Raw genomic sequence first — 72,089 nt, 5'->3', positions numbered from 1 at the left:
TGCAACCATCTAATTCAAGTAAAATATTGGAAATTCAGAGATAAAATATGTTTCTTTGAAAAGCCGTTGTTCTGAATGACCCACTGACCATTTTTATCACTATCTGATATAAATGGTTAGTGATAAAAATGGTACTGTGATCGGTTGGAGTTCCTTCACAAATGAGAATAAGTGGAATGTTATGCCTATACAAATCAAAACATTGAGCCAACTTTAATTTTATACAATAACCAATTAATATGAATGCAAACTATCATAAACCCATCAATTGATGTCAAAGCATAATGCAGTAGACTGTTTGAAAGCAATTTCAAATGGAAATAGAAATGAAATGCACCCAAATAGATATTCCTAATCAGAAATTAGGAATCCATTAACCGCTGCTCCAAACCACAAACATGGTAATAGTAATGGAATCACATGGAACTCCTCAAAATTTCAGACGTGCCCTCAAAATTTCTAGCAATCAAACGCACCAGATCGGACGTGCCCTCGCGCCAAGACGTGCCCTCGTGCCAATGTTGATGGAGACCCTCGCGCCAATGTTGATGACCCTCGCACCAATGTTGATGTAGACCCTCGCGCCAAAGCCAGATGAAAATGATCTATAGCAGAGCCAATGTTGATGGAGACCCTCGCTCACACCAAAGCCAAATGAACCTCACGGAAAAAGCTAAATGAAATGTTTTGCCCTTTTTTTTTTTTTTATGCTTCCCTATGTGTCGCAATTTCGACAAAACTAATTGGTCGCAATTGTGACCAACACAGGCTAGTTATAAAAAAAAACAAAAATTTTCCCATTTAAAAAAATTGGTCGCAATTTTTGGTCACAAAATGACCTCAAATGCTTAAGTATTTCTAGGAAAAATGAGTTTAAAGGTTAGGATTTGGACTCAAGAATTTATCTCCCCTCTCTTACCATTCAGAGATTGCAATAGGGTACGCTCATCTTGGCAATTCAGGAAAGTCGATACCCGATACCTGCAATCTGCATAAAATCCATGCATGTACAAACACATATATTCTAAACTAAATAGGCAATGGAAGGAAGTGGTGCATCATGTAGATCTCGACTAGTAGGTAACTATGAATCCCTTCCTTAACCACATCAGAAATGTCATACATAAAGAAAACATACACACACACCATACATATGCAGTATGGGTAAGTATCCATAAGAAAACACATATAATAATCCATCTAACTAAACATCATCAAATAATTGAAATCAGTATAATAATCACCATCAAGGCATAATCATGCATACATGAAGTAAATAGTACCAAGTAGTCTCATCATAAAATCAACCAAGTGTGAAATAATATCTGATAATTTGAAAGATAATGCTACTAATCATCAAGCGTAAACTAGCCTAAAAGAGTTTGGCAATAATAATAAAATGTAAACTAGGGGCAGACACTACAATCCATCAAAATCAACCTATGTCCTAGAAGATCATCAGACTCTTGGCGCTCAACTCGAAAATCATCTTCCTCAAGCCAAAAGTGGTGAAGCTCATTAGTGTAACCCCCAAGCTATACTACTATGTCAATACTCAAGTGCCAAAGAAAAATGCCCTCACATCCATCATCCATAAGAAGATACAAAACATAGAAAGACTTGCAACCTCACAATTGCATCCAACCTCTATGAGACCCCTGTGAATGTGTTGACTCTAGAAGTAACCTAGCTTATACCAATTGATGCCATAATCACCCTGTAATCATGTATCTATAAGAGATCACTGTGATGTAGATGTAACCAACTTGCTCCATACATATTGCTATGATGGAAAACTAACTTGTTCCCCTATAAGTAATCTCCAATAATCACTTGATTTAGGCACTTGCAACCTCTGATCCCATCTTTTGAAGATTCAAAATCTTCATCCCATAATGGATGATACAATCTTCGAGCCAATCCACACCTATGCCTCATCAAGTCCATATGTGGATCAAAATAATAATAATAATAAGAACTCCTCACTATATAGTCATGGTAAATAACTCCAACCACTGACAGTGACTCTTCATAAAGTACAATCTACCCACTAGAAGTGGATGAATTGTGCTCAACTTGATCAGCCCTTGCACTATCATCATTGACAACCTCCTCAACTCCCATAACTCAATGTTGTGCTAAAGTAGAGCATGCTACACTTATTTTTGATTAAGTTCAATAGTCTGATTTTTTGATTCATGAAATACCACTAAGGTAGCCTTTAGGGTGTCCTTGGCATTCATGAGCTCATATGTAAGGGTGTCCACTTCTTCTTCCTTAGTTCTTAACACCTCAAATAGATCTTTGTGAGACTAAGAAGATGATCATGATCTACAACAAGGCGTTTCATCATACATATCCATGTCATAAATGTCATCTTTTATATCCAACCGTGGATAGGAATTAGGGGTGGCATTATGTTCAAAAAAACAATCATCACAAGAATCCACACCATAGGTAGATGTGGAGTCATCATCTTTGGCGGATTGGACAATCTTCTCCAATGTGTTATCAATATGCCCATCAAGAGCACTAGTGTAGGAAACCCTACAAGAAACCTCTACCTACATGCTACCTATTAATAAATGTGTGTCATATTAAACATCTTTGGCGTGATCATGATGTGGTTGCAAATTGTGGGTAGTTGGCTACTCTCTTTTTTCAAGACTACATGTAACTTGTGATCATTTCTCTCCCTTGTCCTCCAGATGTATTTGAAATTTGGTTCAATTGTAGGCTAATTATAATCTTCTAAAAACCCCTCATACAAACTTTTGCACCTATCTTTTGCAAGAAGATCCTAGGCCAATTCATAGTACTTCTTCTTTTTCACATTAGTCTTGTTCTGAAGCTTTGGATAAAAGTCCATCTAATCAATGGAAGCTAAATCTTTTTGAACCTGTGGAGGAAGTTTTTTCTACTCATCATACGTATTAGGTTGTGAAGTATCATTTGTGCTCCTTGAGAAATTAAGATGGCTTGTTTACTAGCTACAACAAATGTGAGAAATCTTCAACAACTTCAAGGAGTGCAAACAACCAGTATGTTCTCAGCTAAAGTGTTTGTCTTGCATTACTCATTTGTAGCAAAAAAATTGAATTGTGTTTACTGAATGACAACCTTCAGAGTACAAGAACATACAGTACTAGTTTGCAAGCTTGATATATTAATGGAGGAGGTTGAATGGGCAACAACACCAATGGATGCTAACAAAGGATGTTTCCCATCAACTACATCCTATTCACACTAGGTATAATTTATGTACTTTTAATAGTTAAAAATGCCACTCTTTAAAAAATTAGGACCAAAACTATAGTTTATCTTTGTACTCTTGAATTGAATTTTCTTATTTCACAGTGATGTCATATGTACCCTCAAATTTATTTCGCAACAACTATAATTTTTTTTTTTTTTAAAGAATTATCTGGGTTATATATCACCAAAAATTCCATCAAGACTACCATCTTTTAAACATATAGTGCCCACCACATTTTAATTACAATTGCCAAAAAATATATAATAGTAACTAAAATACAATTGTCAAACAATATTAATTGTTGATTAATAGGCCTTTTAGATGTGATTGAAATGCTTATAATAGCTTCAAAAAAAATCAATGTCCAAAACTTCGTCCATGACAAATTTAGTTTTAAAAAAGGTTATTAAACAAGAGTTGTGTTACAACTAATTGAGTCCCTCTAATGGGAAAAAAGCAAGAGTTAAGTTTTTGTTCTTTGATGGATCATTCATTGTATGTGGCATGATTATAGGTGTTTGAATTTATGTTGATTTTTTGGATGGCTGGTCATAATTAATTACTTTTTAGTGCTACAAAGATCTTGTGCTTAACCATTGTGACTTATTATACAATTATAAATCCTTGAATTTAGATTATATGTCTGCAATTCCAAATAGCTTTATATGTGGAAGCTTGCATTTGTGGCTTTTGTGGGAGAACAAATATTTTTATCTAATTCAAAAACTATGGGTTTTTGTAGTTAATAAAAAAGCCAGAGTTAAGCTATCTCTCAGAGGTTATCAATCAACTCAACTAGGCAAATGGATTTCCATTTTCCTACATTCAAATTAATTTTGATGTGCTCTATGATTGATATATCTTTGAACTTTGGTATCTATGAACTATCAATTGAAAGTTTTATGCATACAAAACAAAAAAAAATGTATTTGATCATATCAATGTTCGAAATGAAGCATGGTCATAATTCAAAGTGTAAGTGATTAAAGCTTGTGCATTATTTTGTCTTTCATAGAAAGTGAAATTATAAGTAATGGATCAATCATTGGACTATTTGCTCATATCTAATGTGCTTGAATAGATATAACTAGTGTATGTAGCACAATTTTCTAGTAGGTTGTCCAACTATATGGTGGAATTATGGTGAAGGTGCTAGCTTCATTACATCTTAAACCATCAAATTATGAATTTGATGGTGCATCCTCCCATACTTGTGTCTATTAACGAAGATCAAAGTTCTATGAATAAATATCAAAATACTTAAAGAATAGATTATAAGAGCCTCTGGATAACAGGTACTCCAATACAACCATTTACCAATGCATTGTGCAAAAAACTACATAAATGAAAACAAAAACAAACAAGAGCTAGAGTCCATGCCTCTTAGGCATGGCAAAATATAAGTGTTTGCAAATATTTGAATTGGAGAAGTGTTGGTTCTCCATTGTAGGCTTTGTGGACCTATTAATCCACAAAGTTAGAAGATGTGAAGACCTTGGTGAATGTTCATTTGATTTAAATTAAATATAATATAGCATAATACAACAATAGAAAATTCTGATGATGTAAAGATAAATTAAAGTCAATAGACACATCCGCAAATAGAATGGATGACTTCCATGTTTTGTTAATACATCTTCTATGACATCTGGAAAATGTGTTCAACCACATAAACACATATGCTTGACCCACTTTGTAATTGGTAGCATCCTCAAGTGCCAAAAAGGACCTCTATGCCATGATATCAACATTCTTATGTATGCTCATATTAGCAATGTGCTTGTGTATCAAATGTTCACCAACTTGAGCAAGTCTAGTTATATTAATGTTCATAAAAAGAAAAATTATAATAAATAATTTCTTTCCTTAGAAAAAGATAGATTATAGTTGAAAGAAACTCAATGATATTCTACTAGACCATTAACATTTGAAATACATAATTTTATTATAGTTTCTTTTACCTTTCTTTTTCATGTATTATGTTTACTTGTTTCATTAATATGATTACATTTTTTTATCAATTGTTTAAATTTAAATATAATAGATATATTTAAATATATATATATATATATATATTTGATAAATTTTAGTATAATTATTTAATTAAAAAATTTATTCCATTTATTTTAATCATATTATCTTATCTTACCTTATCTATTTAAAATAAAATTAAAATTTAACAATAGTAAAAACTAGATACATTTGGTTATCCAAAGCTCAAACAATTTATTCAAAATTTCAATCACAATTCGTTAATATTAATTTCAATTTCACTAACTCAAAAGCAATACGGAAAGTTTCTATTTGATTTTTCACTCAATTTTTCATTAAATCTGAATTTATGAAAAAGGGGCCTAAAAAATTATAAAAGAAAGTTTCTTAAAATTTATTAAAGAAAGTTTCTAAATAGTTGAAAAAAGAAAAATAGATAAAGAAAAATAGATTCCTTTAATTAGAAAAAAACTTTTATGGAGAAATTACTTATACAATTCATCGATCCTATAGTTGTGATGCCCTCGTTCTTGTTTCAACGACTACGAGGGCAGAATATATATTTATGTAATTTTACTAATTTTTATAAATATTTTAGATGAAATATTTTTTATGATTTGAGTTGAAAATTGTGCATCCGTCATGGTGGAGAGCTGCAGAAATTGTGTGAATCGCATCACTATTTAGAAACTCATTAATTATTATTGTAAAATTTAATTGTGACGAAAACACTAGTTTAATCTTAAAATATATACATAAAGCTGATTTTAAAAAATATCATTTATATCATTTTTAATAAAAGCAAATCAGCTATATTTATCATATGATATTATTGTGTATAAATCAATTTTTTTGTGGTGCATTTCACGATTCAAATAACATAAATATAAATTCAAATATGGATATTTTGGTATTCACAAATAAGTCTGTCAAGATTCAAATATAATAAATATGAATATGCATTTATGTGGTTTATCTTGCAATCTCATTCCTTCTCTGATTTCAGTATTAGAAGCTTTTAATGTTTAATTTTAATTATTCAAAAGTGATATCATAATTAAATCTGATTATGTTTGTTTTAGAAATTAAAGCATTGTGTATATAAAAATCAATATTATGATATAATTTAATTTGACATAACATTGGATTTAAATTATTGTTATTTAGGAGGATGTTTTTGTTTGAAAAATTATTATGAGGAAGAATAGAAAATTAGAAATTACTGACTTAATAAAGATAAAAATGAAATATGTCTGAATCATATATAATTTAAAGTTTAAAGAACATAAAAAATTAACAATTATAATTTTATAGATCATAAACAAGTAACAACTATTACCATATTAATTAAAGATTTAAAATGGTATCCATAGAGATGAATAGTTAGGAAAGGAAAGGAAAGGGGCTTTTATAGTCAAAGACACTAGCACTACAAATGAGGCATACATACCCTACCTCCCAGTGGGATTTAAACTTGTGACATTTCTTTCAAGGGTACAAGTTCTCCACCACTACACCAACTCAAGCAATACAAAGAAATAGGTAGAGAAATAGATAGAGGTAGAGATCTAAGGAGAGAGATAAAGACAACGTTTTAGAGAGGTAGAGATTAAGATAGATATCAGTATAAATGTAAGAGAGAGAAATGGAGAGTTGAAGATATAGGATGATATTAAAGAGGAGAGGGAGAGGGACTAGGGGACTAATATAGGTCTCAAGAGATATGAAAAGAGGGGGTGATTTGTAGATAAATAAATAGAGAGAGGGCTCGGGAAAGATGGAAAGATGGAGATAAAGGGGTAAGAATGGGATATAAAGGAAGTGGTATTATTGCAAGAAATATTTTAACATATTTTTTATATATAATCTAAATATTTATTTTATAGAAATATAATTAAAGAAGATTAATTAAAATGCAAAGTTAGATTCTATTGAATTGAAATATATTTTTAAAAAATTATAAAACATATTAAACGAATAAATTAATTAACAAACAAATATTAGAAATAATTAAAATGTTAAATGAATATAATTAATATGTTTGAAGATTCTAAAAAGGAAAGCTATTTTTTATTATTTTAGAATTTGAAATTGTCATGCTATAAATATAAAAGAATAGTAAAGTTAATTTTATAAGTAATAATTATGTTAAAGAAAAATAAAATAAAAAATATGAATAATAGATATTTGTAAGTATTATAATAAATGTGTAATATTATTCTAATTAATTGAGTAATGTACAATTTGACATATATTAATTAAAAGATAATTATTTATCATCATAATTTGATATTTTTTCTATTAGATATAAGAGTTTCAAAAAATACAAAGCAACCAAAGTACCACCACGAAAATCAACAAGGAGGCCAGGCCTCACTAAGGAAGAACAGTATCAACTGTATAACATAACATAACAAAAAGAGGAGAAGAAGGACTATCTAACTAAGAACATCATAGTAATTGACCACCCAAGTAGTCCAACCTAAGGGACCCTCCATCCAAATGATGCTTTTACGTTCTTGAATTTGCATCAGCCTGAATAATTCTTCTTTTCTAGCATTCACTTTCTTACTGATTTCTCTATTCAGCCTAATGCAAGCTTGGTTAAAAGCTTGCAGATCATCCAGGGTTCTATGCCATCGGTATTCATGCTTCAACTCATAGTAGAAAAAAGCAACATGCCCATCATGAAGGAACCTTCTCATCTTGTCTCACTCGATCAACATAGTAGCCTGCACCTACAAAGAAATTTTAAAATAAGTGAGTTTTCAAAAAAACTCAGTAAGATCCCTCGGCTTACCTTGGTACCTTTCCTCGTTCCTACACTTCCTGATCTACTAGAGAATGTTAAACGACAATATATTCCAAAATAAATTGGTATCTTTAGGAAGACCATTAATATGACGAGTGATAATATCAAAAATATTAACATCAATAGGATAAACAATTCCAAACATTCTCCATATTTCTTTAGCAAAAGTACAATCTAAAAGAATATGTCTACCAGTTTCAGGAACTCTGCATAAATTACAAATATCAGAATTAGATAAATCTCTCTTAATAGGCAGCTTATCCAACATGACTAACCATCTAAAGCATCTAATTTTAGGCTCAACAGAATTCTTCCACAAGATATCAAAGTATTTTTTCTAAACATCAACATCATACGAAGAGTACTAAACAGCATTGACATGATCAATAATATCTGTATTGCAATCAAGGATTATGTATATATTCTTGGCCTTAAGCAGATTCATGACAACTCCACCAAGCCAGTTACATTTAAGGTGCCTTTGAGAATCAACATGGCATACCATTAACAGCTTGCACAATCATCTTATAAGTTCTTTTATGGGAATTCAGGATATCATATTTATTTTTAAGCTCATCCCAAGGAGTGATTTGATTCTGCTCAAAGAGGTCTATGAACTGTTTAATACCTTTCTTAGCCCATAGTCTAGCAAAACACCCTTGGGTAAGGGCCAAAGGTTTAGCATTTAGGTGAAGATTCCACCAAATGGATATTTCACCATGGAGTTGATTATTACAATGAAAATCCTTGTTAGTGATGAATTTCCTAACATGGTCCCAAGCCTTCCAAATAGATCTGAAAATCGTCGAACCTTGGACCATGACAGGGAAATTACCAATAATGAGGTCGCAAAAAGGGAGATTAGTCCAAGATTTGGCTTTCTTAGGCACACCCCTCTCAATGTTGTTTCTAACCAACACTTTCCAAGGACAGTCACCCTCCATGGATTGAAAAATCCATTTGGCAGACAGGGCAATACCCTGAATTCTTAAATCGTTCAACCCAAGTCCCCCAAGGGCCTTGTCAGTGTGGCACCAAGCCCACTTAACAAAATGAATTTTATTATTACCCTTGCCAACAAACCAAAGAAATTGTCTGATGGACTTCTGAATTTCAGCAATCTAATAATTGTTAAAAAACCAGGCAGAGGAATAGTAAATGGTGTAAGAGGACAACATCTTCTGGCAAACCTAAATTCTGCCTGCCAAAGATAACGCCCTATTATGCCATTTGTTAAGCTTCTTATCAATCTTCTCTTTAACCCATGACCACATGTCTTTGAGGGCAGGTTCCACCGAGAAAGGGATACCAAGATATCTAGTGATCTTATTGGGGCCTCCCCATTGAAAATTGTATTGAGCAAACCGATCTAGGGGGTGCACATCCCACCCCAAACAAACTGATTTGGCTTGAGATATTTTAGCCCTGGATGTAGAACAAAAAAAACTAAGTTTATATTGCAAATCCTTAAAATTACTTTCTGAAAGCTCAAAGAACAACGGTATCATCCGTAAACTAGCAATTGATGAGCTCTTCATCATTAGGCAAATAGATACCTCTGACATCAAGAGATAAGGAATTATCTCTGAGAATATAGTAAAGAGCCTCCAAAGCAATCACAAAAAGAGATGGTGCCAGAGGGCACCCTTGTTTAATGGATCTCCCTAGAGAAAAAGGAGCAAAGAGAACATCGTTAACTTCAACCTGAGCAGAAGCATCGCTAAGAAGCACCTGCACAGTATTACAAAAGGAGGGAGGGAAACCGAAGGCCTCTAACATCATAAGAATAAACCTCCATTCAACCCTATCATAAGCCTTCTCAAAATCCAAAAGAAGCATGGCTAAGTTTTGGTATGAGCATTTAGACTACTCCATGGCTTCCCAACTAGTTATGAGATTCTCGAGAATATATCTACCTTTGATGAAACCAATTTGGGTAGAGTTAACAAATTTAGGAAGAATATTGACTAACCTAAGAGCCATAATTTTAGCCAAAATCTTATAAGATACATTAAGAAGGGTAATCGGCCTCCAATTCCTAATGAGGGTCTTATCTCCATCCTTGAGGAGGAGCTTAATGATCCCTCTATTAACATGCTATCCCAAGGAGCCAATAAACAAAGCTTCAGAGTATAAGTCATGGAGATCCTTACATATCCAACTGATATTGGATTTATAGAACTCAACAGGAAAACTATCAGAGCCCGAGGCCTTATCATTATTGAGAGCCTTGATAGCTTCCTCAATCTCCTCAATAGAGATATCTTTAGCAAGCACAACAATATCATCCGAGTCCAACTTTTTAGGAATAAGCATTTTGCATTTATTTCTTAAAGACTCAGCCTTAGAGGAGTCCTCTGAAGTAAACAGAGTCTTGTAATAATCAGCAAAAGCCTGAATAATAATCTCAGGGTCTGAAATGTCTTGATTATCAATTGAGAGTCTATCAATGGACTCTTTAATATGTTTATGTTTAAGAATATTGAAGGAAAAATTTGAGCCCCTATCCCCATGTTGGAGCCAGTGGGCTCTAGATTTGATCTTGGCTCCACGAATCCTAACTTGTTGATGCTTCCTAAGAGCATCCTTGGCAGCCATAACCCAGGAGAGAAGATCCATATTGGAGGAATCTCTTTGGATGTTACTCTCTGCTATTTGCAATATTTGATTGATTAATGACTTGAATATGTAATTATTTCATCTTATTTATAAAAAAAATAAAAATAACAAATATTTTTAATAAAATTATTTAAACTTACTTGTGTGTTCATGGTATAATTCATATAAATATTAGAAAAGTTATATATTTTTATATTTATATATTTATATAAATGATTTAATTTTACTTGTGCATCGATAAGTACTAATTAATTGTTTTAACCATTCAAACAAATATTAGATTTGTTTTCTATTTTTATAATATTTATTCGTGTAGGCAAATAATAAGAAGTTAAATTAGGTATTTAGAGATATATGATATTTGTAATTATATATTTGATTATCTTCCAAAAAAATTGAAGTATAACTTCCAATTGTTGCTAAAGGGGCTATGTTGATGTTGTGAACTGTTGATGTTGAATGTCAACAAAGAAGAAGAAATCTTAGTTGACAAACATGTGGAATCAACCAAGATTTTGAAAAGATTTCAAACAATAGAGTTTGAAGATTTTAGCAACTTTCAAAATGCTGAGAAAATTACTCCACTTAATGAAGCTGCCAATGGTGGGCATGGCAATTTGGCAAGTGTTTTGTTGAAATGTGTTGAGGAAGCAACTAGTTTTGTGAACTAGAATGTGGAGTCACCTCTATAATTTTCTGATAAATGGAAAGACAATTTAGTTGTTTTCCTAATAAATGGAATTCAAAGAAAAAATAAGTTTAGAAGACAAGCAATGAACTTAAGGAGGTGGGAAATGTTTTTGTAACTATTATTCATCGGTTTTTCATTTTTTTGGCATAATGTGAGAATTCACAAGGTAGTTCTATAATCATGAATTTCTAGATTATGTTCACAGTGATATTTTTTTGTCAAGTTTTATTACATGTTTGCATAAGGATGTCATAATTTTGCAGCAATTTGATTGAAATTGTACTAAATTCAATCATTTTATCTAAGAATATAATGTATACATAGCCAAGTTTTTGTTAGCTTATATGTGTATCCTGCTGAGTCCCATGGCTACAGAGTTGACTCTGATTGCCATAACTAGGAGAAACCAAATAAGAAATTGAAACCCTCTGTGGAAGTCAGAGCATGGCATTGATGTCAAATTTGGCAATAGTAGCAATGAGATGAGGTATTGATGTGGTGATTCTGATGTCGGATGTGAGTGGATGCTTATTTTCTGAGGAAGCCAAATGCTAAGTTGCATAAAAGGGCATCTTACTGTATTTGCGAGAGACGCATACTATTGCAATCACTTGTGCATAACGAGTGATTAATTTTACTTACTTCCACCAATGAAATATATATAATTAATTTAATCTTTTGATTGTTTTTAATGTTTATATGTCAAATTTTAATTTCAAAAATAATGAAAAATATTTTACTTTAGTTTGATTGACTCATATTATTTAAGTCTTCTATCTATATTTAAGGATGAAATATATATATAATATGAAACACATAAGACTTGTATCAAAATCATAAAACTTATCCAATAAGTTTTTAGCTATAATAGTTACATATTATAAATTCAAAAATATTTTTATGTTAGAAACTATTATTTGATATATGTAGTATGAATGATAATTGCTTTTAATTTAATAATTTGAATAGAATAAGTGAATTCTAACATTACACTTATATGATCATTTTTTTTAGAAATTATTATTCTTCAAATATTTTAATATGTATAAAAATAGTTTTTTTTTTTTATCTTAAATAAATATTGATTTAATTTAATTTAATTAACATCATTACAACTCACTATTAAATTTTTATTCTTAAACTATAATAACTTACCTCAACTCACTATTTTCTAACTACTAAATTTTTGTAACTTCTCGCAAATACTCAACTCACTATTTTCTAACTACTAAATTTTTATAACTTCCCGCAAATACAAGCCACTGCTAAGTGGCACTTGTTCGTCTTGTAAGTATACTTTAATCTCACTTCAAAAATATTTTATTTTTGTGTTTTTTCAATTGTATTGTACACTTTCCTAACTATTATAAATTTGTAAAATGAATTTTCATTAGACAATTTATTCTAAGTTTTGGAATGGGAAAATTATTAAACCACCGGGAAAAATCTAAACTACCAATCGAAAAAATAAATTTCTTCAAAAAAAAAAAAAAAAGAATCAAATCATCACAAACATTAGTAATCATGTTTAATTTTTTTGTGGCACACAATTTTGAGGTGGATTACCAAGAAAAGCAATCTACCAAAAACATTAGTCTCCAACTATATCTGCCTAGATAGGCGGGACTAATAATCTGAGCCAACCAATAAAAAATTGATTCTTCTAAGTCTCTCTAAAAGCAAAGTCTCCTATGAGAATATTAAACAAGAGCTCTGTTAGAGCTCAAGTCTCTACCTTCAGTGGAGAATCTATAGTAGGGGATCTAAAGGAGTAGCTAGATGTTCCTAGTCACTTGAATCTCATTGTAGGAGGACGATTCTTTCTTGAAGTAAATTGATGATTCTTGGAATGATTGATTCATTCTTTCAATGATCATTCCTATGCATGGTTTGAGGATTTCTAGGTGCAAAGCATTCAACTGTCCATCTCCTAATGGATATTGCAAATGATACAAGTGCCACAGAGTGATCAATGTTATCCTTCATTGGTTATAGTATTAAATATAATTGAATTAAATAAGATAGAAGTTTGATGATTATAGAAAAATATAATTACTTGTAATTGTAATATTGAATATGAATATAATGTAATTAGATATAGAAGTTATTTTATTTTAAAAATAAATTAAACATTAACTATTATACATATCATATTATTTAATTTATATATTAAAATGAGAAAGCCAAGAAAACTTAAAGACTTCTAGGTAAAATACACTAGAGTGGTAAAAAGTTTCTAATATAAATAATAAATCTTAATTCATTTTCTACTTTTAGTTTGTGAATGATAATTTGTAATGGGTAATATTTTTGTTTTAAATATATTTTAATTTGAATTTTTTTTTAAATGAAAGTTTTCTTTTTGATATTGATCTTCTTTTTGTCCTCCTAAACTTAACGTTATGACATGTTTTACATTTTTATTCTATTTTATGTAACTAATGAATACTATTGCATGAAAGCAATCTAGAACTAACAAAAGAAATTTTATTTAAGCAAAGGTGATTTAGGCAACAAGATAAAATAAATGAGTTGTTTATAACATCCAATAGTGTAAATTTATGGATGAATTTGTAGTATGTAAAAATTTAGACTATATACTTCTAGACTAGGGTAAAGGCTAATAGATGAAAATTACCTATAAGAGGGAAGGAAAAGAATGTAAACCTATTACCAATAAAAAAAATAAAGTTTACAAAAATATAATATAGCAAGACAATTCAAATATTGAAGGCAATAATATAAACTATTAGTATTGAAAAAACTATTAAAAAATAATAATATATTATCACTTTATTATAAATAGTTTTTAATTATTTATATTTATTTTGAACAAAAGAAATGACAAAACATTTAGGCAAGAGCCACAGAATAGTAAATTGTGAGTCTTATGTGAGAGTTGTTAGGTTAGTACAAGTTAATGGCGAGACAAAATCATTATTGTGAAACTAACAAATTTAGAATATTGTAAGGAAATGTATAATTTGATTTTGTTTTCAATGGATAATATTGTAAATAAATTTATAATTTTATTTCATTTTCAATAGATTTTTACCCTAAAACTAGCTTTTTATAATGATTATATATCTTTAAATAAATCTTTCAAATACACTCTTACATAGTGCTCTAAATAGATGATAGTTTTTAGATCCAAGAATTATATTTTATAAATGTAAAATTTTGTATTTTAAAATTAAATAACAAATAATTAGTTTACAATTTTTGAAAATTTTAATAAATTATAAATAAGTTACAATAACAAATTTTTAGAAATCTTATTAATTTAATAAATAAAATTATAGATTGACATATATATTAATCAATTAAATCATGTTTGTTGAAACCAATATATGCTCTAAATATTACATTAGTTTACAAATATATAATACTCAATAAATTGATATAAGAATACTAAACCACTCATTTATTAAATTACTTTTTGTTATCTAGAAGTTTCTAAACCATTGCTCCCAATGCACGAAAAAGTAAAAGCCCATATTAGACATGTAATAAGGCCCAAGTCTCACTTGCTGTACACTCCTTGAACAGAATAAAGTCGCATTGAAAGGTTTCATACTCGAGCAAATACCATTTAGAATAATTTGATCACAAAACTGGCTGAAAACGATGAGTATGCAATTGAAATAATGATCATCAAATGGTAGAGAATCTGGAGCTACAAAGGCACCACAGAGCAGCCCATATACATGGAGACGACAGGAGATCAATCTGAGGTGAAAAGAAAGAGGCCTTTGTGCATTCTCGATGCCTCTCTCTCCATTAAACCATCCACCATTTTCGATTATCGACATGTGATGGAGGACCAATTGGAAGAATGTGACATACTTGTCGATGCCAATCATGCACAAGGTTGTAGAATGGAGAGCGAATGAATTTGTCGTGGATAGCTAGGAAAAGTGGAGTAGGTTTCAATATTGTAGGCCCACGAAAGTCAACAATCCAAGATCACATAGTTTTTGAAATTCACCGCGACCGCCTGTCTCGCTTGCTCCTCCACGTCCTACTCTGAGACCAAGTGGAGAATGACAATCTCATAGCTTGGTTGACTGGGTCCCTGTTTTAGAAACTCTTGATTGGGCATTAGGGTTTGTAAACATAGCTAAGATGGTTTATGAGGTACTATATTTCCTCTAGCAACAAATCATCTCTAATCATCTATTTTTCGATGTACCGAGATTAATCCACATCCTACAAGAAACACTTCAAAGCCTGATCTGGACAAACGCAGATAAGCAAGGAACCCTTTGTTTGCGAAGACAACATCAGGACAAGGAACCCATTAGCACCTGTGCATCTTCCACAAAGAGTCCTAGAGTCATAGTTTAGAAAACAGAAGAAGTTTCTAGAATGAAGCTAGAACATTCTCTAGATCTAATTCTATAATTTTTTTATTAAAAAATTAGCTTTACCCCTAGCAAAATTGTTGTTACCCAATTAGAAAATAAGAATTAGTGAGTAAAAATAAAATTAAAAATAAGCTATTTTTTAAACTTTAAAAGTTGGCTAATATTGGTCATAAAAATTATTTGTGCCCCTCAACTGAAAACATTAGTTCCAAGCAGGGACTAACAAGCTTCCAATGTTTGTCAATTCTATTTATTCCTTAGTGTTTATGACAATAAGGATACAATTTTAAAATAGTTGCTTGCCATATTTTTGATAGTTTGGCTAATATTATTTGAAACTCCTTGACCTGTAAAAAAAAATTTAGCAAATGTTAACCCTTTAGGTTGGCAAGATACACTGCTCTGATACCACTGTAATATCCCTAACTAGATATTTCCCCCGAATCTCAAAACTAATTTCAAGAAAAAATTAAACAAAAAAATTCATGCAATATATTTCCAATTTCACCAGCAAAATCTCATTAAATATCCAAATAAGAAGTCTCAACATGTTATTGCAATAAATCTCCACTAGAAATACATTTTCAGAAATAATATTTCATTGAAGTTCTTCAGCAAAACGACCAAGAAATTCAATCATAGTTATAGAAAACAATGCTGAGATGAGCTCCTCCTTTCTTTTAAGCACAACCTCGTGACTATTCACATTCCCTCTTCTATCTCTTAATTTCCGTTTTAAAATAATATATTTTCTCACTAAGGAAATAAAGTGCCCATAATAATAAAGTGACATTTAGTAATATGAATTATTTTATAAAGTCACTTTATTAAAAAGTCATTTAAATCTCCAGCCATTAAAATCAATGATCGGTTGGACTTGGATAAGCATGTGTGACAATGATAACTTGAAGGAAAGGTCTCCACAAAACGCTCTTAGTTCAACACTGAAGTGCCAAGAATACATAGCCTAATAACTTTCTAAAAATAGGAAGTGTCTGGAAACCCCACTAAAACAACCCCGATTGGCCAACAACTGAAACTGGCTAAGCCAAAAACTGAACTGATCCAAAGAGTATTTAGTTAGCCCATAGGACCAAGGCAAAATGGGGTTACGACGCAAAAAATTTCACTGACCTGGAAAAGGGGGCATGACCTAGGGGAACTAAGGGTCTCAATTTAGAGATGGTAGCACAGGACAAGGGGCAGGGAGTGTTGTATACTATACATATAGAACTTGAAATACTTGAACATAGCAAAATTGCAGCACAAATAAGAACAATTGAACATTCAACATAATACATATCCAATAGTAACATTCAAAAATCAAAATTCAAATAGAAATTCAAGTACCCGTCCTGACGAGGGTGTGGTTGCAAAATGGCAGAGGTGGGGGTACTTGGGTACTCCGAGTACCCAATGGGGGGACGTCTTGGGGATGGATACTTCAAGAATTGTATTTTTTATTTTATTTATTTATTTTCTTTTGGGGAGGGAGTGGTTTTGGGGGGTGGGGTTTGGAATGAGTACCCAGGTTTCACTAGTTCAAACCATCTACAGACCAGAAGCAAGACCACCTAAACTATCTACCATGTTAAGTGTAGAAAGTCCTACCAGCACCAGTGTATATCATTAGTGGTGATATGAGGCTCGCCTAAATTATCAAATCCAACAAAGTTGGTTAAAAAATATCAGTACTCCAGGATTCATGCATTCAAATACTGGATACTGAACATCTCTTTGCAGATAACTCTACAGTAACAATGATTGCAAGCATGGCTACTGCTCAATAGAAAATCACATTATTCTAAGAATCGGAAAGAAAAAGATGATATCATTATTGTCATCCAATGGTGGTTTAAAATGGTAGGTGACAGCTATCAGATCCACTTAGCACCAATTATTGACTTTACAAGAGGAACCATACCAATCAAGGCTATGTGGAGGTGTTGAGAACTGCTAGCACGTATACAAACTTGCCCAGAACCCCCAGAGTTCAGTTTTGCTTCTGTGAGCATCATTAAATTCCGTCCCAAAGAAAACTGTGACTGCATATTGCCACCTATAGCTAGATTTCCTTGCCAGTCTATTATAGATAAACTCAATTTTGTAGTATTCTGGCCAACTGGAAAGTCCTTATCTCTCAATGTACCTTCTAAGCCTAATCCACATGCCACATCTCCAGAACCCATCATAGCACAGCCATTCAGAACAAATTTCCACCTTTTTCCTATCATTACTCTATCTTCAAGCTGCAAGCCTGCTGCTAATATTTCTTGTAAAAGGGCCAAAGCAAAACCACCTGAGATCTTATTCCCCCTAAAATTGCTTAAGTTAGTCTTTGTATGCAAAGTATAAGTTTGATTCTTTCCCACTGTTTGAACATCTAATCCAGCTAAAGTAACTTTTCCATATCCATGCTTCAGAGATCCAACACAATCCAATTGAATATTACTCTCCAGCTTATCCTTGAGAATTTGACCTGAAATAGAGGCTGCATTAACTTTTCCAATAACAAACGTCTTCTCTGCATTGACTCCTTCATACCCACAATCATGATCCCAACCATTTGGGTTGAGAACAGGCCTTACAAGCCACTGATCAGGCGTATCAAGATAGCGATACCTGTAAGTAGGATTATCAGATTGAAAGGATGGTGGCAATGGTATGTCTTGTATAGCTACAGCCACTGCCCCTCTACTACTTTCCTCCTCTGTTTCATCCAGTTCATCTTTGTTAGATTGTGGTTCACTTTTTTTAGCTTTTAGCCTTCTTAGCTCCTCTTTCCACTGTCGTTTCTGGAATAACTTCTCACGATGCTCAAGCTCATTAAAGTAAAACCTTCTTTGATCTTTGCTAAGGTTACTCAGCTCAGATTTTGACAGTGGCTTAAAAGGAGGAAGTTTATCATAGTCATCCTCACCTTCTAAGTCAAATAAATCATCTATGTCCTCATACAGTTCACCTCCAGCACCACCTTGCTCATATGGTATATGTGGTTGTGGTCGTGATTGCAGAAGAGACAACAGCAGATTAGGCAACCTCGGGGCACTTGAGTTGATGCCAAATTGCCTTCCTGGGATGCTGTCTTTCAGCTTCAAAATTGCATTTGCTTCACTTAAAACCTTGGATGCAAAACATAATAGCAACAAATGAGCCTTCCATACTTCCTCACTATGTATAATATTCTTGTTGATTCCATTACCATGAGACGATAGACAATTCTCGACTAATGATACAGGAAGAGTGAGCCTCTTATCACCAGCTGCTTGTCGCATTAAGTGTTGTAAGGGATGACAACGATGAGCCACAAACATATCGTAGCTTAGAGGAGCTCCATCTGTCCCATCTGGGGAATCTGAAGAAGAATGAGTGAGCACCAAAATGGCATTGAACCAGATGGCAGCTCCAAAAGTCTCTGTGATTATTTTGAGTAGCAGAAAATCACCATAGTCATCATTTTGCATATCTAGACGATCCAGATAAAGTACAATATCTGGAGGGTACTTCCTTATAAATTTTTTAACTGATGACATGATCACCTTATTTTTGTGATAATCGGCAGAAGACGGCATCAGACCAGGAGTGTCAATTATCCTTATTTTGATTCCATATATGGTTCCAACTATCTCTTTGACCTTCTTTGTAACAGGTTGGAAAGCATCTGTTTCTACTTTAAATTCATTAAATATAGAATTAATTGTAGCACTCTTACCTACACCTGTTTTTCCTAATACCAGAATGGTACATGTAAAGTCCAAATCTTCCTGGCCAGCAGCTTCCTGCTGCTCTGCTATTGCACTAGCTCTGTCATAACCACATGGAAAACCATCCCTAGCCATCTTTCTAGGCCCTCCAATCTGCTCTGCCAACCCCAACCGATACATAACCTGGTCAACCACCGCATTACGAGGAGTCTGACCTAGCCTGTGCACAATGCGCAAAAAATTTATTCGAATGGTCTGGATTTTCCCTTGTGTCTCTTCCTTTCTGTCATCAATGCATACTTTAAACTGGCTATCTTCACTTGTTGGAGATGCCAACGATGAAGTGTGCCCATTTTCTGTGGGAGGTTGCAGAGGACCAAAACCAGAATCTAGATTTATAACAGAAGATTCTGCACTGGAAGAATGTGTTGAGATAGATATCCCTGCATTATTAGTGTCAGGTGTTAACAAAATTTCTATTGGTAAAAATAAAAGGAAAGTCATGCAAACAGCCCAAGTCTCAAATAATTAATTATTCCATAAATACACGCTTAGTCCACTTCATTGTTTTGTTTTGTTTTTTAAAAACTAATTTTGCCTTCATCTATATTGTGCACTAAGCACTCATTACAGTTATAGTCATGAAGCATAGTGCACACAATTATAAGTAATCTGTTTATTGTTTGAAATGCAAATAAAATGACTAAATCAATTGAAGTAGTCCTACCTGTAAGGTACATACTACCACTTGTTAAACCTCTATAGTTAATTTGTCAGCAATAACTTCTAGTTACTAGCCCTTCACAACAATTCTTCACATGTTCAAGTATCATGTTTTGGGGATCAATTCTTATGTTCTACTTGTTAACCTTCCATTTGACATATATCCAGTTTAAATTGTGGCACCAAGTAATTCAACCACATTTGCACATGTTATGTGTGGATGACAGAGTTAGAGGACAAATATATAACAGTTACATGCAAATTTAGCTTATAAAGCAGAGGAATAAAACACGCAGAAAGAAAATAAGAAGACACGGATTTAACGTACCAGAAGTCCAATATTAGTATCAAGTGAATCAAATTGATTACAATCTGCAATCCCTTGCAAGGTGCAACTCAATACCACCACAAGAAGCTACCAAATTCTCATATAAAAAACCCTATCCCTAAGCCATTTTAACAAGACTTATGTTGGTTGCAAAAATAGGGATAGAATATGTTGACCAATGGAAAAATAACACCCAACACCTTTGTACGATAATCAACTTGCTTTTGGGACCCACAAGGGGTGCTGCCTCCAATGCTGGCAAAACTAGGGAAAAAGAAACCTCCAAGTCTGATTAGCAACAATCTCCCACTTAGAGACTGATCAGACTCCACAACAATAGCGAGGATGCATCTCCACCCCTTAGAGACCAATCCCCATCATATCAAATTACCAATAATATGACAGGTTTGGCATAAGGTAATATCTTCCTGTACAGTCGATGTAGCATAATACAAATCACTGCCTTGTATCTATAAATTGATACTTATCAAGAGGCTTCTTAATTGATTTCTTTTTTCTTTCTTTTATTTGTGTATGCCTTAGGCAGCCACTCAATCAGCGTTGTTATTCTTAGATCATAGCTAATATAGATTTATATATATGCATCTTCATGAATGACTGATATGTTCAAGGTGACTGGATACTTTCATGATGGTAGCTATTGTTGTCTTACCATGTCTCTTTGTTTAGGACACTATTATATTATAATGTATTTTTAAATTTAAACTTTATAATAATTATTATTATTATTACTATTTTATTAAATCCTATTTCAGCAGGGGATAGTACACCCAAAAATGCTTTAGGGCACAATAATAATTAACGATGGTGGAAGGTGATAAGAGTATTGATCACTTAGTAGGCATTAATTATTAATTATTAAGTGTATCAACTATTATTAGGCACCAACTATTACTTATTAGGAGATATAGAGTATTGATTATAATCACAAGGGCCGATGGTGATTATACTCAGCACCTGTTATGTCCTGAAGTAAGACTAAGCGATGTTATGTTATTAGCCAACAACAATATTAACTAACACCATGGTGAAGAGATGCAATATCAACCAATGGTCGGCAATTACAAGTGGGATATTATCCTTCATGAAGATGCATGTTTAAAGCAGCGATTGATAAAGAGACCATATCAATCACACATCATAGGATTATGCAAACCCATTTGGATAATAATTGTATGCTGGAGGGAGGCGATTACATGAGGTATGTGCTTTACACACATTTTATCACTCCAAACACACGATATAAGAAGACAGCCTCCAATCACTCATTCAATCAGGGGAATCACGGATTACAGATTGTATTCATCAGATCAGCAAATCCATGTTTATTGGCTGGCAACAAGGTGTAACAGCAAGTTGGTAAGCTGTACACATCTGTGCATCAATACTGATTGATAATTACATCTCAATGCTATTTAAGAATAAGGGGAGTAATATATGGTCCAGTGTATATATACTGTATTGGTTTATAATACTGAGATTTGGAATTTATACATCAGTTATGAATCATGATATACATAAATACATACCTATATTAGTACATTCTTAGCGCATTCCTTAATTCGTCATTGCCCTTAAGAGCATAGGTTGGCATTGCATAGGGAGGGGCGGACTACATCCTAACAAGGTAGGTGAGTCCCAAGATGGAATGTGGACAGGGTCTTGAATCCTTGAGGGAGCCTACTTGTAGATTGGTGTCCATGTGCCCTGTGACGAGTAAAACCCCATCCTCCTCAAGTTTGATGATTAGGAGAGAAGTACGGAATTGGGGCTTAATTAACTGTCAAATGTATTATGAATCCTTAACTGTTTCTTAGTTTAATCTGATTTAAATGCACAATGATGTTTGTTAATCATCAGGAATTGACAGCCTCCTAGCAGAGGGCATTACATCGGGGATGGCGAGATGCTAGGGGATGTTCCGGGCCATTCTTGCCCAACTGTAAAACATAGGAAGCATCCCAGAAAGCATCCCTAAAGTTGGTGATAGCAAGAAACTTACAAGGGACACCTAGCCATCCCCAAGGCAGTCTAAAATGTGTCAAAATGTCACTTGACCATTTTAGGGAGGAGCATAAACAAATATTTCGAAATTATTTTAAAGAAAACATCTGGTGAATTTTTGTTTGGTTTTATAGTGGCATGGGGTTCCACAATCCCTCCCCTTCCGTTACTCACCAATACAAGACATTCTATTTCATAATTTTATTAAGTGTGCCCAAGGTTACACCATTGCAAAATCTGATATAGCTATTCAGTGTTCACACTTGGGACAAATTCTCATGTAACATCAGAATAATCCTTAGTTCCACGCATAGGACCTCATTTGCCATGCTCTAATAGGTTGAAAACAAATAGGAATGAATTTATAGAACAGTGGTCTTGGGGGCTTCAAGATAGTTTATCAATAATTATAACAAGTTAGAAAATTAAAACTAAAAGATTCAAAGAAGACATCAACTGGTTCAGCTGCACCCATTGCATCAAGGCATGCCATTTTGACATTTGTTTTAGCTTGTTAGAAAGGATTTGTAATTAGCTTAAACATGTTTTAGTTTTAGTTCGTTGTCACACAAAATGAACACTAGAAGCAATGATAACGATGTGAATGAGGGAAATGAAGAAATTACGAAAATTGTAGACATTTCTTCTCATTCTAAAAATCCAAGCATAGGTTATATTAGAACTCCACAAGACCCTTTTGCATGCCTTTCACTCCCTTGAAAAAACTGTAAAAGGCCCTTTCAACCCCCAAAACCCCTTGCTTCAATTTCGCCAACAATTTAAATATTGCTTAGAGTAAAAATACAAGAGGCAGCAAAAATTGGTCATGTTATCTTTGAAAATTTGATTATTATGAGCTATAGTAGGTGTACACACCATTTAATGGGTGAGAGTGGATTAAGGAATAGAGTTTGGAAAGATATAGCATTGCAATAATAGGTTAAAATGGCAACGTTGTTTGGGGGGAGAGAGAAAGCTATTGCTAGTACAATTAAGAGTGAGAAACATTCATCCAAAACATTGGAATCTATTGATGACTACTTCATATCAATTGGAGAGAGTTGTAACAAAGGGCAGATGGAGGCCTCTTATATTAAAAGTGATAAAAATACAATGATAGGGCTGATGAATTTGAATAAATGTGAGCAAGCAGATGATTCAAAAACCAAATTATTTCTTATGCCCATAACTTCCCGTTTCATTTGGCAAGGTCTCCTTTTCTTGAAGGCATATTGAGAGAAGCAACCGTTGGACCCTTTTTATGTTCCCCCTGCAGAACATAGATTGTATACCTCCCTCTTTAACAAACAATGTTCAAAGGTGATCATATCAACAGAAGAGTTGAGAGACTACATATTAGGAATGGTTGTTCCATTTTCATGGATGGGTGAACTAATATTCAACATCCACCACTCACTAAATATTACTGGTACATTCTTACTGGTTCATACTTTTCTAGAACTATTAATTGCTCTAGAAAACACAATAATGTTGATTAACATTTTGTCATTTTGAAGGAGGCCGTGGAGGAGATTGAATCGATGATGTGTAAGTAGTGATAAATTCAACTCACATCTGTAAAAGTTGATTTTGATGGTTGAGAGCACTTACAAATATACTTTTTAGACTCAATGTCGTATACATGCTTCAAATAATGCTTTAAAAGACACTAGCAAATGAAAACAATAGTGGCCAAAACTAACGACATAAAAATGTTTGTATGTAACCATCATACTTCACTTGCACTTATTCCAAGAAATAATATCTCAAACCAAGTGAAACTAGATATGCTAGCTATTTTATTTTTCTACAAAGAATGTTGGAGGTGCTAGATGCTCTAAAATCTGTCGTAGTTTGAGAAGAGTGGAAAACATGGGCTCAATCAAAGTCAAAAGAAGGGAAGAAGGTGAGAGAAAGGGTGCTTAGTGACACTTGGCGTTCCAATATCAAACAAGACAATTTTATTTGGAAATTTAGATTAGTATATTTACATTTCTACTTTGTTTTCATTTTCATATTTACTTCTTCCTATTAATAGTGTTAATGTCATTATTTTGAATGTGACTTCCAGATTTATTTGCTCTATCATATCACTAGTTGTAAGGGCAATCAAGTATACAACTACAAACTATACTAGCTTTGGGAAAATGATACTTTTGATAGCATGTTTGAACAAATAAAGTAAGAAATTCATGACAAAGATCCTAATTACAATTCTCTAAGTAGCATATTAAAAATATTGTTACAAAAAGATAGAACACAATAAACACCCCTCCTCTTATGGCTATCTATGCTCCTAATCCCAAGTGGTATGCACCTAGAGCTGACTGAATTCTTCCTTCTAAAGATGAGGACGTAATGGAGGACTTTGTGAAGGTTGTTTGCAAGATGTATAGTGCTAAGAAGACAACAATACTTCAAAAGCAATGGCTTAATTTTTTCAATCTTGAGGGTTCTACATTCAGCAAATCGGAGATGGCGATAAATAGAGCCAATATCGCACAAAAAAACACCATTGGATGATGGAAATTGTTAGAGATATAGCCCAGAAATCTATGGAGATAACCACCAATAAGAAAGAGAGAAAACAGAAACACAGAACACTAGAATTATTTTGGGAAAACCCTTCAAGAATGACAGGAAAAACCCAGCCACACAACACAAAAATATCTTTATTGATAATGATATGTTCAAGTGTATAATATCCTTTGGTTGATGCGAATATATAACAATAGGAGAGACTCTTCACATTATAATTGAAGGTCTCTTGAGATTCTCATAACCCCTATAATTTATTATGACTCTTTGAATATTCATGCCTCAATGCATGTGAATGACACATGTCATTTACAAATTAAACTTAAGTGTCCTTTTCAGCTGAAGATGACAATAATGGTAATACCATCTAGATTTTGGGAGATAAAGATCTCTATCGCAGCTACAAACTTTGACATTCCCTCTTAGCAAGAAAGAGATCTTTAGCTGAACAGTCACACAAAGCTGCAACCAAAAATGTCAATGATAAATTTTGATCATACGAATTCAAAACATAATTCATGGAGTTACTCAACATTAAAACTTGTAACAATGAGTCATATTCATGGAATCACTCAACATGAAAACCTATAACAATGAGTCATATTCATGGAATCACTCAACATGAAAAGATTTGTAAGACTCACAACTAAGTCTTTATTCACGGACTCTCTCAACGTGAACTCTCATGGAATCTCTCAACATGACATCTAACTCCCATTGCGGAATCTCTCAACATGATGACATCATGGACTCTCTCAACATGATGTTCACTATCGCATGGTGAAAGAGTTATCATAGCTGATCTTACCATCTCATTTATTCACACAAGAATAGAAATATGCAAACATAAGACTTAGTTCCATTTAAATCAAATTTTACAAATACCATAAGCATTACAAGCATATATGACAATGAAGAGAATTCCATAAGCAATCCCTCTTAATTATGAAACCTCCCTCTAAAGCTAATATCTCCCTTTAAAGCTCAACATCTCCCAAAGCAACCTATTGCCTTTCTTGTTGCATCCTGCAACGAAGAGAGATTGAATGAATTTATCATAAAGATTAATTGAGGACTATTTTGATCATTTAGAAAACATCAAAAGAAATCTTCCTCCCAAGCTGAAACATTTCCCTCCAGATGCAAAGCAAAACTCTCATCTTAATACATCTTGTTGCATCCTGCAACCAAGAGAGGAAAATCAACATACTATTAACAAAAATTATGATCTATATAAAAATATATATCCTCTATGCTGGTGAGAAACCATTATTTTCTTTCTGCAGCTTCATAATTATAAAATAACCTACACTAATCAGATCAATATTCAAAGAAGGAAAGCTTAGCTCTTTAATTTTCTCCAATGTTATTATTAGCTTTATCAACTTCTGACAGGCCTTCCTTCGCAACTTTATTCAATGCATCAAAATCAAAACATAAGACACATATTGCAGCTTCAATGGCTTTTATACAGATGCTCCATTTTAATCCTAATTCTTTAGTAGATGTCTTTCAAACACATTTGCTTTCGAAATCATGTAGATCATGCATGTCCCAAAACATTAAGAACAATAGTCATATTATGAACAAGAGTCTCAAATAATACAACCACCATTAAAAAACATATATAGGAAAGGCAGAGATATTATAAAGACTCCCTCTCTGCAACATCTACTACTTGGTAGTCAAAGCTTACAATCAGTAGCTCGTCAATTTCCATACAACTAAATGCATAGAATCTAAGTCACAAGGTTCGAATTCGAATTCGAGTTCGACAATTGTAAAATTCAAATGAAGTTTGGAAAGGGTAAAAATTCGGAAAAAAATTTGAATTAAATTCGCCTTATATAATATTAAATATTTTTAAATATATGTAATATATCAAGAAAGGCGCATAAATAAGTTTTTGGGGCAAGGTCGTTCGTTGGGGTGGGGTGGGGGGGGGGGTCACCCACAAGTGACACCCTGAGTACATTTGGCTATGTCAAAAAATTTATTTCACATTAATAGATTATTTAAATATATATCAAATGATTGATTATTTTTAAAATCTCAAGAATCAATAACTTAAAAAATTATATAATAATACTTTAAAAACTTTTAATTTATACTTTATAAATTTAATAAAACAAAAACTTCATTTAAAATGAATACATAAAATATATATGCATTATTATATTACAATGAAATAATCCTACGATTAATGAACATTATTTTATTTGTACTCAATAAATTTAATAAAACAAATAATTCATTCATAAATTACAATACATTATTAAATTAAATAAATTTAACAATGATCATCAAAAAATAAAATAAACAAAGATTTTTACATTACAATGAAATAAATTATAAAATAAATTTATCGAAGACATTATTACATTAAATAAATTTAACAATGACCATCAAAAATAAAATAAACAAGACATTTACATTACAATTAAATAAATTATAAAATAAATTTATCAAAGACCAAGGTTGCATGGGTACTCGTACCCACACCCCTGGTACTCGTACCCACGTACCCAAGTACCGGGTACACGTATCCCACGTACCGGACTCAGTGGAGAGCATCATAGCTAAGGACATTGATTAAGATTTTGATTTTTTTTTTTTTGGTTTTTTGTTTTTGTATTTGCTTGTTGTTTATCAAACTTAATTCAATACCAAATCAGTTTGAAACTTTGATACTCATTAACAATAAACTTTATAACTGTTCAAGTCAAAAGTTTATCATTTGCAATATGTCATATGGTTTAGGATCTTCTTGTTCATGTTTAAAGTCTGCCTTCTTTGTTATGCATCTAAGCATTTATCATGTATTATTATTTCAAACATATAGGAAATCTGAAACTGAAAACAGTACGTTACATTTGCAAACTTTATCACTGTTCTTGTTTTAAAAAACCATTATCATGACTCATAAAATCAGATTTTTTATAAATATAAAAGTGTAATTTTAAAATAAGTTTGACATACCCAAGTACCTCCCTCCCCTATTATGAAAAATACTTTAAACATTCAGCAATAGCATATATATATATATATTTGACTTATGGCATATATTTTCAAATATCTTGTTTTGAATGCTCAATGTCATGACTCATGACAGATATTTTGATTTTTATATTTTCTATAAAATATTAATTATATAGAAAAAATTAAGCATACACACGTACCCCCGTCCCCTATTTTGAAAAATATGCGTACCCGTACCCGCTCCCGTTCCCGTTCTTGTTCCCGTACCCACGTACCCATGCAACCTTGTCAAAGACGTTACAATGAAATGAAATAAACTTTAAAAAGACATTTGATGAAAGGCGCTAGAGACGGCAAAGGAAAAAAGCGAAAATTTGCAGACGAGAGTTTTCAGGAGCTGAAATTTTGCCCGTGCATCTCTGTCAATTTTTTTAAAAGAAATTATTAAACTTACAATGAGCTAAATAAATACGCTAGATTTCAGTGGGTATTGCTGCCTTGGTTCCTATGTTGCTGGATCATCTGCCATTACTTCTTTTAATTGGGACTTAATCTTAGCGGCTCTGCAATCCACTCTCCTATATGTTGAGGCAGGCGACATGCTATTGCACTTCTCTTAGGTGCAAAATGTGCAAAATATACAAAATAGATTTCTTAATGAACCTTAAGAGTATATAAGAATGTGAGCCATATGCGCCAGGTAGCCACACTGGTCAAATAGAGTTGCAAGAATTTTTGCAATGGACACATGTGAGAAATCCTTACAGACAAAAGCCGCCTCAGTATCTCTGTAGGTCTGCAAAAACCTTTGTTCATTTTTAGTATTCCAATTTTTGCAGGCGAACACTACCGAATTTCATCGAATGTTTTAGAAAAAATTAATATTCGGCAAAATATGAATCTCATGCTTGGGATTCGCCGAATCCTGTGACTTAGCATAGAATGTCCCGAGATCTTTCCTCGTGAATGACAACACTCACAATATTGAAAAATAGGAAGAATCCACACTCATTATGATTTTAAAAAATAAGTCTAGACCTCTAAAATTAAAACCCGATAATCTTTCCTCAAGCAACCAAGAGACAACCAATGCAAAAAAAAAAGAGACAAAAACTATCACGCAGACACACACAACACCTCAATGCAATCGATTTGTTGCACGCAAAAGACAAAAAAAACTTACCATAACATACGGCCCGACTATTAAAATTGTAGCGACCATACTTCTTGACAAGATCTCCCAAAAAATGGCTGATAGTAAATAGGATGCCATATCATCGTATGTCCAATGCTCACAAAATAGACAACAAAGAAAGAAGGTGAAAAACTGTTGCTAGTGAGACAAAATCCCGATAATCATAACCGACGAAGATTTAAAAAAAAAACGTCAGCCTCTACAAACAACTGTCAAGGATGTCATGAAAGATATTAAAACACGAACAATAATATAGAAATATTAACAAATACAAAAAGAAAACTGGTACACGAACTCGGCAAGATGTTAGATGACAACAAATAGTTCACAATGCAATCATCTCTTCCACATCCCTGAGATGAGAATGCAGGAACATATTTGAAATGAATAGTCTACCGTGCTCGAAGCATTTCTTAATTACTTCACCAATGAGCAGATAGATGCAGATCAAAATAAGAGGTATTCAAAATTAGCGCTTTGGCTTTTCTCCACAATGAAATAGTTTCCAAAGGGAGTTCTGAACAAGGAAACTACAGATAGCTATCAAAGATTATCAAAGACTCGGAATTATAATTCCATATCACTGGCGCAATCCAATAAAACACGTGATCTTGCAACTTCAAATCCAAATTTAATAAGCTAAATAACGAATAAGAAATTTGTGTTTTCACATAACTATCAAGGTAAACATTCAAAAGAAGCAATCACCATGCACACAAACAATAGATGGCATGGATTTTGCAGAAGCGCCTTGGCTATCATTATTGGCATTTGATAGCCTCATCAATTGATAGCGGCACATGTCTCACAAGTTTGACCTATTAGCTTATGTTATCATTCATTCAAAACACCATGCAAGAACCCATATAACTTTCAATCATGCCTAACCAATAAAGATCTAAAGACACAATAAAGAAAGAACATTAACCTTTCTAAGCTGTTATCTAACCTGACTCTAATACCATGTTAGATATACAGCCCAAAAATCTATGAAGATAACCACCAATAAGAAAGAGAGAAAACAAAAACACAGAACACCAAAATTATCCTAGAAAAACCCTTTAAGAATGAAGGGAAAAACCCACCCACACAACACAAAAATATCTTTATTGATAATGAAATGTTCAAGTGTACAATATCCTTTGGTTGATGTGAATATATAACAATAGGAGAGACTCTTCACATTATAACTAAAGGTCTCTTGAGATTCTCATAACTCCTATAATTACTTATGACTCTTCGAGTATTCATGCCTCAATGCATGTGAATGACACATGTCATTTACAAATTAAACTTAAGTGTCCTTTTCAGCTGAAGATGACAATAATGGTAATAAAGTCCAGATTTTGGGAGATAAGGATCTCTATCGCAGCTAGAAACTTTAATAGAAATTTCATGGGAAGGACACACCATAGTTGAAAGAACTTGTTGTTCATCTATCTTCGCAAATTGCTAGATCCTCAGTTGTAGAGAAGAATTGGTTCACCTATGGCTCCATCTACTTGATCAAGAGGAACAAGCTTACCTCTAAATGAGAAGAGAAACTCCTATAGCACGTAGGACATTGATCTTGGCAGATTGACAACTAGGAGGTGCAACTAGGATTGATTAGGATTGCATTGGACAAACCAAAACTACAGACAAAGGGTGACACAAACTCTAAGTCTTTCATATTGATAGCTTGGAAAGGCAAAGTTGGATTTTGAAGTTTGAGACTCAAGTTTGAACTTTTAATTTTCATTTCTGAACTTTATAAATTAAATAATCAAATGTTGTTGTTATATAATATATTATTGTTACCTTATTGTTAAATTATTATCATGATTAAACTACTGTTATGCTGCTCAAGTACTGCTGGTATACTCCTGTCATTATAAAATTGAGTAACCGCCCCTCTACCTTTATTATGACAATGTTATTATTGTGACGCAGGGCATCATTGTAGAGGAGGGGCAGCCTTAAAATTGAAAATTCAAATCCCCTCTCATGTGCATTAGAAACTGATGGAAGAAGAGACTAAAAGTAAATTAGTAGCCAAGGAGGTATTCTTCAGCAACATATGAGAAGAAGCAGAGAGGATCTTTTAATAAATTTATTTCAAGATGCTTTTTGGAGGGAGGCTTTGTAACAATTTGGAGTAGGCTGCATTTTCATTTTTTCAGGCCTTGTTTTCTAAAGATTTTGGGGAAAGTAGGGAGATTTTAAGTTTTTTGGCTAAAAGTTTTGCTAAGTTTATTTCCCTATGCAGGTCTGGTAGGACTGATTAAAGGGAGGGAGTGGTATTATATCGAAGGTTTGGGTCCGGAAGGAGATCCAAAACTTAGAAGTAGGGAGATTTTAAGTTTTTTGGCTAATAGTGTTGCTGAGTTTATTTCCCTATGCGGGTCTGGTAGGACTGATTAAAGGGAGGGAGTGGTATTTTATTGAAGGTTTGGGTCCGGAAGGAGATCCAAAACTTAGATGTAAATGATTTGAACAACTTTTGTAATCAGATTTGTAGAGAGAGTCTCCATTTCTTTCTTTGTTGAATAAAGACATCAAATTGTTTGCTGATTTTTTAGTTCTGTTTCGTCGCACTTCATTTGTAATTGAATTTTTGTTTATGATAGGGGCTTGTGTGCTAATCCCATTGCATCCATGGCATCAGAACCAAAGGTTCTCAGTGTGCTCACAAATTCACCAGAGGAAGGCAATTTGCACCAAGATTGAGCTTGTGGGTTTTGTGATAATGCTGCAAGAAGAGCCCCGTTAGATTGGGGTAGAGTTGGAGCTGGAATTGGAGGAAGAAACCCTCTAGATGTTATCCATACTCATAATTTTATAGACCTCAGTAGGCAGGTTGAAGCCCTACAAGAAGAAATCAAAAAACAGTTTGCTCACTGGAGAGCACCTAAAAGTGAAAATGATGAGACTGAAAAAACTTTAGAAGAAGAAAATGCTGAAGATGAAGCAGAAAGAGCATTTCTAATGATCTTCTTTTTAAAGAATTCACAAGGATTGGGAAAAGACTGAAGGTTGAAGTTCCTTTCTTCAATGGAAACTTGGATCCTGAAGAATTAATAAACTGGATATATTATATGGAAGAATACTTCGAGTTTGAAGAAATAGAGGATCCAAACAAAGTGAGGTTTGCTAAAACCAGAATAAAAAGAACTTGCTAAATTTGTGGACTAAGGTACAAATTGGAAGAGGAAGAAGAGGAAAAAGCAAGATTTGCAAGAAGGATAAAATGGTGAAATTGATGGAGGGACAGTTTATTCCTATTGATCATGAGTCAGAATTGTCGAGGAAAAATGCAAAGCCTTAAACAAGTGGGAAGCTAAGAATATTGGAGGAATTCCACAAAATTCTAATCAAAATAGGCCATTCTAAAGCAAACAAGGAGAAGATAGCTCATTACACCAATGGGCTAAGACCAAGCATTCAAAAAGAGTTGGGTGTACTAAGAATGTATATCATAGAGGATACATTCCAATTTCCTCTAAAATTTGAAAAAAAAAATCAATTAAGGAATTGAATGTAAACAAAAGCGAAGAGGCCAAGATGGAAAAAAGGAGGGAAGATTATGTGGAGATTGAAATGAAGATTCAAATCTGAAAAATCAGAAAAGTGAAGACCGTAGCAGTAAAAATCAAAGGAATAATGGTTACACCCGGAACAAAATTCCATAGGACGAGGATGATTGGGTAGAGGGTTAGGAAGAAGAAAATTACAAGATAACTTGTTTTGAATGTGGGTAAGAAGATGAGATGTATGAATGTCCAGAACATGGAAACATCAGAAAAAGATATTGAGGCAAATCAAGAGTTGCATGTTTGAATGAGGAAGATGCTAAGTCATCACAATTAGAAGATGTAGAAAATGAAAAATCACTTGTTGCAAGAATAGCCTTTATGAATGCAAAACAAGACTTAGTTCAAAGAAAATTCGATTTCAGACAAGATGTGAGTGTAAGGTATGCAATGTCATTATTGAAGGTGGAAGTACAAACAATCTCGTTTCAAAGGAAATGGTAAGCAAGTTGCGGTTAGAAACAAGACGGCATCCACCTCCATATCAGATTGCTTCATTGCAGAATGATCAAAGAGTTTTAGTGAGTGAATAATGTTTGGATAAAATTAAGATACACAATTACCATGATGCAATCTTATGTGATGTTATGTCAATGAATGTATGTCATATGTTATTGAGAAGACCATGGCAACTCGACAGAAAAGCAATGCATGATAGTTATGCAAACACATACACATTATTGAAGGATGTAATTTGACAGAATTTTAAAACCATTGGGTAAGAGTGACTAAAAGGTGTGTTAGAACGCTACTAAATGTTTAGTTAATAGAGTTTAAGAGTTAGTCATAGAATATAAAGAAGAGAATTATGAACAGCACATGCAAGCTGCAGAAATGTTGATTGCATTCCAAAAGGTCAGACTAATAGTTTCAACAGAGAAGCAAAAATAGGTAAAATCTGATTTTTGTGAAAATATTGTTGAATCTGGTTTGTTCAAGGGTGATAGTGCTGGTATAGGAGAGAATATTGTAGCAAATTGTCATGTCCCCTTTTCTAACCAATGAGTTTTGTTGCGCCATTAGCCCATTTTGCTTTGGTCCCGTGGGCAAACCAAGTTTCTATACGTTCAGAGCATTTTTTGGCCTAGGCGATTTCAGTTGCAAGCTGATCCGGTTGTTTTAGTGGGGTTTCCAGACACTTACCATTTTTAATAAGTCAACATGCTCAATATTCTTGGCATTTCAGGGTTGGACTAGGAGTGCTTTGTCGAGACCTTTCCAGCGAGCTATCACACATGCATATCCAAATCCATTTGCTTAGAGATTTTAATGCCTGAAGATTTAACTAATTTATTAATTGACTTTATAAAGTAAGCTCAAATTATTAAATGTCACTTTATTATTATGGGCACTTTATTCCTTAGTGGGGAAAAGTATTATTTTAAAAAGGAAATAAAGAAACAAAGATGGGAATATGAAGAGTCACCTGCTTGGGTTTAAAAGAAGGAAGAGGGGCTCAGTTCACCATACTTGGTTTTGTGATTTGGATTTCATTCTCTCTTGGAGAAATATTCTTAAAAGCTTCAACTCTCAGTAGGTGAGAGGACAAAAACCCTCGAGCTTGGATAGTGGACAGAAACCCATTGTCAGTTGCGCACATCGGGTAGGTGTTTCACATTGTATTCCAGGTTCATCTTTTATGTTATCCAATCTTGTAGTAGTTACTGTATCTGCGATTGGATTGAATTCTGATTTTTCTGAATAACTTCAATAAATATTATTTATGAAAATGTATTTCCATTGGGGATTTATGCAATAACATTTTAAGACTTCTTTTCATATGGTTATTTAAAGGAGTTTTGCTGGTGAAATCTGAAATGCATTGCATGAATTTATTTGTTTAAAAATTTCTGAGATTTTGTTCAAAAAGTTGGGCAAATATCCAATTGGGATATTACATAAATAATCTATTAAAAGATGAAGTTATAAATAAAGACAATGATGGAACGATGAAGGGTGGATTGATAGTTGATCTCCTGCTTGAAATCGAAAAAGAGATTGCTGAAGTTGAAGGTTTTAAAAAGAGTTCCTGAACTTGCCCAAACTCGATGAGTCACAAGTTGGGTAACCCTGGACAAGTCATAGGGACTCAGACTTGACCGAATCGAGGATGTGACTCACCAAGTCATGGCAAGTCACAAGTTAGAGACTGACTCGCCGAGTCTCGATGACAGAACTCAATTGGCTGACTTCAAGTTTTTTGCATTAAAAAAACATAAAAATTGAATGTTTTAACTTGTGTTTTTTTCTTCTATAAGATATAACATTTAAATATAAGTCACATTCTAAAAAATATAACATTTAAATATAAGTCACATTCTATAAAATATAACATTTAAATATAAGTCACATACTTTCCTTTCTTATACTTTAAGTTGCATACCGTCAAGATGTTTGAAAGTGGATTGAGATCCCTAGAAGTTACAAAGGAGATTCTAGATCTTGGAAATTACTAAAAAATTTCAGACTTAGCCAAATTTCAGTAATCAGCATGCTTCGATCAATTTTATTTTCCATAGCTTTACTTGACTTTCCACAGATTTTTTGATACTTGGATTTCCAAGAATTCCTCTCATCCCCTATACATATCAAAGTTTGCTATTTCCTTCAGCTACAATTTGCATTTATACTTATGTGATTGATGTATATTCATGTATGTCATCAAAGTTTCAAATTCTCATCTATTTGATGATGTTATTGCGTCTATAAGCTTTATTGAGGATGCATGAAACAAGTTTTAAATCCTTAAAAATCTCTAAATTTCCTGTCCTGGATTGTGGAGTTTTGTTGAGTCCCAAGTCATGAGTCAGGTTAGCCTTGCTGAGTTCGAGTTAAGTCCAAGTCCAGGAACTTTGTTTGAAACTAATAGTGTGTGGTAGGATGGACACAAAGAATCCCTTGGTTGTTTCTCTAACATTGATGTGGATGCAGAAGAGGAAGTTTCTGTAGCAAAACGGTGTCACTTGGAAGATATGACATTGTTGCAGCAGTCTCAAGGAAAGAGGTAATGCATAAATTTGATTATTTTAATAAAGAGGGTGACTTTGAAGCCCATGATTTTTCACAGTTTTCTAGTGCATACAAGTGGCAATTGTATTACATAAAAAGTGGAAGAAAAAGAGAAGAAAGATTAAGGACGGAAGAGACATCAAATTGCAGAGAAAACTGACAAAGTATATTGAGACATAAGACAAAAGTTGTTTCTTAACAAGCATAGGACTTATAAATGTTTATGCATTTCACTCATGCAACGTTTCAATCTAACTTGGGTGTCAGCAAGTTAAATTGCACAAGGAGGAGACACGGCCTTAAATTGAAAATTCAAATCCCCTCAAGTGTGTTAGAAACTTAAGGAAGAAGAGACTGTAATTAGTAACCAAGGAGGTTCTATTCGGCAACAAATGGAAGAGAGTGAGAGAGGGTCTTTTAACAAATTTGTTTCAGGATAGTTTTTGGAGGAAGATTGTGTAGCAGTTTGGAGTGGGCTGCAATTTCTTTTCTTTAGGATTTGTTTTCTTTAAGTTTTGTGGGGAGAGGGGAGTTCTAAGTTTTTTAGCTGAGAGTTTATTGGGGCTTTTTTTTCTATAGGGTGCAGGTCTGGTAAGACTGATCAGAGGGAGGGAGAGGTATTTTGTTGAAGGTCTAGGTCTGTGAAGAGATCAGAAATTAAATGTAAATGATTTGAAAAAAAAATTGTAATCAGATTTGTAGAGACGACGTCACATTTCTTTCTTTGTTGAATAAAGAAATCAAGTTGTTTGCAGACTTTTAGTTTTGCTTTCTAGCATTTCATTTGCACTTAAATTGTTGTATGTGATAGGAGCTTGTGTGCTAATTGTTGAATATTGTAGATGCGAAAGATATCTTTATCTCTGATTTTATGAAGTAGAAATATGTTTGTTATGACCATTATGGTCATTTTCAGCTGAAAGAGACATTTTGTAAAAACATTTAAGATATTGTTATATAAAAGAACATGTCATACATCATGGAAAGAGGCATGCGAATGGAAATATGAAGTGTCAAATATCTAGAAATATGAAGGGTCTTGCATCTGCGATTTGAAGAGACCTTCCTGTGTAAGATGAAGAGACTAATATCTATTTATGTGATTGCCTAGTGTATTGAATATATATCAAGTGAAAACCTTTTACTTAAATATTTTTTTATGATCAATAAAGAGATATTTTGCTGGTGTGGCTGGGTTTTTCCCTTCAAGTGGAAGGGTTTTCCTAGGATAAATGTATTGAGTCTCTTGTGTATTGTTTATTCGCGTCAACTCGTGGTCAATCTGACCAAGACACAGGTTATAATCTTTAACTGCTTAAAGACCTCTCATCTATATTTCTTCTTTCAAGGGCAGCAGATTGAGATTACTCCTTCTTACATGTATCTCGGGGTGAAGTTCTCAGGACCCCGCTTCAGCTTTAGACCGACTATTCAATCCAGAGTTAGTAAGGGCATGGGTTCTCTGGCCATGCTTGAGAGACAGTGCTTCAAACACCATTTTCAAGACATTTTGTCTAAGTTTTCCCTCTTGGACTCCTTGGTTCGACCAATTGTTCTCTATGGCTTGGTGGTTAAGGGACCTTCTCTTCTTGCTTCTGATTGAGCCTCTATTGAGCATGTTCAAACGTTGCTTTTACGACGTATCATTAGATGTCACAGACTCGCCCCTCACAGCATTGTTTTGGCCAAGTTTGGAGCTCATACTTTCAAACTCGCAGCAAATCTTTATTTGATATGGTTTCTCCATCGGCTTCGAGGCTTTACGGATTCGGTTGTCGACCGACACAGATATTCTCATTTGGCATACTATTCTTCTGTTACAGTTATGAGACCCAACACTAGCACTAGATCTCGTTGTTGGTATGCCCAGGCCACCTCTCTGTTGAATTTGATCGAGATTGAGATTGATCGTCTTCCTCCTTACTAGCTCTCACTGGATGCTCCTACTCACCTCCTCCCCTCACATCAGGTGTTGAATGAGCATGTCAAACAAGATATCTATAGACAATAATTATTACTACCTGGCATAATCCTCCTGGCGGATTACGTCTGAAGATGGCCTTTTATGCTGAGCATTTTCTTGAGATTTTGAATGGTATTATTGTTCGCCCTGCTTATCTTAATCGGTGTTGGAGTCACGCTCTGAGATTCTCTTTGAGCTCCTTTAGAGTTGGCTCCCACCATCTTCAGGTCCAAACTGATCACCACATAAAGAGAACCATATCTATCGACTATGTACTTTGGTGGAGGTGGAGACTGAGACTCACTTTATATTTTTCTGCCCTATCTACTATGAGATCAAGGGAAGATTTTACTGCCTATTCAAAGATTGTTTTTCTCTTTCAGCATTCTTTAGCTGTATCGACCAGAGATGCCTTGCACTATACCTACGGAAGGCCACACTGCTCCGTGAACATACTCTACAGTCACTCATACCTCAGGGCCATACTTCAGATCAGCTCATCACTACCTTTTTCTCCCCTCTGTCTCCACCACGGGGAGCGAAAAGGCCATCTGGTACCACTCAATCTAGATCAATTCGACACTGCACCAGTCTTTCTAGACAGCGACATTCGTCCTATGGTTCTCGAAGTGGTTCTAAGTCTCTAGAACGTTCACGGTTATACCCTTCTGTGACTAATTTCTTTGTACCAAGGAAGGACCCTTAGTCCTTACCTTGGTTTTTCTGGCTTATTGTTTTGTCTTGTTTTTCTTCGGAGTCACCATTTGGTGCTCCTACTTTAGTCGGCTCTTTTGTTTGTATGCTCAATCTCATAAATTCATGTGGGTTTTTCGTTGGACATTAATACTATTACCTTATCTTATCTTTGTTGTTGTTTATCTAATTACTGGGCAAAAACTTAAGCATGATATCAGAGTCAGATTGATAACAGCAAACAAGTATTCTCTTGTTTTCTAAGTCGTATATCTGTTGCAATTTGCTTAAGCATTTATTAGGCAAAATGTATATGCTGAGGCACTCCTGCAATGCATTGCACTGCAAATGGATGATTGTAGGTAGTGGTTGTAATACTGAGATAACACTCATCGGTATGTATCACAAATGGAACTGTAGCAAACTGACCAAGTGCACAATCAATGACTGCCAATGTCTGCACACAATGAACAAAACGTTAGCATCAAACCCTTGAATCGAATAATTTGGCTTCTTTCCAAATGTTTCCTGGCTTTGTGTGCATCTACTGTTTTGTTAATGCAGGAAGCCGTTTTGATGTTTAGCAGAGTTTGTTTTTTTGTTCGCAACTGTTGGTCTTGGAGATCTCTTCATTGGTTCTTATTTAATCATATAATAAATAATAGAATCATTCATCAGTGAAATTTTGATGTTGTGTAGTCTTGCCTATCGTTTATGATGATGTGGCAGCAATTGTTTATCATTGTTATATTCTAAAGTGCATGCATATAAGCGTTGTGGTCATGGGGAAGGGCATAGTGCATGAATTACAGGCTGTATGCTGTCTCTCACTATCAAGATTTCATTTTTTCGAGAGTTATCTCTCTTCCTCTTCTGCTCGATCAAGTCATGCAGAGCATTTTTTAAAGACTGGACCTGTGCGAAAAGCCTCAGAATTAATCCTCAGCCTGTTGAAGATCAATTAGAGCAAATAAGACATGGCAGCAGTGGCCTGCAAGTTTGGCAAAATTGGCAAAGTTACCATCATGAAGGACCACCAGTCCAGGGTAAACAAGAGTGCCACTTTTGTGCTCTTCAATGCCCAAGCCAATGCCCAGAAGGCCGTGAAAGAAATGGACGGAAAACTTTTAACAAGCGCAAGCTCAGGGTGATGAAAGAGGATAACGATTGATCAATATTATTGCAAAGCCTGTAGAGAAGACCTTGGCTCTTAGTCTCATCAAATCTGGATATTTGATGGAATTGATAAATCTATTATTGGAGATGTATGTAGTCTTCTAAGGCTGGGTTACCTGCTTTCTTCATGAGGTCATATACCTGAAGGGCTTTGCTCGACACTTGTTATGAGGGCATCAGTTCCCTCTTTTTCCTTGTCATATGCTTGTTGTTTCTGTCCTGCCTCTTGTGCCACTTTATGATGTCTGGTATTCCTCTGCATCAAATACTCTTGCAAACGTGTATTGTTAGCAGTCGTGGATTATTGGTAGTCATTTTTGTGCTATCTGCATTATTATATATACAGGATCAATTGTTATATTGCCGGTTCATGTCATTTCCCATTCTTTTGTACATGCTTGCGTCTCTTTCATACCTTAGCATGTACGAGTATAAAAATCAAATTGTCCAACACTTTAGTTACATGGCTGGCATTCATGTCTATAAGGATAGCAGATGTGCACCAGTTTCCACTCGATGCCTACACCATAATTTTGTGATGACAAAAGATTTATTGATGGATTGAGAGATTTGTACTCAGATGGATGCATTATGTGGAATTCAAGTATTTGTGAAATTCTGGGCAAGTACGAAGAGGAAACAGATCCAATATTCTAATTTCAGTGTGGATGGGTCGCTCGAGAGACATTACTTAAAGGATATCAATATCAGCTTCATCTGTTCTTACTCCAATTCAAGCTCTCACTGCTGTTGTCAAGGAGCTGTGCAGAAAGGCTGCTGCTATCAACCAACATCCTCTTTCCTTTTAACCAAGATATCAGAAGGCGATGGTCATCAGGGGCCCTTCAATCCACCTCAACAGGAGTCGAGCAATATCATGGATAACCATACCCCTTTGGTCAAGAAGAGAAGTATCAATAATGAAGGACTTTGGTATATTTTGTGAGATATGTTTCAGGTAATTGTTTTTGTTTTTTTTTTTGACAATATTTGATTATTTCAGAATGACTGATATTCTTAGTCAGTGTGATCATTCTTAGTCTAGTATATTTGAGTGATTCTTGCAAGTGATTCATCTTCAATTTGTAAACTCTTTGTGTCTTTATGTCTAGTCAGTACTCTTATTAGTCTATGCATGGAAAAAAAATTATGTAGGGAAAATGTCTTTGAGTCTTTTACATTTTTCTTTGGCATACTCAATAGTTTAGATATATTACCATCATATGCATACCATATTTTTAAGTATCACTTGCAAAATGTTGATGATCGGTTGAATGAACAAACTGTGCATAAGATGTTTTGGTTTTCGGTGTCATTTTATCAAATCATGTCATCTTCATACATCCCTAAGGATGTCGTGGTGTCATGGATGCACATTCACTTATGCTTGTATTTGTCACTTTTTGGTTTTCTACAAGAATCTTCAGTTCCTGTGTGGTCTCTGGGTCGCATTCTGTTAGCAAGAGGTTGTATTATCGTATTTCTTCAGAGTATGGTCATGTTTTTATGCGATTTGTTTGTATGCCTGCATAGCTCTTGATGTTGTTACAACTGTCATGCATTTATGAAAGGGATTTTATAGTGACTGAAAACTCTCAACACATTGTTCATGTTATGGTTGTTTATTGTCTAAGTGAGGTAACCTTGGTCTGGATTTGTGTGAATTTCTAACTCGGTTTTGTAGATCTATGTATTTCTAATCATGGCTTGATGTTTGGAGATTAATCATAGCATTGAAGGCCTGTGGTGTTCCTTTAAAAGCTATATAGAGATGCTGTGAACAAGCCAACAGATGGATTGTGAGGATGATTAAATGATTAGGAGATAAGTTTTATTGTTCTAATTTTATGATCAGATTTTTGATATAAAAAATTATATTGATCCCATGAGCATTGGATTGGTTGTAGAGGCACTAGACATGATCTCTTTTGTGTGTATATTTGCGTGCATGTTGAGATTAGACCACAAAGAGACGAGTATTTATGATTATATCTGTTGAATATTGATTATCAATAGTGATTGCTTTTAGCATTGATAGTTATAAGTTATTAATATCTCTCATGGTTGCAAAGTGCAACAAAGAAGCAATGAGATGAATGGTGCTTTCATGATACATATTCAGAAGAAGTATATTTAGCTTCAAAGGGAGCTTATGTGACAGAGGGAGATGTCTAACCCTTTGCATGCTTATGTGATTGGAAACGATTGGAAACGATTGGAATCAGCTATCTTATTTTGGCAATTAAAGTTGTCCCTACTGAGAGGGAGTATTTGTTAAGAGCAAATCTCAATTATTAATGCATTATTCTTTGGGAAAAGTTTGAGGTGTAAGCTCTCACTCCACCCTCTGTGAGAAGATACGGTAGACAATCCTCTGCAAGTAGGCATGGTGGAAATGCATTCTTTTCTGGGAGAAGTTTGAGGTGAAAACCCTCATTCCACCCTCTACGAATAGGTATGATGGACCACTACCCTATGCGAGTAGGCAAGGTGGAAATGTATTCTTCTCTGGGAGAAGTTTTTAGCCTTCGTTCCACCTTCTGCAAGTAGGCATGGTGAAAGTCATGTGTTTGACTTTATGACTTCAATTTTATGTGCTTATAAAGTAACTATGGTGAATTATTTTGTGCTGAGATAGGATGTGTTATGTGATGTAAATTTATCATTTTTTGTTGCAGCTATGTGTGCCTACCTTCTAAAGATCTCTCTCTTGCTAAGAGGGGATGTTGAAGATTGTAGCTGCAATAGTGATCTTTATCTCTGTTTTTTATGAAATAAAAATATGTTTGTTATGACTGTTATGGTCATCTTCAGCTGAAAGAGACAATTTGTGATAATATTTAAGATAATGTTATATAAAAGACATGTGTCATACATCATGCAAAAAGGCATGCGAATGGAAATATGAAGTGTCAAATTTCTAGAAATATGAAGGGTCTTGCATCTGGGATTTGAAGAGACCTTTGTGTGTAAGATGATGAGACTAAATTCAATCTATATATATGATTGCCTAGTATATTGAATATATATCAAGTGAAAACCTTGTACTTAAACATTTTTTATGATCAATAAATGAGATTTTTTGCTGGTGTGGCTGGGTTTTTCCCTTCAAGTAGAAGAGTTTTCCCAGGATAAATGTATTGAGTCTTTTGTGTATTGTTTATTCTCTTCTTGTTGTTGTTTATCTAATTTATGGGTAAAAAGTTTATCACTAATCCCATCGTATCATATTGCTGTTATAATACTAGTATAAATGTATGGTTGTCATTTTACTCGTAGAAATTTGAGTCTCTCTCTTTGTGTGTATGTATGTATGTATTGAAAAATTCATGCGTTGTTGTCCACCCACCATCCCCAAAAAGGCCCTAGGATTGCAATCCCCAAAATGTGTCCCCTACCATCCCCAAAATGTTGTGTCACATAGATATTAATTTATTCCCAATTAAAATGTTATAGCTTCTTAACCTTACCCAATAATGGCAATAAAGATTAATTCATAACATGCATTCTTGTACTAAATAATTGAAGTCCTCAATAGCACACCAAATCCCTAGACTTGGCCTAAATCCTCAAGCTCCGCCCATCAAAGTCTACCTAAATATCCCTTCCCAAAGGAGTCAAAGGAGATGAAATTCTTGACAAGATATTTTCTAACCAAATAGGTTCCACATTAACTTAATTGTTTTCATCTTTAGGTATTGAGCATCTCATGATCCAACTCACAAGATTATTTTGTTGCAATATGGTAGTGTTTACTGTTACTCTAGTTTTATTATTTTATTTCAAAATCTAAACATAAATTTGGTCATTACGACCAGTCTAAGTTCATTTCAATCCCTATTCACATCCATAATTACTTCTAAGGTTATAGATTAGTAATCAATCATCTTATAGTTATCCTTTAAGTTTACCAATCTCAGTCATTAAGAATTCATAAATTTAAATTTTATTTCTCAAATGAAGACTACATACAACCCCAAGTCAGTAGCACAAGACTGGTTCCTACTATGTCAAATGAATTGACTCGTGTGAAATTCCTCCTTCTATAGGCCATCTATATACACTTTGTCCATGAGATCAAGTTTAAAATTTAGTTCTTCCTCTTTAATTTTTCAGTCAGTTTATCTCTCAACTTAAATCCAACCACCAATGTACATTTTGTCCATGAGATCAAGTTTACCATTTAGTTCTTCCTCTTTAAGTTTTCACTCAGTTTATCTCTCAAGTTAAAAATTTAGTGTAAAGCACACAACTACTTATAAACCTATACACATTTCTTTACTTTACCCAAGTAGAGATGAACCAAAATGAAATGCTTAACTGGCATTAATAACATATACTAACTATGCAGACATGGCTGCAGCAGAAGATAATTTTCCATAATAGTAAGTTGTGGTTTGATTTATACACCAATATCTGGATTAGTTATTATATGGAACATCCAACATCTTTCCAACTATGGGGATTCTTGACCAGGCCTTAAATAAGTTAACAGTGACTACCTCAAGACAGATTGTATAATGATACGTTACAAGCATGTGGTGGACATTTTCAAACAATATTTCATAGAGATTCATTTTGGGCATGTCTTGCAACATATAATAAACCTTTAGATGAAATGGCCACAGTAAAATCACTTTGACATGCCTATTGATGCCTTTACGTATAGTTAATGGTTAGCCACTTGTTAATTTCCACATTTAATATTCCTAAAGATAGAAATAATAGGTGACATTGGTCTTGATTCCTTTGGTATCATAACACACGCGCCTATCTAAGCAATCAAACTCTCCCCCCCAACCTATCCCACGATCAAAAACATGCTACTCATTTCACTACCCTCAGTGGTCCTCTAAATTGTAGGTGGTACATTGTTGCAATGACTTAATTTGAATGAAGTAGACTTGATGCTTAGAGAAGTCAACAGTGCTGTTTGCAGAGCTCATACTAACGGCATTACCTTGGCCAAGAAATTTCTTAGAAATGGGTACTATTGACCAACAATGGAGCAAGATGTTTGTTAATATGTCAAGAAATGTATCGTTTGTTCGAAGCACATTGATTTTATTCATGCTCCTTCACAATCCTTGTAGCCTATCACTACTCCTTGGCCCTTCTATATATGGGGACTCAACTTCATGCAATAAGATTAATCCATCTTCCTCTGCAACCACAAACACATTTACACTAGCGTCAAATACTTTACTACGTGGATCCATTCCTCTCATTTATGTGGCTGACAAGGAAATCTAGAATATCCACCCTCAATCACATCATTTGTTGGTATGGAATCCCCAACTCCATTGTTCTCAACAATGAAAACTAATTTGATTCGTTGTATACAAGCCCTTTATGAAATTTTCCACGTCAAACACAAATTATCTACTCCCTACTACCCACAATGAAAAGGCCAAGTTGATGCATTCAACAAAATGCTCATTGAAATTCTCAAGAAGATCATAAATGATGCTAGCTATGATTGACACCTAGAAATCCTCCCCGTCCTTTGGGGCTATTGTACGACATTTGCATGCCCATTAAAGCCACTTTATATTCTCCAGTCTTTGATATCGAAGTTGTCTTAGTGATTGAGGTCGATCTTCACTCCTTGCATATCCTACTAAAGCATCTCATGAATAATGAGAGAATTGGATCTATTGGATGAACATCACCTTGCACCTCTAGGTCATTTGAAAATATATCAAAATTGTCTATGATGCAACTACAACCTCCTCAAAAGAAAAGAAATTGAAATTAGTGACCACATCCTTTAAAAAAACAAAAGAAACACAAACCGGTATAGAGAAGGAAAGAAGTTTTTGAACCTAACTAACTAGGCTCTTATGTCATCATACCAAAGTATATATCACATGGTTTCTTGTGAAACCCAAGAATGTCGTTCATTTTAAGCTCTTCCACACTTAAAAGGCCATTTCTATCCTACAAAAAATAATTCAAAAAAATCATATAAGAAAAGATTACAAAATTTCAACTTTTGAAAAGCAAAAAATAATATAAGAAAAATTGCCCCAATGTGAACCATTTTTATAGCATCATGATGCTAAGCTATGTGCATGCATTGTGTATGGCAATCAAGAGCCTTCTTATCTATAAGTACCTATATATTTGGAGACATTGAGCTTGTCTATAAGTTCACCTACGCAATGCTATCAATTGAACCTTCTGTAGAATAAGGAACACCACCTTGATCATTGCTTCAAAAAAAACTTTTGGACATTCCCTATCACTACCATGGCATCATGATGTGTATCCTCAAGCCTTAATATCCTTTTGTCCTTTAAGTCTAGAAATATCATTTGTACATTTCATGGCATGACCCCTAGCTACTTACGGTTCTCATATCACAAGTAGAAAAAAAATAGCAGATTGTCATATTGGAAAGCTTAGATTCTTAAGGCTCACAAATTCTTAGTTTGGAACTTTGGTCATCTTATATCACTGTTACATCCCAATTTTTGACCCAATTTAAAATGTTCATATAGCCGTTGAGGTTCACATGAAGTCAGTTACCAGTTAAATTTGTTATAATCCTGCAAAATAGTAAGATAATTAATCGTTAAAATTTCATATGAAGATAACATGTTAGGTGATTATTTATCATAAATTCATGGAATTGAAAAGACAGTTAGCCATTATGATTATTTATAATTAATAACTTGTTATGGTAATATGATTTAATTGCAGAGAACTTCCTTGTAAGGAGCACGTCAAAGGGGTGGAAGCATTGTTAGAAAAAGAATTGGGCACAGGAGCATCATCATCACTGAGCAAATGGGTATGATTCGTAAATCACCATGTTTGAGGACCTAGCAACTGCATAACATAATACACACATTAGACATGCATGAGCTATTCAATAAACATTTAAAATATTAATCATTTTAACTTAATTAATGTGTACCTCAAATGGCCTTTGGTTGACTTTTCCACCACATCATTATAATACATATTTATGTACGTACCAAAGTAACGAGAATCGGAATCAGATCGGAATCGGCAAGGCCAAATCGGCCATGAATCACCCATGAATCAGCTATGAATCGGAAATTTTTAAAAAAAACCCTTTAAATTTAGAGAATTTAACAATTTAAAACTTATTTCATGCACCCTTTATTGAATATAACTTAAACACACTATAACATCATCAAATAGAAGTTAACATACATAAACATAGAACATAAATGATAAATCCATCACATACGTAACTACGTAAAATGTAAATTGTAGGCTGTAGCTGAAGTAAATAGAAATTGTTTGATCATAATTATTCAAATCATAGAATGTATTTAAGATAAAGAGCCATAAGACATTAGGCTTGAAGTAGCATCTCTCATAGAATATCATTGCTCGAAGTAACTTGGTGAAACCATAGATGATCATATCTGCATGTGATAGTGGTGATTCATGATCCTACCAACTGTTTGACATAATCCATTTGGAAAGCGCCATTCAAAGGAGGGAAATCAAATGCTTCTTGTAGGCTCTGAAATGGGGGAAACACCATCTTAAAAATGAGAAATACAAACCACGGATATATAAGATTCCTTTTCCATTGACCGAATTTATGAAGACACGTACATCCTCAATACAGGGGCACGTGCATGATATTTGTTTGATATAATGTTCATCTATATATGACAGTCTCCAAGCATTTACTGGAGAAGCTGGAAGTCTCGGTGAACATATGGAATGACCCACACTTGTCTCTAGCTCGAAGTCATCACACAGGGTTAGAAGATTGGATACCCGTATCAACAATGAAGTTGGTGTTCCCTGCATTGCAGAATCATCTTCAACATTTCACACTCCCATCTCTGGCACACGTGGACATTACATTGTTTTAGAGATTGGTAATTCATGCCTACAATGAATTTGGTGTTTCAAATCTGTGAGGGTTGCTTTGAGTATTAATATAACAGGGACCACAAATGATGTGAACTGCTTGACAAAATTCCATTGTACCGATTTTTGCTGCCGATTCAGGCAATTTTTGTTAGCTATGCCGATTCACGGCTCCAAAAAATCACCTGGCCTAAATCGAATCGCCAAACCGGCAATTCAGGCGATTCCCGGAACTATGGTATGTACACATAGATATAAATTAAAGGTGACATCATAATATTATTTTTATACAAGATTTTATCTATTTAATACATACATTTAAATGCATGTGCAAGAAGATAAAATAATCTTCCAAGATGAAACATGTATTTAGATATACACATTTAAGAGGTACGACCTTGGATAAACATTTAATATGTGCTATATTAATAAAACATATTTACATGCAAGTAAATAAATATGTTTATATTATTCTTTTGATTTGTGACCTTTCAAATTCTTTTTCTTATTTATTCAATTCTTTACTAAAAACCGATATGCACACATTATATCAGCATCCAAGAAGGCGAAATATATATGCACACATTTATATATATTCATTGTGCATATATATTTTATACATACATATACTATTATATTAGGATATATATGCACAGGTCATCTTATATATATATATACAATTTCTTAATTCATATATATAGTTATATATTATATACATTCGTTATCTTATATTAAAAATGTCTTATATATATATATATATATATATATATATATACTCTCTCTTTTTCTCAGTTATTTCTATACTCTTCCCTCTTTCTTTTGTTTCTTCTATCTTGTTTTTTTCTTCTCTTGTCTCCTTTTTTAATTTTTCTTTTTCTTTCTTTTCATTTCCTTCTTCCTCTGCCTCGTGTTGTGTGCTCCTCCTCCCCCTCTCTTCTTTTTATTCTGCTTGGCTTGGCTAGTCTACATACTTTTTACTTCCTTCTCTCATCCTGATGATGGATCACAGAGTGTGATCCGAAACGTTGATGATAAAAAAACTTACACAATCGAATCCAGAAGCAACATCATCATTAACAATGGATTGTGGAAACTTGATATTATTAATTGATACCCTTCATGGGAGGGAACTTTGTTTCAAATCTAAGCAATTTCAGATGTTAAGGATCAAGCTTATGAAGAAAATTGCAGACTTAGCCTTCCTCAAGCGTTGCAGAGATTGTCGTGTAATTCCTTGTTTTGTCAAAGTTAGCCATTATCTTCGCAGCATGCATACCAAACCTATCTTCCTCCAGGCTGAACTCGCTCTCCTTCGTTCGATCATTCAGTCTACCAGGCAAGTTATTGACCGGTTCAACGCTAGGTTGCTGCCTCTCCACTTAGAACTGGCCTCTTCCTTGAGACCAGATCTTTGGATTCGATTGGATACCTCTTCCTTCGGCAGTGCGTTGGGTCATTATGAAGAGTCCATCAGAAGGCAAAAGAGAAAATTTTTGGCTCTTCGATATAAGTCCCGCCACCGGTTTGGTTTCTCTTCGGTCCTCGGCCAAGGCTCGTTGTGCAGGCCTGTGGAACATCCCTGCAGTACTGCTCTTGGGCCCTCGTCCTCTCCTGCTTCGGCCCCTCTCCTTTCTTCTTCTCCAGTGGTCGGCTTCATCCCTTAGAGCAGTGGGGTTCAACAGTTTTCGGGGTCCTCCTCAGGTTTTGTTTACGCAGAAGGCAAGCCTTTGTCCAGCGAAAAGAACCAGTCTTCAGGTTGTTCCTCAGGGCATGAGGCATTCAATGTGGTGGGTGTGGAAGCCCTTGCGCTATCTTCTTCCTCCTCTCCGTCGCAGACCGAACCGCTGACTTCTACTGGAGCTCGATCCAACCCTGGTGCAATTGGTTTGCAATCTGCTGTCCTCCAACGTTCTGGCTCTCGCAACGGCTCCAAACCTATGTGCCCAGGTACGTCTTCCTACTGTCCTCTTTCGCGTAATGTGCCTGCGCAGTCCTTCCTTTATTGCTCTCCTGTGGTTAGCTGGCAGTCTTCTCTTCTTGTCTCCCCTCTGATTGACCCCCGTCTTATCAGTGGTAGCCCCGAGATCCATCCAGCTCAGCCCAACCACTCGTCTTTGGGTTCCCTTGACTCCTCTGACGCCGGTGGAGGACCCTCCATATCTCAACCCATTGGGGTCTGTACTAGTGGGACGTCCCCATATCTCCATCCAATGGAGTATTGGTTGCGTCTTCTTCTAGCACTATCCTCTCACCTCGGGTCAAGTATGGCCTTGGTGTAGCATCTCCTTGCCCTCGTCCTTTCGCTCGCCCCTTCCGCCTCCGATCTCCCTTATCTAATCATGCGGTACGGGATTGGGAAAACAAGTTGGTTGTCAACCTGTCCACTGCTGTCTTAGACCCTCTTTCTTTTAATTTTTTAAAGCGGGGTCTTAATTTCTCTTGCTCCCCTCGGGTCATCCCTCACATGCAGTTCCTCATTGAGATCGAGAATGCTATTCGCTCTCTTTCAAATGATGAGGCAGAAGCAGTTAGGCAAGATTGTGCGGTCGCCCTTAGGCATGCTAAACCACCGAAACCCAATTTGCCTAGTGGAGAAATGCGTGCCTTTAAAAGTCTTGTCAAGGATAATGACATCATTATTACCAAAGCTGATAAAGGTAATGCTATTGTCATCATGAATAGGCAAGACTATGTCTCCAAAATGTGTGACTTGCTCGCTGACACCAGCAACTATCGCACTCTCTCGCGCAATCCGTGCCCCAAGATCTTGAAGAGAGTCAAAGCCTTGGTTCTCAATTCCTCCTTTGATGAGACCACAAAGAAAAAATTGGTTCCATCCAAAGAAGTGACCCCCCGTATTTATGGGGTCCCTAAAATTCACAAAGGAGGCATACCTTTGAGACCCATTGTGGACACTATTGGGTCACCTACTTATCTCCTTGCCTCCCACCTTGCCAAGTTAATTTCCCCCTTGATTGGAAATTCCAACTCTTTCATCAAGGATTCTTCGCATTTCGTCCAGTTTGTTAAGGGCTGCAAGGCCGAACAGGATGACATCATGGTAAGTTTTGATGTGGTCTCCCTCTTCACCAAAGTCCCTATTCAGGAGTCTGTTCTTATTGTAAAGAGCAAGATTGGTGATGAGATGGCAGACTTGGTTGAATTCTGTTTAAGATCCACGTTCTTCTCCTTCCAAAATGTTATCTATGAGCAAGTGGAAGGGGTTGCCATGGGTTCCCCTCTCTCTCCGATCATTGCGAACCTCTTTATGGAACATTTTGAGGAGGCAGCCATCCACTCCTTTCCCCTGAAACTTAGATGGTGGAAACGATATGTAGATGACACCAATGTGTGTTGGCCACATGGGCTTGAAAAACTTGAGGAGTTTCACAAGCACATCAACAACTTGGTCCCTAGCATATCGTTTACCATGGAGCTAGAGTCAGACAACCGCTTATCCTTTCTTGATGTTCTTCTCATCAGGAAGCGGGATGGCACCTTTGGTAGGCAGGTTTATCGTAAATCCACCCACACTGACTTATATCTCCACTCTTCTTCCCACCACCACCCCAGCCATAAAGCCAGCATCCTTAGAACCCTTGCCCTGAGAGCCTTCAGAATCTGTGATGAAGAACACTTAGATAGTGAGTTATCTCATCTTCGTCAGGTCTTCTCCTTGAATGGATATCCGTGCAAGCAAATTTCTAGGGCTCTTCGCCAGGCCAAATCCTTCTTTCTTTCTAGCTCTAGGCCTACCCCGTCCTCGAACCTCCCCGCTTTGCATGTTTCCATTCCTTTTGTGGATGGCATCTCCCAAAAGATTGCCAAAATCTTAACAAAAAGGGGCCTCCGAGTTTTATTTAAACCCCTTTCAAAGTTAAGTAATCTTGTCCCGCAGCTCAAGGACTCCAAAGACTCATTTCTTGACTCAGGAGTCTACAAGATTGTGTGCTCATGTGGCACCCCCTACATTGGAGAAACTGGTCGTTCTTTTCGTACCAGGATACGTGAGCACGGGGCAGACATCATGCATGATAGGGTCCAAAAATCTGCCTTAGCAGAGCACTCCGTCACCACCAAACATCACATTTGTTTGGAGCAAGCGCAAATCCTTTGCAAAGAGAGCAATTATTTCAAGAGAAAGCTCAAAGAAGCCATTGAAATTAGCCACCACCCCCTCAACCTTAATCGAGATGATGGGTGGTTCTTGAACCCCTCGTGGCAACCTTTGCTTCGCTCACTCGATTGCCGGCAACAGCATGGATAGCCCCCTCCCCTGTCTTTGGTTTGGTGTCCTTGTTCGTTGGCTCTTCTTTGTCTTGTTTTTTCCTTGTTTTTTCTTCTTCCTTTCTGTCCTCTTCTTTTCTGTCTCTTGGTTGTTTCTTTTCTCTTGCGGCTTGCTTTTCTTTATGTTTTTGGTCTTCTAATTTTATTATTTTTTCTAAGTTTTTTAATTTTATTAATTTATTCATTAATTATTTTTTAATAATTAGTATTTTTATTGTTTTTATTTTCTTATTTTTTGCTTTCATTTATTTTGTCTCGTGTTTCGAGTTGGTCTTGTATTCTTTTGCAATCTCTCCTTTATATATATATATACATTTGGTTCTTTTATTTTTATTTTTATTTTTAGATTGATTTTATTTATTTATTTTCAATTATTTATGTTTATTTTTTATTTTCTCGTGTCGGGTGGGTCTTGTTTTTGGGAGACCTTTTGCATTTGTTCCTGTTTATATATATTTTTATTTTCATTCTCTATTTTTCTTTTATTTTTATTATTTCATATATATATATATATATATATATATATATATAATTTATATATATTCATTGGGCATATATATTTTATACATACATATACTATTATATTAGGATATAAATGCAGAGGTCATCTTATATATATATATACAATTTCTTAATTCATATATATAGTTATATATTATATACATTCGTTATCTTATATTAAAAATGTCTTATATATATATATATATATATATATATACTCTCTCTTTTTCTCAGTTATTTCTATACTCTTCCCTCTTTCTTTTGTTTCTTCTATCTTGTTTTTTTCTTCTCTAGTCCCCTTTTTTAATTTTTCTTTTTCTTTCTTTTCATTTCCTTCTTCCTCTGCCTCGTGTTGTGTGCTCCTCCTCCCCCTCTCTTCTTTTTATTCTGCTTGGCTTGGCTAGTCTGCATACTTTTTACTTCCTTCTCTCATCCTGATGATGGATCACAGAGTGTGATCCGAAACGTTGATGATAAAAAAACTTACACAATCGAATCCAGAAGCAACATCATCATTAACAATGGATTGTGGAAACTTGATATTATTAATTTCTTTAAGAGTTACGGCTTCTTGGAAGCCAAGAAGATATCGAATACCTCTTTATATTATGGAAGTTGTGAGAGACCATTGAGTCTCATTTCTCATGAGATATCCTTGTGCGGTTTTCCTTAGGATCTATAATCCCTGCAGATTTCCTTTCGTTCTTTCCTTGCATATTTTTTGCCACAATAATTCTCATTTCGTCTATACTCTTGCTGAATACGTGATTGGAATCACACTAAGATTGCAGTCGGAGTCCTTTTCGTGAAGGTGCCCGCTGATAGTGTTCAACCAATATTCATATTACTTTCCATTTTCACCAAGTTATGTGGTTGCCTCCCCATATCCCAATGAATATAATATGTATTTATTAGATACTACTGCATTGTAATTATAGCAATAAGATACAGTTCCAAAATATGCCGTACTTTATCTTTGTTTTAGATATCATCGGAAAAGTCCCTCTTTAAAATAGAATTTCTTATGATGAGTCAAGATCAAATATCTATGACATGATATCATATCTTTATTCTACCAATTGAATGTCAAAATCAAATGGTCTTTATTATACAAGTCTTAAGATTTTATTTCTCAAGTCATAGAAATGTGATTTGCTGAAAACATGTAATATTCCTATATCAGTTGAGGAACAACAGAAAGAGTTGGTTGCTCTGAGATTCAAACACCTCGGACTCACCCAGCTGTATGGCCAAGGAAAAGGGTGAAGAGGGAGGGCTTTTCTAGATAAAGAAAGCGTAGGGATAAGTTTAAGGTCCATGGTTGGGTGGTTAAATCCCTGACAATGTTTCCCCTCTCCACGAGATGTCAAAACGTGCATCAGATAAAGATAAGTTGAGCATTCAAACATTTATTGGTAGCAGGTATCTTCACTTTTATGATATTTATACAAGTAGGAGATATGATGGATTAATTTATATCGTTGAATTCAGTTATTTCCTTTATTGAAAGCAACCTTTCTCGTCAATGTAATTGGTAACCATTTAGATCGGTTGACCTTCCAACCAAATATGGAATATATCTATAGAATTGTTATTGCAGTCTTTCATTTATAAGAATAATGATTATGAGCATATCTTCTAATCTTATGTTATTCCCACAGTTAGCAATAGGAAGAAAAGGAATGAAACAAAGGTATCTGACGCCCCAAATGATACATGGTATCTGATGTCCTAAATGATACAGTGGTATCTGATGCCCCGAATGATACAATGGTATCTAATGTCCTAAATGATACAATGGTATTTGATGCCCTAAATGATACAGTGGTATCTGACACCCCAAATGACACAATGGTACCTAATGGTAATCATCATATGATATTGATATGGTGGTATTTGATGGTAATCGTCATTTGATTTTTATATAGAGGTATTGGATGGTAATCGTCATTTGATCCTAAGTGGTATTTGTGGACTAACTTGGGTGTTTGCAGAAGCATCCCTAGATTGATTTCGGTTTTGAATTCCATGGTATGTAGATTTTAATTTCCATAGTAAATTCATTGATGGTGTTTTCAATTGTTAGTTATGAAATTCCCGTTTAACTGATTGTAACCGTTAATCTCATTCACTTGAACGTAATTGATATAACTGTCTTCCTATGAAAATGAAGTAATAGCTGTATTTCTTTAAAATGTTAGTTGTTAGTTAAGACTCGGAAAAGTGGTTGTTACAATCACCACAGTTTCGATGACTCACATAACACCATCACTACCATGATCTTACAAAGTAAAAGGACTCACATATCACTATCCCTACCATGACCTTACAAAGTAAGGGATGAGAACAAATTAGCTGCTTTCCCAAGGGCACCATAGTTCTTTACACTATGTTACAACTTGAAGTTAAGATCATTGGGGCATGAGTCTTGTCTTTACTTTTATCTTTATTGTTGCTTTCCATGCATTTTTGTGTGTTTTTGTTTTATTTTATCTTTTGATTTATTGATTCAAACCACTCTACAAATATGGTGCTTGTCATCATGGTCCATTATAGGTCGATGCTTAGCATCTATGAAAAAAAATGTTGCTCAAACACATCAAAAATTCTTCATAGATTCAAGATGTCCTTGTGCTCAAACTCCATTTCCATCATCATAAGCCTTTATAAAACATCCATACATAGTTACAATCATCTAGTAAAGCCATCATCCCCACCCAATTCATGTATATCAACTAGTATAGATATCTTAAATAAATCTATCTAAAGAAATGCTGATAGATATTCACTACAAAATAATTATAATTTAATTTATTACATCTAAAATTATTTATATTTCCTTTATCTCTATTTATTTAGTTTTTTGTTAATTTAAGCTCTTTATTTTAATTTCTTTAAAAATGGATGATTTATTTCTCCAAATATTATAATTTAAATGGATATTTTATGTGGTATTTATTAAATTGTTTATAAAAAAAAGTATTATTCTATTTATAATAAGATTTAAATTTTTGACATGTAGATGGTTGTCAAATTTAACCTAGAAGAATAAAAGTTAACATTAACACACTCACACCATCGCACTCCCCCATTCTGCCATTGTAGAATGCCTATCGGCATTAATTATCTCGCATACCATAATTCCAATTATTTATCTCAGTCACCCATCCATCATGCATTCGCTAATCCTCATCCACTTCTCCATATGTTCACCCTTTAAATCACTGTCTCCATTATTTTCATTTCATTTCTCCCTCGCCCAAATCTGCAACTATTTACCCCTTTACTAATATCAATTTCAATCATTTCAAGAGCACCTCATGTTCTTCAAACTCACCTATTCTTGTGAGGTAGCATGCAATCATTCGATCCGATCCCAATTTTAGAGCCTTTCCAAGAATCTAGTCATCCTTTAAATCCTAAGTTACCAGTTCGACTTCGGTTAAAAATTCGAAGTTCGAGAACCAGTTCACAAGTTCGTCAAAATTTTGGAAAGGGGTTTGAGTTTGTTAGTACAAAAACATGTAAAAATTGTATATATATATATGAACCATGAGTTAAAATTAGAATGTAGCATAGTAGCATAAACACATTTAAACAATAAAAACACCATACACTTGTAATCATAGTGATCATAGCATCAAGTTCAAGTATCATTGTCTTATTTTATTGTTCAATTAATGGAATAAAAATCTATTACTATTCTAAGTGCTTCAATCTTCTTCTTCTTCTTCTCCGACATCAGTTGAGCTAAGGCCAATGGGATCAACAGCAAAAGCAACAACAATGGTATTGGGATCAAATTCTTCAAAATCATCTAGTGTAAGCCAAGCAGTAGAAGCATCCAAGTCTGCAACCTCTGCACCTACATCCTAGTTCTTTGTCTCCCCTTCTTTGATTCTTTACACTTGTGCAAAAGAAGGTGCAAGTTGCAATGCACAGTGAAAAACTTGAACCCACAATGAAAAACTTAAACCCATAGTGAAAATTTTGAGCCCACAATGAAAAACTCAAACCCTACCCGAACCAGACCCGAACTTTGAACCAGTTCGAACTTCTGCTGGTCTGGGGAGTGTGGGGATGAACCATGGTAACTTAGTTTAAATCTGATCTTTATCAACCCAATCACTTTGATGCTTGGAGCATCATCTATCACCATTGTCAATCGTCAGGGGCTAATATCTACATTCTTTGAAATGACACTAATTTTTGTAATTGCAACACTATTTCTAAGAAGGCAAGATGTAGACACTATAATCTCATGTACACTCATCTTTATACCACCACCCCATCTTGACACCAAACAACAAAATAATTCATCACTCATCAAGATAATTCATCTTGCCTTAATTAAATGTACTATTTCATGAGTTTAAAAATAAATAATTCTCCGACAAATATTCAATATTTAATATAAATTCAAATAAATCCAGTGCAACACCAATACTGGGGTATGTCGGGATGACGGGACACTTCGAAGAGTTTCCGGGCATAGAGAAAATGGGCCTCATTTTTGGAACAGCAGCGGACAACGAGGGGATGGCAGCAAGGGGAGGATTGGGCGGGGAGTATTACAATAATAGATAAGACGTCTATTATTAGTTAATGGTTATCTTGTAAATATCTTTAGCTTTAGTTTGCTTTCGTTTTTTGCTTTCTCTGGAATAGAATGTTTCTATTCTTTACGATCGTTTCCTAAGGAAACATCGTCTCTTCCTTTTGTATAAATTGACCTTTCGGTCTCTGTTATTAATAAGCAAGTATTTACCAATTACCTCGTAATATGGTATCAGAGCTAAATACTTAAATTTTTTCGGAAAAATTTATAATTTCTTCTTGAAATTATTTGTTTAAATTTTTCCAAAATTATTTCAGCTAATTTCTCCAAAACCCACCTAGGGTTTTTCTGCTTGGAGAAATTCCCGAATTACGGGTCTACAAATCACATGGAAATCGTGGCCATTTTTTGGAGACTCGCGTTTTTGGGGTGAAAATCTGCATGTTTCTATATCAAATCTTCATGCTCTTAGCCGTCTCAGTCTGTCATTGTGCTCTGGGAAGAAGATTCGACCATTTTTCATCAAGAAATCTGAAGTTTTTTCAAGCTTTTTTCAGCTAGGGCCGTTTTTTTTTCAAAACCCTAATTTTTGGGGTCAAAAAAATTTTTTGTTTGTAGATTCTTGGTGGGTTTTTCGAGAGCTCAACTGTGTTGTCGTCCGTTTTTTCTGGGTGCCTCAATTTTTGTGCCTTGATTTTCGAGCCAGCGGATTTAGAAAACGACAGCAGATTCCTTCTGGGTTTTTCAAGCTCTCTTTTGGATCATTCTCTGATTCTTCTGGGTCTTCCGTATTTTTGCTTCGAAGAACATGCCTTCACAAATTTTCACAGTTATTCATTGAAAAACGTGCCATGGCATCTCTGACAAATATTATGCTCGAGCATAATTCCAAATTCAATGGTCGCAATTATGGAACCTGGAAGCAGCGCATCATCGCAATCTTCGAATATCGAAACACCGATCAACTTGTTCTGGGTGTTAAGCAGCGTCCGACTTCTCCGGGTCCTGATCAAGATACATGGGATCTGAACAATCGAGAGGCAGTAATGCTTCTCAAACTCTCCGTAGCTGATGACCAGCTTTCTCAGATTCCATCCGGCAAGACAGCGGCCGAAATCTGGACACATCTAAAAGGTCTTCATGAGACTTCCGACAAGAGCAGAGCCTTCTTTTTGAAAATCACTCTGTTTTCTATTGTCATGGATGAGTGCACCTCGCTCCAGGCACACCTGAATCGGATTCAGGAAATCCGTGATCAGTTACTTGCCATCGGTCGCAAGATGGAGGAAGAGGATATTGTGGTAATCACTCTTCGGAGTTTACCAAATTCCTATGAGCATTTTATCGAGACTCTCAACATCACATCTACTGGTGTTGATCTAAAGTTCACTGATCTCTGCACCCTGCTACTTCAGCAAGATCGATGGAAACAACAGTTCGGTAGCAGCTCCAGTTCCACCTCCACTGAGCAAGCCTTTGCTGCGAAATCCTTTCAGAAGGATAAGGGCAAGTTTCAGCAACCATCTCAGCAGAAGTCTTCTGCTCCAGCATCCGATGGTACCAAAAAGAAGAACATTCAATGCAACTATTGCCACAAGTATGGTCACATGAAGGTTGCATGTCGGAAACGCTTAGCTGCCCAGTCTAAGCAATCAAGTTCGCAACCCAAAGCGAACAGTGCAGAGCACACTGAGCAGGTGGAATCTGCCTTTTACGCCTTCATGGCTAAAAGACCCGCAGATCATGTACAGTCATCTGCCTGGTACATTGATTCAGGTGCCTCTCGACATTTCACTCACCGCAAAGACTGGTTTACTGACTACCAGCCTTATTCAGATTCTGTTATCTTTGGTGGTGGAGAAGAGTACACGGTTGTTGGTAAAGGCAACATTCAAATTCAGTCTATTGGGAGGAAGCTCATATTCCTTGATGTGTACTACGTTCCAGGGATGGAACTAAATCTACTCTCGATCAGTCAGTTGCTGCGACATTCTCCACACTTGGCAGTCACCTTCGGTTCACATCAGTGCACCATCACTGATCGGGCGACTAAGTCTACTGTTGCAGTTGGTCTTGAGGATCATGATCTTTTCAGACTTACTAATTCTGGTGATTCTCAGGACTTAGCTATGGCTGCTCGGCGATCTTCCATCAGCACACTTTGGCATTAGCGATATGGGCACTTAAATGTGCATTATCTCTCACAACTTGCTCGGGATGAGCTTGTTCTTGGTTTGCCAGAGATTCAAACCCAACACCTTGGAGTTTGTGACGCATGTCAGGCTGGGAAGCAACATCGCACACCTTTCCCCAGTGGCGATTCTTAGCGAGCTTCTCAAGTACTTCAGCTTGTTCATGCTGATATCTGCGGCCCTATGGCCACTCCTTCTGTTCTTGGGTCCAGGTATTTTCTGTTGTTTGTAGATGATTTTAGTAGAAAAATGTGGGTGTATTTCCTTTAAAAGAAATCCGATGCATTTATTGTATTTCAGAAGTTTAAACCCTTAGTTGAAAAAGAGTCTGGGAAATCTATTATTACTCTTAGATCAGACAATGGGGGGGAATTTTGTTCTAATGTTTTCTCCAGCTTCTTGGATACACATGGCATCCAACGCCAGTTCACCACACCCCACACGCCACAACAGAACAGTGTAGTTGAACGTCGGAACAGGACAATCACCGAGATGGCTCGTTCCATGCTCGAACACAGACATGTTCCGAAGCGTTTTTGGGCAGAAGCAGTTAACACTGCAGTTTATCTGTTGAACCGGTCACCCACAGTGGCGGTCAAAGGTAAAACTCTGAAAGAGGCCTGGTCAGGTCGCAAGCCCAGAATCAGTCACCTGAAGGTTTTTGGCTCTCTTGCTTTTGTTTGGATCCCTGATGCTTCACGCACCAAGTTGTATGCCAAGAGTCAGAAACTGATGCTTGCTGGATATAGCAGTCTTCACAAAGCCTACCGCCTTATTGATGTTGAGACATCTCGTCTCATATACAGCCGCGATGTAGTCTTTGATGAGCAGCGAGGACCATTCATGCCTGTTTCTCCTGTTCCTGATCCAGCAATCCAGCCTATGCAGGTTCATGATTTGGGAGTTCGGCTTCCATTAGGTCCACCTGATGGGAGGGCTCCAGTAGCTCCTACAGCTCCAGTCCTGCCAGTGATACCTGTACAGCCACCTCCGGCTTCTCCTGCAGGATCACCTCGTTTTGAAGATGCTTCACCTAAGTTTGATCCAGATTCTTCTGATCAGGATCCTGCTGATCAAGCATCTCCTAGTAATACTGTTGGTCATTCTCCTCTCCGGCCTAAGTGGTGGGCTAAGACACTTGCCGATCTTCATGATGATGAGCTCATTGATGGGAGAACTACTCGGAAAAAGAGCAAAACTATAGATTCTGTTAACTTTGCTCTTATGGCCAACATTCACAGTGTGTTTGAACCTCAAACATATTCCAAGGCTAAAGGAATTCCAGAGTGGGAACAGGCCATGCAATCTGAACACCAGAGCCTACTGAAGAACAACACTTGGGTCCTTTCTGATCTTCCCCCAGGGAAGAAACCCATTAGCTGCAAATGGGTCTACAAAATCAAATACAAATCAGATGGTACTTTGGATAAGTACAAAGCTCGTTTAGTGGCAAAGGGCTTTTCTCAGCGTCAGGGCATTGATTATGAGGAGACCTTTGCTCCTACTACAAAGATGAGCACCATCAGATTAGTCCTAGCCATGGCAGCACAATTTGGCTGGAAGGTCCATCAGATGGACGTAAAGAGTGCTTTCCTAAATGGTGATCTCCATGAAGAGGTCTACATGACGCAGCCTCTTGGTTTCAAGGTTGCTGGTAAAGACCATCAGGTTCTCAGATTGGTAAAAGCTCTCTATGGTTTGAAGCAGGCCCCTCGGGCATGGTACATCAAGATTGATACATACCTCAGTGATCAAGGCTTCAAGAGGAGTTCTTCAGACTCAAATCTGTACATCAAGACTACTGACAATGACATCATCCTTCTGGTTATCTATGTGGATGATCTGATCATCACTAGCAGTTCGGCATCTTTGATTCAGGGAATCAAACAACACTTATGCCAGTCTTTTGATATGACTGACCTTGGGCTCATGCATTATTGCTTAGGTGTTGAAGTTTGGCAACAGTCTTCTGGTATATTCATCTCTCAGTCCAAATATGCCAGAGCCTTGTTAGACAAATTCCGAATGCAGGATTGCAAACCTGCATCTACACCTATGGAGAAAGGTCTCAAGTTATCAGCCAAGTCTGATTCTCCTTCCGTTGATGATACTACGTATAGGCAACTAGTAGGCAGCCTCATCTACCTATCTGCTACTAGGCCTGATATCAGCTTCGCAGTCAGCTATATTTCACGCTTTATGACGGCTCCTAAGGCTGATCATTGGATGGCAGCAAAGCGTGTGCTTCGTTATGTGAAGGGCACTTCTGATTATGGACTTCTGTATTCTCGAAGTTCTAATCCTAAACTCAGTGGGTTCACAGATTCAGATTGGGCAGGCTCTGTTGATGATAAAAAGTCAACATCTGGATATGTGTTCAGTTTGGGATCCGGTGCAGTCACATGGACCAGCAAGAAGCAGCAGGCAGTTTCTCTCTCTTCTACAGAGGCTGAATATAGAGGGATTGTTAAGGCAGGATGTGAAGATGTCTGGCTTCGTCGGATGCTTGGGGATATGCAGATGTCACCAACAGGACCGACTACTCTGTTTGTTGATAACGAAGGCGTTATCAAGTTAGCACGGAATCCAGTCTTCCATGAACAAACCAAGCATGTGGATGTTCATTGTCATTACATACGACAGCTGGTTGAAGACGGGACTATAGATCTGCAATATGTTCCTACCTCAGATCAGACTGCAGACATTCTCACCAAGCCTCTTGGTCCTGATAAGTTTGTCAAATTCAGAGGACAGCTTGGTGTGTTAGATAGATTAACCATTAAGGGAGGGTATTACAATAATAGATAAGACGTCTATTATTAGTTAATGGTTATCTTGTAAATATCTTTAGCTTTAGTTTGCTTTCGTTTTTTGCTTTCTCTGGAATAGAATGTTTCTATTCTTTAAGATCGTTTCCTAAGGAAACATCGTCTCTTCCTTTTGTATAAATTGACCTTTCGGTCTCTATTATTAATAAGCAAGTATTTACCAATTACCTCGTAATAGGGAGGCGTGTTGTATGGTATACATATAAAACTTGAAATGCTAGTTATGAAATTATGTTTCAATACAACATACCAAATTAAAATACTTGAACATAGTGAAATTGCAATATGAACTAGAACTATTGAACATTCAACATAGTAACATATTACATACCCAATAGTACCATTAAAAAATCAAAATTCAGATAGATATTCAAGTACCCATCCCAACGGCAGCATGGCTGCGGAATGGCAGAGGTGGGGGTGCTTGGGTACTCAAGTACCCGGAGCTGGGACGTCTTAGGGAGAAGTGCTTTGAGGTTTGGGAGGGGGTGTGAGTCCCCGTTAATTTAATTAAAAAATTATTTAAAGCTCATAGTTAACTACTTAATTGGCATTAACTAACTAATCAATCAACATAATTAAACAATTTAGTTAACACTTATGTCAAATGTTGCTGATGCAATTTTCTTAAAAATTTGAACATGTTCTAGGAGAAAGTTTGAGATTTGTCGGTGGTACCATTAGTACCTGTCCATACCATGAAGATGGCGGCATGAGAATATGGGATGTGAAGCACTCCATTTTAGAAGCTCATTTTATTTTGTTTGGTGGTGTCGAAGGGTAATTTATAATGTCAATCCATAAAAAGGTGAACACTGGTGACTTTGGTGAGTATTTATGGACTTTGCACCTGTTGTACCAGCAGCATTGATCTGTGTATCAGACCTGATTTCTATTTCAGTCTGATATCAATTTTTCATGTGTTAGGGGTTCATTATGTGCACAGTGCATGAATTCGGAAAGTAAATCAGTTCAAACTTGTTGTGGGTGTGCTGAGATGTTGTGCTAGTTTTCTAAGTGTTCATATTGCTTATCAGCCATCATTTTCAGTGTTAATCAGTCACAGAGGCATTTTACAACATTTTATCTAAGTTTGAAAGGCGTATGGGCAACCTACATCAGCTTGGCCATGTGTATGTCAGTGTTTTTTAGCTTATGATTGGTAGGCAGTTGTTGCCTATGCTTTCAAGTTTCAAGTATATTCAGTTAAACCTTGTAGTTGCAATAATTCATACTTCAGATCAAAATTATAAATTATATTGGTCTCAGCAGTATATTTTATTTTTTACCTCTATTGTAATGCATTTCATGCCCATCTTATAAGCCCCGAATGGTACTACTGCTGGAGCAATATATTTGTATGCATTTCACTTGTAAAACTGGATGGTTATCTGCTAATTCATATTCATATCCTACTGATAGATCTTGGTCAGTTCACCACTAGACCCAATGTATTTTATTAGCCTGTTTTGGTATTAAAAAAGCTGGTGTAATCAACCATTTTGGTTTGAACCAGCTTGGACATTCTACCGTTGGCTTGCATCAACATATATTATCTTCTAAGTAAATGTAGATAGAGGTTGGCTTGCCGCCATGTCATCTTGTCTGCATACAATGTTATCAGTAGTGTGGTTTAAGCATTGTATGCTCTCACCTTACCCACTCTGTGATTTGGTTGATCAAAAAGTGTGAACGCATTGCATATGCAATTTATATCAAAAGAATTCAAAACAAGGGTCGCATGATTTGTTACAGCCTCACCTTCTGATTTTAATTTCAACTTCTGTGCTAGCATCATTGGATGTAGCAGTATTCAGCAACTATACTTCTATTTTCCACAATCATTTAGAACTTAAAGCCATTGAGAAATTGTTAGATCCCTGGACCCAAAATCCATTTTATGTATTTCTATAGCTTGACTTGCTCCTAGTAATGTACAGTGTGGATTGACCAGTTCCAGAAGCAAATGCATAAACCACGTGAGCATTAAACTTTTGAAGGTCTTCAAGGAATAGCTGTCTTGACTGATAACTGTTATCAATCAAATTTAAAGGCAGTTAGTACTCACCATGAATCGTGTCAAATACCTTGACAATATGGATCACATCAAGAGCCTTGGCTGGTGGACAGATCTTGTTCAATCACTTGCTGACAAGAAGGTAAAGAATCAACATTAAGGAAGTCTGCAACAAGAAAGGTACCCTTACAAATATCATGATTCATGTAGTTTAATTTTTTCCTTATTAAATTATCTACCAGATCTTCTTCATCTTCTCCTAGGGATGATCACTTGATAATCAACATTTTCTTCAAGGAAATGACTCTAAATGACCTCTTTAGGCACAATAGGACAAGGCATCCCATTTCCCATCAAGATCCTGCAACAATTCTGTGAACCCGAGCAGTGATGTTCCGTGCAGGTGACTAGGGCTTCAATTTCTTGTAACAAGTGACAATTTATTTATCTGCGGTCGTTTATTAACTCTATGTCACAGTCCCGTGAAGCTTGCTCCTTTATTTTTTAGGTGTAAGTGGTCCATGCAACTTTTTGATTAGCTGAATAAATAATTGGTAATCTTCTCTTTAAATAGAGCGGCAACAGCTTAAGCTTTACATTCTTAGCTGTAGATGGAGGGGGGTTGAACTTCTGGGACGAATATTTAACCTCCAATGTATTACATGGCTGCATGTTTTGTTTTCCATGTTTTTATTTATCTTCCAAAATTTGAGAACCAGATAAACTAATTGCTAACAAATGAGCAGGTAAAAAAATCATGAGCATGGGACAATTACATCCAAAAAAAAAAAGATAGCTGCATAGGAACCTGCCATTAGGGTTATATGCTCATGATATCCAGACTTATAAATCCATATCAAGTGGGATTGGAGAACCCACGAGAAATCAATTTGTGACCAGTATAAACCTCTACACCCGTAAAATTATGAGATGAAGTATAATTCAAATTCAAATTAACTTTATAAGATAGATAGTTCTAATCTTAACACTTGCTGAAAGCAAATCACATTGATTTATCTGGTTGACGCGATAAAATGTGTATCATACAATAAATAGACAATGCTTATAACCTACAGAATCCTCTGTATTGATAGAAAAGGGGGTTAAAATTAAAATCACACCTTGATCATCATCAAAGCTATCGTTAGATGAGCTGAGGTCGTGGAGGTGATCTTCATTTGAGGACCCTGCTGTAGAAAGACGTCTGTCGCTGGAAGCAGGCCTTGCAGAAGTGAGAAAAGGAAGCCACTCGCCGAGAATTTCCATGCCCACACATGTAATCACTTTCTCTTCACATTCTGAGACATTTTTTAGCGATTAAAGAGCCACACCTACTCTCCGAGGAGAAAAAGAGCTTGAGAAATCTCTTCTGCATGAGACCAAATGATTTGTTGGAGACAGGCTCGATTGCATGCCCAAATCAGGATACACTGTTCAGATTTCTTAATCTTGTCTTTCGATCAGGTTTTGACATTCATCTTCTCTCGATAGCCAAATTTTTTTTTATGATACTATTATCCAATTATTGTAATTAGTATAATTTATATTTATATTTTATTTTATATGATTCTATAAACCTTATAATTTTCTAAGCATAAAAATTAATTTTCTCTCACAAAAAATAAAAATGAGATATATTATATTTATTATACAATAATGAGTTATCCTTATTTTCTTTTCTTTTTTGATGAATAGTCATTACTATTAATAAATTAATATACTAGTTACAATTCATTAAAAAAGGGGTCGGAGGATACAAGATCAACCCGCAAAAGTTTAGACGATTGTAGTTGGAATTAACAACTATTCATCAAAAAAATATATTAGCAACCCCTCAAGCCGCCAAAGCAGTGCCAGTCGAGGGGGGTGGTTCATATCGATCATTAAAACCGTAGTCATCCTTGGGGTTAGCAGGCGAACTAGGAACAGTCCAGCTATCACCAACCTCATTAGGGACCTTGTCTTTATCCTTTTCCTCTGCCCGTAGCGAAGAGATGGTCAGATTCAACCAGAAAGGCCACTTTTCAGAAGCAACGAGAGGAGCACTAGGAGGGGGAGCTGCCAGACCTTGGGACCAGCCAAAACTACGTCAAGATGGAGAAGTCGAGCAGTGATGCTACCAAACACCATTGCCACCACTAAGAGAGTGGTGGCGGGGAGCTTGCGATTGAGGTGTGTGCAAGTGATGAGCAGAGGAGCTGCGCCTTCGACGGCGGCCCCTAGTCGAAGTATGGTCAACCGAGGTGTTGGGAGGCACTCTGGCGACCATTTAGGGTGCGTTACCCTAATTATTGAGTAGCTCATGAAAGTGGGCCACCTCTAGAGCCACTTTGTTTGCTTGGACCTAAATCTACATCATGACATTATTACAAATGCATGCTTTAGTATACATAGCAACATTTATATCAAGAAAGTTGTGAGTGAAAAGAACAGTATTCCTATCCTTCCATAAGGTCAACAAAATCTCCTTCCTAAAAGTATGCCAGATTTGGTTGAACTTCCTAGGAATTATGGGTGAATCACCCAACACAACCATATGCCAAGAAAAGGGCTCTAGCCTAAAAGACTTAAAGAAATCATGTATCCAATGCCATTAGTTTTGAGCACGCCTACAGAAACAATTTTGATTGCCCACAAAATGGACATCAAGGATCGAGAACCCCAATATGCTTGAGTCACAGCCCAAGGGGAAGCCCTTGAAAAAATAGGCACCAATCAAAATGGGCAATCTTGGGCTCAAATATAGCACTCCAAATTGTATCAAAGCACATCCTCCAATGATAAGGAGAAGACTGCAAATGTCATCACCGATTGAGAGTATCCACCATGGGAAGGTAAGGAGAAAGCCATCGATATCCTAAGCTTGGCTTATAACTGGTGAAGGGCATTGCAGGATACCACTTCTAGTGCTTCCACCAAGGTCGAACAGACTGAATTCCCACTTTGTGAATTAAATGATCTGGGATTGTTGAGAGCAAAAGATCAAAAGTTTGTCGATCTTGACGAGCAAGACAAAACTGAATTTGAATATCCTCCCAAGATTTGAGACTCATAGAGACCCTGGAAAAGAGGTCTCTAGGTGTCTTGGTGCTGCGTTTGAAAAAATGTAGAGCACTACCACCTTGATTTTTGGCTAGAGGAACGCCTTGAATGGCAAACAATGGGGACCACTAAAGGTTCTATTGATTCAAAGATAGCCAATTATGAAACTCATCACCAGCCCAGTGAAGTCAAGGATTGACAACTTCCCAAGCCTTCCATATGCTCTTTATAACAAAAGAGCCATGGATGTGAATAGGTTCATGCATGACAAGAAGGGTTTGAAAGCTAATCCCCTTCCATGCAGGCATGTTGGTAGGAAATCTAGAAGTGATGCAGTGTCGAACCAACACTTTCTAAGCTTCATCATCGGTGATAGCACGAATAATCCATTTAGTATAGAGAGCAAGCCCTTGTTTCTGAGTGGAAAGAAGGCCAAGTCCTCTTGACTCCTTGGGGAGACAACAAAAATCCCAAGCAACTTTGTGAAAGCCATGGTGATCAGAACCAAATGCCTAAAGAAAGTTGCCGAGTAAGCATTCCAACTTAAGGTAAGAGGCTTTGAAAGGAGCCCAACACGAAGAGTAATAAACATGAGTAGCTGCCAACACCTTAGAGAAAATTTGGAATTTCCCCACAAGAGAAAGGGGTTTAGTAAGCCAATAGCCAAGCTTCTTTTCAATTTTCATGAGTATAGCATTCCATAAGTCCACTGGCAAAGCTTGGAAAGCAAAGGGAATGCCCAGAAAGCGAAAAATCTCCCCATGAGTGACCAATTTCCACTCTAATTGAGAAAGCCAGGGTGGGGTTGGAAGAAAAGATTGCCTATAACAAAGCATCTTGTGTCATTGAATAGCTGAACCAGAAGCTTGACAAAAGGTGTCCAAGCATTGCAAGGCATCAGCAATGTTCTCCTCATCCTCTAAAAGAGTGAGAAAGGAATTATTTGCAAAATGTCCATACTAGCTAAGAAGAGGATTCAGGCAAGGAGATGCCACGAACCAAACTAGAGGAAATAGAGTAGGCCAATAAGTAACCAAACCCTTCACTAACAAGATCATACAAAGTTGGAGCCAGAGGGCAACCCTGCTTGATGGATTGAAAGAGCCTGAAGGCTTTAGATCGAGAATTGTTGATGGTAATACCAACATTAGCATCTCCAAAAAGCATTTCAACAATCTGAAGAAAGTTAGGGCCGAACCCCAAGGCTTGAAGCATAACCAAAATAAAGGGCCATTCAATGCGATCATAAGCTTTGGAAAAATCAAATTTCAAGAACAATGTCTATTGATTGGACTTACGGGCCCATTCCATGCCTTCCCAAACAACAATGATGTCGTTAAGAATATATTTGGACTTAATAAACCCAATTTGTTTGGGTCACACAAATAAAGGAAGGAGATGATGAATCTTAAGAGATATCACCTTAGCAATGATTTTGTAAGACACATTCAACAAGGTGATGGGCCACCCATTATAGATATCTTCAAGATCACCAGCTTTAGGTATAAATTTAATGTTTCCTTTGTTAATAATGGCACATAGGCTCTTAGCATGGTAAGCGTCTAAATAGACTTTGTGCAAGTCTGAACCTATAGACTCGCAGAGGTGTTTGTAAAATTCACAAGGGAACCCATCACACCTAGGGGATTTGTCATCTGCCATAGAAAAGACAACCTCTTCGAGGTCTCTGATGGTGAGAAGCTGATCACAAAAAACTCGTTGCTTGACCGCTAGGTAGTTTGGAGTAATAGAAATACACTTTTTGGGAGCTTCCTCTCGAGCAACCAAGTTTCTTTGCAAAGCAAAAACATTTTCATAATGATGCACAAATACTTGCAAGATGTTAGGGAGATTGGAGACAATAGTATTTCCTTGTTTAATCTTTTTAATCCTAGCTTTGGTATGATGGGCTTTGAGGGCCTGTAAGAACTCTTTAGAAGCTTTATCGCCAACCTTCAACCAATGGAGGTGAGCTTTGATTTGGGGCCCCCTAGCAGCATAGTTATCTACAATCTATTTATCATGGCAAAGCTTGGCAAGCTAAATTTGAAGGTCAACATTAAACAGGTTAAGGGTAAGCACTTCAGAAGCCTTCTTGAGGGCTTTGGTATTGGTTTCATAAGACCTTTTTTTCTAAAAACTGCCAACTACCTCCCATAGATGTGAAGAAATCTAGTAGTTCTGGTAACAGCATCATTCCACCATTGAATCCAGCCAAACTGAGAGTGGAGACGTGACTCTAAATTCCAAAAACATAGGATGTGAGAAATAGTGGAAGAATGTGTCAACACTGATGTCTTGAGGAAAAAATGTGTTTTGACAGCTCATTGGACAATTGTTTGCCAAGAAATAGAGAAATAAATGGGATAGTGGTCTGACAACGTTACATCCAGCAGGGGAATGATAGGTAACTCTTGATCCTTGGAGAAGGAAAAAAAATATTGTGCAGTAATCATAGCACGATCAAGATGTTTTAATATATGGTCAGAGCCAGCTCAAAAATTAGACCAAGTGTGCCAAACCCCAATCTGCTAGCGGCAGTTAGTATTGGGATCAAACAGGTCCAATTTATTTTGCATGTAGTACCATGCTTCCCATTCCCCAACTGTCCAACAAAAAGGAAAAATGCCTTCTTTGTCAGAAGCTAGCTCAACCATATTAAAATCACCACACATCACCCAAGTAGTTGGAGGCAAGTTGTCAGCCATCTAGCACCAAAGTTGAGATCTTTCCACAACATCATTGGAAGCATAAACATTAACTATACCAAAAGAATGATTATTGAGAGAAAGAAAAATCTAAATAATTTTGTGCATGTGGTTAGAATCATGCAAAATAAAAACAAAATGAAGGCAAGGTGATAGGAGAGTAACTAGACCACCTCTACCAACTTCATGCTGAGATGAAAACATAATGACATTCGACCAAATGACATGACATGCAGAAGAAAGCATGAAACCAGAGATTTTAACCTCTTGCATACAAAGAAAATCTAAATTGCCAAGTCTATGATGAGTATCCCTAACATAGTACTTTCTGGAGAGGTCTGTGAGATCTTGTACATTCCATGATAAGAATTTCATGAAAAGTCCTCCATATCTTCTTTGTCCTCAAGAGAAGAGTAACTATTTTGCAAAAAAGTAAAACCAGAAGGAAACTCTCTTGGAATAATAGCTCATCACTTCTCTTCTGGTTTCTCAGCACATCCAGGAGGATTGCAAGAGCGTTGCACATTATATGTTGCAATGGAAGATGCGGCAAGTGGGGTGCGAACTACAATAGGAGTGGTAACCCTTGCAACCGCCTTGATCCCTTGTGAAACAACAGGATGTGAAACCTGTGAATCAACAAGATTTGACTCTGGTGAAACTACCAATGTCCCTACAATGACTAAGGTTTGTGCTCCTATTTGAATGGGAGGAACATAAACAACAACAACATACATCTTATTGGAGTCAAAGAAGCCTTTCCTTTGTACCCAATAGTGGTCCATTCCTCCTTTTGTTTGCCTTCCGCTAGTTTAGCAAGAGCATCCTTGGGTGGGGGTTTAACCCTAAGTATTGCCAAAGGGCAATTCCTAATCTTGTGTTAAGTTGATTGACACCTATAATAGGTGTTGGGTAGGTTAAAATAGAGCACCTTTTGAGAGAAGGTGTGGGAACCAACTTGAATCTCTATAGTATCCTTGAGATCCTTGGAAAGATCAACCTCAATGCAAACGCGTCGCTGAGGGCAAGCATTGAAAAACTTATTGTGTTCCTTAGTAACAACTTTGTCAAGGGCGTTGGCAATGGACTCAATTGATGACCAACAAGACAAGGGTAGACCAGAGAACTCAACCCAAATAGGCACCCTAAGCTTTTTGTCATTAGAGACTATAAAGTCTACCGACCATCATTGAAACACAAGCAGGGAGGATCAAACCAACCAAGGGTCATTGCTACATCAGCTTGGGATGGGTTAGCAAAGCAAAATTAAAAGAAACCTTTGGTAAGATTTGGCACAACGTCAAGGCAGACTCCATGAGCAGTCAAACTCTTGTTAACCCATTCTCGGAGCATGGCTTCAGGAGGAGTCCTACCCACAAAATACCCTATCAAAGTATGTTGTTCCAACCATTCACACGCAAAGTCAAATTCATGCAGAGGAAGGATAACATCAGGATTACCTTGTGAAAAACCTTCAGGACAAACTTGTGAGGACATTTGTTCAGTGGAGGCACCATGGCTTTATGAAGTAGTAGTGTAAACGTTGATATCAAGTTTGTTGGAGCCATTATAAACTAGCCCTAAAAAATTCTCACACTAAATGTGGTATGACATATGGAAAACACAGAAGGAAAGCTTGAAAAGAGAGACGTACGCAAGGAAACTCAAGCGACGCATGAAACCCTAGCAGAGCAAAAAAAAATCTTTCATTTTAATATAAAAGTCTTTTCAATTATCTTGTAACATGTTAAAATAAAAATATATAATAGTACTATTTTTAATTTTAAATTGATAATTAAATTATATTTTATATCTTTAACAACATTATTATTAGAAATTTAATTAACATAATTTTTTATTTTTTAATCATAAATTTAAAAATAAATATCTCTTATCTTTACATTTTTTATCCTTTTAAAATTTATTTTAACTCTTAATTTTTATTAAATCAAAATTATATTTATTCATAACATATAAACATATGAACATTTTAGCAATTAGTTTATTTATTGGTATAATATAATAGTAATTGAAGACCGACAAATATAAAACTATCATTAAACTAAATTATATAATAATGTTTATTATAAAAATAATAAATATTTGTTTATATTTTAATAATTTAGAATGTTAAAAGAATGAAAAATATTTTTAAAATATTTTATTCTATGTTTAACTTTTGAAATTTGATTTTATTGATAATTTTTTAATTAAAATTTAACATTAACATTTTTAATATTATTTAATTTTATTTTGAGTATTTTATCTAAATTTACTTATTATCAAAGTTGAAATCTATAAATTGATAATATAACATTGAACTAATAATTTTAGTTGATACTAACTCTAAATAAATATTCTTGTCTTAACTTTTGTTGTATTATTTTTATTCCTTTGTCTAAATTCCTTATGATATATAAAAATTGGATACACTTACTTGTATATTATTTT

The 72,089-nt window shown here is 35.4% G+C and overlaps 1 protein-coding gene across 1 annotated transcript; it reads right to left on the bottom strand.

Moving 5' to 3' along the window:
- Positions 1–17,389: 17,389 nt before the first annotated feature.
- On the bottom strand, positions 17,390–65,406 carry LOC149567035 (translocase of chloroplast 108, chloroplastic-like). The gene is made up of 2 exons (XM_089820262.1): positions 65,010–65,406; positions 17,390–19,884 (listed from the first exon to the last, which is right to left on the bottom strand). Exons 1-2 carry the CDS (start codon positions 65,152–65,154, stop codon positions 17,615–17,617), a joined length of 2,415 nt encoding a protein of 804 aa, XP_089676388.1. The 5' UTR covers positions 65,155–65,406; the 3' UTR covers positions 17,390–17,614.
- Between the last annotated feature and the right edge of the window lie 6,683 nt (positions 65,407–72,089).

The sequence above is a fragment of the Cupressus sempervirens genome, chromosome 3 (assembly GCF_028749045.1).
Source record: "Cupressus sempervirens isolate cs-2001-9-10 chromosome 3, ASM2874904v1, whole genome shotgun sequence".
NCBI classification, from domain to species: Eukaryota; Viridiplantae; Streptophyta; class Pinopsida; order Cupressales; family Cupressaceae; genus Cupressus; species Cupressus sempervirens.
This window is presented reverse-complemented; position numbering and strand designations above follow the sequence as displayed.

Excerpts from the sequence above, each read along its gene's own strand:
- LOC149567035 (XM_089820262.1), bottom strand. The coding sequence starts at position 65,154 with ATGGAAATTCTCGGCGAGTGGCTTCCTTTTCTCACTTCTGCAAGGCCT. Across the intron at positions 19,885-65,009 it reads TAGCTTTGATGATGATCAAG|GGATATCTATCTCAACACAT; the intron begins GTGTGATTTTAA and ends CTAATAATGCAG.